General features: G+C 40.2%; 2 protein-coding genes across 3 annotated transcripts; one reads left to right on the plus strand and one right to left on the minus strand.

Moving 5' to 3' along the window:
* Positions 1-20,943: 20,943 nt before the first annotated feature.
* Positions 20,944-23,885, plus strand: LOC111977877 (pterin-4-alpha-carbinolamine dehydratase). Its single transcript, XM_024007635.2, has 4 exons — positions 20,944-21,050; positions 22,544-22,675; positions 22,989-23,069; positions 23,297-23,885. Exons 1-4 carry the CDS (start codon positions 21,048-21,050, stop codon positions 23,387-23,389), a joined length of 309 nt encoding a protein of 102 aa, XP_023863403.1. The 5' UTR covers positions 20,944-21,047; the 3' UTR covers positions 23,390-23,885.
* Positions 23,886-26,774: 2,889 nt separating this feature from the next.
* LOC111978537 (sphingosine-1-phosphate lyase 1) lies at positions 26,775-45,368 on the minus strand. Of its 2 annotated transcripts, XM_024008646.2 has the most exons (14): positions 45,231-45,368; positions 40,888-41,053; positions 39,567-39,634; positions 34,782-34,929; positions 33,687-33,766; positions 33,371-33,499; positions 33,149-33,237; positions 32,851-32,959; positions 32,356-32,454; positions 31,624-31,770; positions 31,236-31,474; positions 30,609-30,755; positions 30,289-30,409; positions 26,775-30,165 (listed from the first exon to the last, which is right to left on the minus strand). In XM_024008646.2, the coding sequence occupies exons 1-14, from the start codon at positions 45,240-45,242 to the stop codon at positions 30,013-30,015; spliced, it is 1,707 nt and encodes a 568-aa protein (XP_023864414.1). In that variant the 5' UTR covers positions 45,243-45,368; the 3' UTR covers positions 26,775-30,012. The 2 variants fall into 2 exon arrangements, with proteins under 2 accessions (XP_023864414.1, XP_023864415.1); XM_024008647.2 differs by lacking the exons at positions 39,567-39,634; positions 45,231-45,368 and having other exon boundaries at positions 40,888-40,977.
* Between the last annotated feature and the right edge of the window lie 19,756 nt (positions 45,369-65,124).

Here is a 65,124-nt window from a genome sequence, read left to right on the forward strand (position 1 = left end):
CCCCTCCCTCTCTCCCTCTCTCGCTCTCTCTCTCTATCGTTCCGTCCTGCTCCCAGCTGTTTCTCATCCTCCTAACTACCTCATCTCTCCCGTTGGGTGGGGTGTGGGGTTAGAAAATAGTAAATAGTAGTAAATTATTAGAAAATAGTAAAAATAAAGAAAAACCCTGGAATGAGTAAGTGTATCCAAACTTTTGACTGGTACTGTAATATACTGTCATGTTTTGTCATTGATCATCATGTCTTGTCCCTGTGCTTCCCTCTGCTGGTCTTATTAGGTTCTTTCCCTCTTTCTATCCCTCTCTCTCCCCCTCCCTCTCTCCCTCTCTCGCTCTCTCTCTCTATCGTTCCGTTCCTGCTCCCAGCTGTTTCTCATCCTCCTAACTACCTCATTTACTCTTTCACACCTGTCCCCTATTTTGCCCTCTGATTAGAGTCCCTATTTCTCCCTCTGTTTTCCGCTTCTGTCCTTGTCGGATCCTTGTTTGATGTTTGCTGTTCTGTGTCCTTGTTCCGCCCTGTCGTGTTTTTGCCTTCTTCAGATGCTGCGTGTGAGCAGGTGTCTATGTCAGCTACGGCCTGTGCCTTCCTGAAGCGACCTGCAGTCTGTGGTCGCGTCTCCAGTCGTTCCTCTCTACTGACGAGAGGATTTCAGTTTCCTGTTTTGGATTTACCTTTGATATTATCCAGGAGAATCATTGTTTGTTTAAGACTGGAATAAAGACTCTGTTTCTATTAAGTCGCTTTTGGGTCCTCATTCACCAGCATAACATATACAGTGCATTCGGACAGTATTCACAACCCTGGACTTTTTCCACATTGTTACGTTACAGCCTTATTCTATAACGGTTTAAAAAAATGTATCCATCTACACACAATACCCTATGATGAAAAAGCGAAAACAGGTTTTTAGACATTTATGCAAATGTATTAAAAAACTAAACCAGAAATACCTTATTTACGTAAGTATTCAGACCCTTTGCTCAGAGACTTGAAATTGAGCTCAGGTGCATCCTGTTTCCATTGAGGAAAACCTTGATGTCTCTACAACTTGATTGGAGTCCACCTATGGTAAATTGAATTGATTGGACATGATTTGGAAAGGCACACACCTGTCTATATAAGGTCCCACAGTTGACAATGCATGTCAGAGCAAAACCCAAGCCATGAGGTCGAAGGAATTGTCCGTAGATGTCCGAGACAGGATTGTGTCGAGGCACAGATCTGGGGAAGGGTACCAAAACATTTGGTACCAAAACAAAGATCCCGATGGTCACTCTGACAGAGTTCCAGAGATCCACTGTGGAAATTGGAGAACCTTCCAGAAGGAAAATCATCTCTGCAGCACTCCACCATTCAGGCCTTTATGGTAGAGTGGCCAGACGGAAGCCACTCCTCAGTAAAAAGCACATGACAGCCCGCTTGGAGTATGCCAAAAGGCACTCAAAGACTTTCAGACCATGAGAAACAAAATTCTCTGGTCTGATGAAACCAAGAATGAACTCTTTGGCCTGAATGCCAAGCGTCACGTCTGGAGGAAACCAGACACTTCTCATTACCTGGCCAATACCATCCCCACGGTGAAGCATGGTGGTGGCAGCATGGGGATGTTTTTCAGTGGCAGGGACTGAGAGAATCTTCTAAACAGAAGACCTAGGCTGTGGACTTCTCAAAAGACCCATTTTGAGGAAAAAAAATTAATCTGACAAGCTTTGATTTGAGTGTAATATCCCTTTAATTAGTCACAATACCGAAGTGTAAAGGATAATCTTGCTGGTTAAAGGGTCTAATAGCATTTCCTGATATCAAATGTCAATCTATAATTCACTGTACATCACTTTGTAATGTTTACCAAATGACTGCGCTGACATAATGATTGGTCTGCTAAATTGGCTATTCTGTTACAGTGATACACCACCCATATAAAGTTCCTGACTAGGAAGCTCCACATCTAATCACCTCATTAGACCTTTTAGAGCCTTTTGTGTTAAATAAACATAGGACAAAACTAGTTAGCGCATAATAGTCAATAATTGTCAGTGTAAAATGAGTGTCTGAAAGTCTTCGCAAAGGAACCTTCAAACAACCCACTGTCAATAAATTCTGAAATTGAAACACCATTATTGTAGTTTTAGTAACTTTAGGTAACTTTAACTGATTTACTGTGTCTGCACTGTAGGAGCAGCATTCATTTGTGCTATGTACAAGAGCTTCCTCTACTCATGCCTGTAATAATTCAACAGTGATTTATTGAATAGTTATTCCAGTCAAACCCACAAGATCAGCCACAGTAAGACCTGGAACACAGAGACATGCTTATCAATACAGATGGATAGACCGAACAGACAGGCAGACGGACGCATACTGTCTTAAGTGCAGGACTATATATACTCATTGTGAGAAACAAAACATACAGTATACCTACTATACTACTACAGATATACAGTATAGTTATTGGTCTTTTATCCAGATAATCAGGGCTTGCTATGTACAAACTTGGCAACACTCCAAAACAGCCTGGGCGGGTGATTAATAACAATTTATTCAATGCCCCTAAAATACAGCTTTTCTTATTAAAGTTGGATTTTCAGACTGAGGGATTTATAAACGCCCGAACCTCCATGACATTAGGAGCCTCGTCGTAATATCAAAATCCATCAACTATCCTCTGGAATCAATACGATTCAGCGGATGTGATGAAGGGGCTATTATACAACTTAAATTGAGTTCACCTTTATTAAATACTGTTGGAGATGTATTTGGTAATAGTCTTCATTAAAATGTAACATGCAAGCCTCCCTCCTCATCTCCCCGTAGGTTGTTAGTGTTATTGATCCATTGGGGAGGGTCCTTGATATGGCCCAGATAAGAAATTACATCACAGCCCTGCTTGTTGGTTTGAGCCTGAATTTACAGTAGCATTGATAGTGGGAGAGAGTTTGGTGTGGTGATGTATCATAGAATTGTATACGAACCAGTCCATGGTGCATGTTCAAATATCCAGTACCCTACACCTCCATAGTTTACAAAAGACATGATTGTCAGGGAAAGTCTATAAAATATTGGGGGAAAAATTGATTCATCTGGTAGGCTAACATTGTTTCTATTGGACTTTGACACCTAACATGAAATTATAAAGAAAATGTCTTTACGGTATACTGTATAATGGTTTTAGAATACCACTCAGTTTCCATCGTTTACCTTTTAATAAAGACATAACTTCTAAATCAAAGATCCAAAGGCCAAGGGTGGGGCATATATTCTGTCACACAAGGAAATGCAATACACGATAATGCAATCTAAGCATTATGAATCACTCAGGAAATGAACACTTGTCCTCCAGATCTCCTCGTGCAGGACTGCTGACTTAAGACTTTGCCTCTAATTTATGACACACTTACAACTTGCTGCTCGCGAGGGCTACTGAAACACAGCATGCATGACGGAATACTACACTGAATCAGCTGCTACTGGAGATGGATGCTTGTTTCACGTGTCAGACAATTTGTATTTGCATTACATTGCACAAATTTGCTTTGTGGAGTACACAAAACGCCCAGTGTCAGGTATAGTGCAGTGGCTTTCTCTATGGCAACTTGACTCCTTTCACCAGCTATAAAAGGCAGTTTCTGCTTTTGATTCAAGAGTCATTTTAATGGAAGAAATAAAACATTAGGCTGTCTTTAAGGACCATAAAGAGATTAAAGCAAGCTCCCAGTAGAGGTGGTCTGATAAGTTGCACTGTGTCTACCTAAGCTTGAGCCTCCCCTTGTTTTTCTGCCCAGATGCAATTAAGAAGTACACCAGAAGCCATTACGGCTCTCTTTAGCCCTAACCTGCTGATTCAAGGTTTTAATCTGGCACTATCATCTCAAAAGGGCTAATAAAGCCAAGCGAACTCTGCAGACACGCACATGCATATACACAGACACACACACACACATGAATACATGCATGCACTTTTGCACACACATGCACACAAACACTTTTTCACACACACGTCCTGTGCATCCTCATTCAGATTGTAACAAATATGTCCATTGGTCATCATAGAAACCGAAACAAAGGTTAAGCCATTCTCCAGATGAGCTCTGTGTAAATTGCTGCAATATAGTAACTTATTGCCATATAGTAACTTATTGCCAATCTTTTTAATGTAATGCTTTTGGCATCAACTCTCTGGCCTACTTCTGTAAGAGAACCATCTGAGTCAGACTAAATGATCAATTCCTTAACCTTCCATTGCCTTATGAAATTGGCCTGATAGAGGGACACAGATTGTACTTTATTAAGATACTTTACAATACAAAACGAAATATACACTTAGTTCAAATTCAAAAGATTGTCAGTGTAAAGCTCCTCATTTGTGTATAGACTTGATTGGTCTCCAAAATATCATACGACTCATTTTTACCACTTTATCAGCAAATTGAATAGATCTGTCGGCATACGAATAATGTTTTTTTGATTATAAACAGTTTTATGAACACCAGACAGATACAGGTGAAACACCACCTAGTTTCTATACAAAACACAGACACACCGTCATGACTAATAGATGCTTTTGGACGATAACGCCATCACATTTCTTGGATTTTGATCTCTTTACATGCATCAGCAATTAGGCTTTTAGTTCAATACACTGCCTCTTTATCCTTAAAGCAAATGGATGTCTACACTCAATCACTATTGAGTTACTTACATTATTGCTAGCCACATCAAGTACAACCTAGTCATAACAAATGTCGTGTACTTGAAAGGACATGTCATGCTGCTTTATATCAGTGGCCAAACATGGATGCATCAGAATGAAAAGTATAGACTGTCCTCTCAATGAACATCACCCTTTCCGATTCTATCGATAACATTGGCGCGCACACAATGTGCTCAGTTGTTCATCCTATTTTGTAACAATTAAAAAGTACTTTATTGACAGGGTTGACTCCACACATACTGTACCTCATTCGAAATACGTCAGAATGTTAACATTTAAACATAGTGGTTGTACGCCCTAACCCTATCCATTAACCTGTCCCTAACCACACTGTGACATGTCATCTTAGGTGACATACTGTATAATGCAAAGGTTAAATGTCACTATTTTGACATATTCTAATGAGACCATGTTATTGGCTCAGCCCCCCTGGTACCTTTTGTAATTGACACCATTCTGTTTTGCTGTATTGCTGCGTCTCCTAATATATTACAATAATATTTAGGTACGTATTCTTCAAAATAAGTGAAATTGCTGCAGGCTTTTAGCAGTGGACACAAGATAAAAATCAAGATCCTTTTAGAATTGTTTTTACGCAGTTTAGCTGTTCTCTATTACTCATGTCAGTGGAGTCTGAGGAATGAGCTGAAAAGTCTTTCAGAGGAGAAGAAACCCTTTTGGCTTCAAAAAATGTAGCTTCATGACAGATGACTGATGCCTCCTCTCCTCAATGGAAAGTTGTTACTGGCATCTGGATCATAACTCAGCCTGTGCATTGGAATATGAATTTTGAGCCCTGAGTCAGGCTTTGATTAAGCATGGGAACATCAATATTTTACAGGTTGTCTCAGCAGTATATCCTCTGACATCTTCTTTACATTTGTATTACATAGGATATGAGAAAATACAGTAACACTTTACTTGAAGGGGGTATACATAAGGCATTCATATCACTTTTATGAAACCCGTCATAACACGTGTTGCAGTATCATTCATTCACATTGCCGATTTTAGCATTTGAATTTTGGTGGGGAAAACTCAACATGTTTTAGATGCATGCCAGCAAAGCCACATCACAACACCAAACAATACATTAATTGCCCTATAGTGGTGACAAACGGTGCCCACAAACTGTTAGGCCCTACATAAAGCTGTCCCAACAACAGAGCTTTCTTTTCAGCACCATGGAGTGAATCCTTACCACTGATGCACCTGGCTATCAGCAGAGCCTTGTCTGGCAGCAAAACAGTTAATTCAGCCTCATTTACTCCCTTTAAAAAAAAAAACATAACTGATATGGCTAACTTGCTTAAACAAATGTGGTTTCTAATGACATTTGAGATGTACAAACTATGGCATAAGGGGATGACGAGCGGATAAAAAGGCAATCCGTAATTTTGATTAAGAAATTAATGAGCGAGCTACGATGGACATAGTCAATATAACTGTTTGTTGAGCACTTTCAAAATGTACAGCGACAGAATTCAGAACATGGGCCGTTCTTACAGTATTCTCCCAGCACACCAAGTCAGGACCGTAGGATAAATAAAGGGGGCATATGAGCATACAATGAAAGCTCTTAAAATATTAGATGACATTTCTTTAAAACAGGCTATAGGCAACGTGTGCACCACCAAGTCAGAACAGTAGGCTAAGTAATGAGGGGGAAAGGGGCCAAATTATTGGGTGTGGCACATGGGCTACTAACAGATTACTACACAACATACTGTACACTTAATATTACTTTATTAGATACAGTATGCATATTTCCCTGGCATATAACATAATTTATGAAGCAGCATACAATACATTTTTGGACTTACCGTTGTGCTCACTTGAATAGGAAGGTGGCGCGGCGGTCCTTCTTGTGGGCAAATTGTCATCAAAGTCTGGCATTCTCTGGATTTATGGTGCTTTCAAGACAACTGGGAACTCTGGAAAAAAAACAAGGTTGAATCATGACGTCAGTGATCTTCAGGTCGGAGCTTTACGAAGAGACCAGAGTTCCCGACTTGGAATTTCGAGTTGGATGACCAAACGTATTTTTCCAGTCGGAGCTAGTTTTTTTCCCAGAGTTCCCAGTTGTCTTTAACTCACTGAAGTCTGAGATTTCCCAGTTCCGAGTTTCCACTTGTTTTGAACGTAACAGAAATCATGCTGAACCGACATCATGGCCAATGTATTCATCCTTTTCTGGCCCATGTTGTTGCCGGTGAATGTTTATCCTTTTAAGCTTTGAAAAGAGACCCTTAAACCCAGACTTGGACTACACACCCTCTCCAATGAATAGCAGGGGAAGAAAAATAGTCATTGCTTTGCAACGCTTGCAGTTAGCCACTGATTCCTTCCAAACCACTCATTGTTGAATTTGCGATTTCCAACTTACATTTTACATTTTAGTCATTTAGCAGACGCTCTTATCCAGAGCGACTTACAGTAGAGTGCATACATTTTATAACATTTATTTTTATTTTTTATTTTACATACTTAGACAGGGATATCCCTACCGGCCAAACCCTCCCTACCGGCCAAACCCTCCCTAACCCGGACGACGCTATGCCAATTGTGCGTCGCCCCACGGATCTCCCGGTTGCGGCCGGCTGCGACAGAGCCTGGGCGCGAACCCAGCCCAGCCTGGGCGCGAACCCAGAGACTCTGGTGGCGCAGCTAGCACTGCGATGCAGTGCCCTAGACCACTGCGCCACCGGGGAGAAAACTTGTTGTGTAATGTTTGTCAAATGGCCAATGACCACCAATACATTTTATCTATAATTTATTTTCATATGACTAGGATGGAAAAGGATTTGCCAGTAGATTGTCGACGTGATTCATGGTGATTTTCTAGCTTGCTAGCTAAGATTTTGAAAGTATGATGTTGACATGATGATCAGTCCAAGCAAAGCTACGGTAGATATAACTCGATTTGAATTCATTTTATCTGTGGCCAATAACCTTGAGCCTTCTTGGATGGGGACTTCTAATGGAAATCTATGGCAGCACCCAAGGGGGCTTGAACTTTCTAGCTCTCCCTGTAGATTTTGCGGTGAAGTAGTGTCCCCATGAGTGACAGAACACTGAGCCAATCATGGCGCAACTAGAGAACCCCTACGCCTTGTTGGCTGCTTTTCCTTCACTCGCGGTCCAACTCATCCCAAACCATCTCAATTGGGTTGAGAGCGGGTGATTGTGGAGGCCAGGTCATCTGATGCAGCACTCCATCACTATCCTTCTTGGTCAAATTGCCCTTACACAGCTTTGAGGTGTGTTGGGTCATTGTCCTGTTGAAAAACAAATGATAGTCCCACTAAGCCCAAACCAGATGGGATGGAGTATCGCTGCAGAATGCTGTGGTAGCCATGCTGGTTAAGCGTGCCTCGAATTCTAAAGAAATCACTGACAGTGTCACCAGAAAAGCACCCCCACACCATCATACCTCCTCCTTCATGCTTCACGGTGGGAACCACACATGCAGAGAGAATCCGTTCACCTACTCTGCGTCTCACAAAGCCAAAAAATTCTAATTTGGACTCATCAGACCAAAGGACAGATTTCTACTGGTCTAATGTTCATTGCTCGTGTTTCTTGGCCCAAGCAAGTCTCTTCTTCTTATTGGTGTCCTTTAGAAGTGGTTCCTTTGCAGCAATTTGACCATGAAGGCCTGATTCACAGTCTCCTCTGAACAGTTGATGTTGAGATGTGTCTGTTACTTGAACTCTGCAATTTCTGAGGATGGTAAACTCTAATGAATGTATCCTTTGCAGCAGAGGTAACTCTGGGTCTTCCTTTCCTGTGGCGGTCCTCATGAGAGCCAGTTTCACCACCATGGTTTTTGCGACTGCAGTTGAAGTATTGACTGACCTACATGTCTTAAAGTGGTGATGGACTGTCGTTTCTCTTTGCTTATTTGAGCAGTTCTTGCCATAATATGGACTTAGTCTTTTACCAAATAGGGCTATTTTCTGTATACCACCCTTCCCTTGTCACAATACAACTGATTGGCTCAAAGCTGTCATCAAGGCAAAGGGTGGCTACTTTTAGTCTTTCTACATTTGAACATTCTTTAATTGTTTTGATCAAATGTTTTTTTTTATTATATATTCAGGGAAAATAAACAGTTTTGGACAAATAACAATTGCATTGTTAGAGCACATCTAACACATTTCAACATTCTGATATATTTTTAATGAGAGGTCTGTTGTTGACTATATGTGAAAAGCCCAGAGAAAAGTTAGGCTAGGGTCAGGGAACAGCAGTAAGAACACTTGTTTTCACAAGCTTCTAATTTAGCCTTTAACTTGTACTTGTCTTCTCTAGAGCATTTGAAAATGTGATTCATTAAGATGTATTATACGGTATCTACATCATGGTCATTTCCTGGTACCTAAAAGCATTTTGAAACAACGTGATGTTGAGCAATTTAATTTCCCCAGTTGAGGAAGTCTTGGTATGTTGATTTGAAGACATACAATGTTACCTTTTGTACTTTCTGATGAAAGCCTATACTGAAATCCTTCTGAGTTTTTCAATCTTTGTTCAATTGAACATGCCGTAACAATAAAGGCATTTTAAGTACATGAGTGCCTTGGTCCTTGTTTTTTTTATGACCAATTAAACCCTTTACCAAAACATAGGACAACCGCCAACACAAAACACTGCAAGTTCTTTTTAAAGATCCTTACTGTCATTTTATTTTTTGTAATTTTAAATAGATTTCTAAGTCTTTTTGTAAATGATTATGGCTTTTATTTTATTTTATCCTAGCAGCACTCTCTTTCTTATTTTTTTCTTTGAACAAAACAATATTAAGTCAGATTGAGTGGATACAGTGAATGGGATTTCAACGTTTCCAAAATAATCTGTCCAATATATTCTTACAGCTGACAAATCATTTCCCCACATTGAAGTGAAGGGAGCAGACATGGAGCAGCCTGCGCGATACTAAAAACCTTGCTCTGGAAAGCTCTTTCCTTTCTATCTCAGCTGTAGATCTATGGTTCAGTGAATGTGTGCTGATATGTTGACGGTATTATTACATCAATTATTTGGCAAGGGGGAGGTAAAAACCCACACCAGCTTCCTGTTTCCAGAGAGAAGAGCAGGGATCCGAGATTAAATCACATCACTCCTGTCCAACACAAATACGCTGTTCTCAACGGTAGATAGAGAACAAGAGATATTACAAATCATGCCCAAAGCGATTGCCTGAAAACAAAGGCTTAAGTGACCATGTAACCAGACAGTGACCCCAATGATCTATAATTATACAACACATACTATGTTTTGTGTTCTGTATGACTTCAGCATGCGTTTATGATTAGCCTGAAATCAATTAGCTTGTAAACAAGTCGTATGTGGCGCTAGAGAGAAACCATTTTCCATGTAAATACCCTCAGAAAGTATCCAGGGAGTGCAGTCGTGTTGATTTTGGTTTGGCAGTGTTAGCCTCATCCACACAACCTTGGGTTTCATCCTGAACAAAAACATTTCAGTCAACAAAGTTTCATTTTTGGGTACTTCTTTACGATACTTAGGCCTTATATCAAAGTAACAACCAGTTATAACCATGTAACACGCTTGTAAGTACATGCCATGACCTAAACACATTACATAAGTTAGGCCCTAGTAAATAAATACCCTGTAATAATGTAAACAGCATGTAATTCTCAGTGTTGCCAAAAACATGATTCTGTTAGTTTATTTTACAATCGTCAAATCATGCTTACTTGATAGTATTGCCTCTACTAATGTGTAACAAACGCAAAAACAAAACTTGAATTGAGTACCAAAATGAGTCAGATGGATCAAGTTGGACTTGTCTGTCTCTATCCTTCTTTCTAGCTGTGGTGAGTAGTAGTTGGCCACTACTTCCTTGTTTTTTTGAATAGCAGGCTTGGATTACTCTGGCCTTCTGCCCTCCCAGTTTGATTACCCTGGCCTGTTGGCCTCCATGCAGCAGTTTGGAGGGCCAGAGCAGGAAGACACTAGCACTAATTCTGTATGATGGATCTGACTGCCATCATGAGAGCATATGGGAGATGAAGGCCACTTCCTCCAGAAGATGAGGAGCTATTCATGCTCTCCAAAAATACACATGAACCTGTCAGGCTGTCACGTTATGGACTAAAACAAGAGGATAGACACAATGCTTGATCTATCACTCTAATGTAGGTCTGCTGACTCCACTAACATTTTTTTAATATCAATTATCATTTTGGCATCTCACAAATGACTTTGACTGGAGTCTGGAGGCTTTCAGTCATTTCAAATGCCTCTCAAACGCCATAGAATAAGTTGACGAAAACATTTCAATGCATGTGGTAAATCTAAGCTAGTTGAGTTTTGATTCCAAAGGACAATGCATTCTTTAAGACGAGTGATGTTTTGGATGTATAAACATAATAGAATGTATAGAAAACATAGTAGGGTTAAAGATCCAATGCAACTTTTTTAAATCTCAATATCAAAACACAGGAAAAATCATGTTTTTGACTGTACTTTCCCTTTAAATCCTAACTTGAGATTTGCATTGCAATAAGTGAATATGAATATTATTACTAACATCCATTGCATATTGTGGGCCTTTGCAGCAAATGGTCTTGATAAGCTTTGTCATACAGCACCTCCTGTAAACAGAAAACAAGGAGCATTTAGAAAGTCTTCTGTAAAATTCATAAAATACAGTACCTGTACAGATAGGGAGCAATGACACATATGGGCGAGCAATGAATGTCAGCAACACAATCAAAAAGGTAAGTGTCTGCCTGTGCAGATGGGAAGCGGAGAATGGACCTCCCTTGTAAATTTGGAAGATATAAAAAAATAAAAAAACTTATATTTTTAAATCATCCTAAAAAAAACTATGAACGACGAATACATAAAGTTTAAAAGACCCAAAGCCTTTCCGACTGATCTGAACAGAGAAACCAGACAACAACCTCCTAGGTTACATCACAGCCCTGTCTGGATGTCCATGTCAGGAATGTTATATACCTCTCTATCAAACCAGGATCTGACTAGAGCTGACGACCACTTCCAGGCCAGCTCAAATTATTTTCTCCCTATCGTCTGTTTCTAGGCTCCCCAGTGGCGTTCTGTCACCCAACCAGTGTCACGGGGGGTCCCTCGAGGGAGAAACACAGCCCTAATATGAAACACTAGACCCATCCATCACAGAGCAGTCAATCTAGGTAATCTGAGCCTTAAGGTATCCAAAAATGAACATTCTCTTAGGCTACTTTGTAACAGAACAAGGAAACAAAGATGGATTGAATGGAGTGGACTGTCATCAATGATACAGAATGCTTTTAGGGATTACTATACCTATGTGCAGTAGACTAATATGTGTCAGCGGCAGGGCACGGACAGAAGAGTGATATTGCTTTCTTGGATAGGTTTCAAAACCTTAAAATCATGTCATCTGTGAAATCATTTGAATCACCTACAGATACTTTTGTATCAGCAACAAAAATCTGCAATTACTACACTGGTTTATTATGACTACTGTCTCCTTTAGTAAGAAACAGTGAAGGTTTAAACCACTGCGTTAACACCTTAATGTGCTATTGTCATCAGGCTGCTGATTATCCCGCACACCTGTCACCATCGTGTCGGGCACCTGCGCCTCATGACACTCACCTGGACTCCATCACCTCCTTGATCATCGTCCCTATATCTGTCACTCCCTTTGGTTCTTTCCTCAGGTGTTATTGCCTCTGTTTTCATGTCGGTGCTTTGTTTGTCTTTCGTGTTTATTTGATTTATTAAAAAACTCACTCCCTGAACTTGCTTCCCGACTCTCAGCGCACTCGTTACGGCTATATTTAAAGATAATAGCCATATAATATAAAAGGTCAACTACAATAAATTGGCCAAACAAGTGTCAATGACCTATGGAATTTGAAAACAGCTATGTTATTAGAGGCCTCAAAGCAGAGGGGACAGGAAACACGGTGCTCCCTGTCTGTCGTAGAGTTGAAAAACAATGAGAGGCCATTTAATCTTTGGTTGAATGGACACTATGACATCCACTCTGAACAAAGAATACGCACTAGATCACTTCTGAAAAAGTCTAACCTCTCTGTCGGTCACTCATTAAAAACCCATATTACTCTCAAAACATGGGGGGTAAATGTGGGTATGGTGCGATGGCCCTAGTTCCTTATCCTGATATGAAAGGAAATTGTGTCTTTGCTAAAGTAATTTAAACCCTTTACATATGTACAGTAGAGTCATCTTTATTGTCAGCTAAATAGCTTACAGAGTCTGGATACATTTATACTCAAAAATGGAATTGGACATGGAAATTAGATCCTAAAATGACTTTGTCATGTATATTAGTTTAATTAATATTGAATAATTGTCACTATATCACAAACCACTCTGGAAGCATTGTGGCTTACATTAACCTGGCAGGTGACTTGTGGTCTGAGGTACTGTATGTGCAACACAAGTCTCCTAGCAACCAATTCCATGAGCAGCATCACTTAAGAAGAGCTCCTCCTTAAATTGCATTTTTTTTGTAATTTTTTAATTATATTTGAACAGTTGAGTCATGTTAGTGCATTGCTGTGTTCTGCACATCTAGAGCAAATGGAAGAAACTTTTCTTTTGTGGAAACAGTTTGGAGAGACGTTGAGAGATTGATCGACTTGGTTCTTGCAAGGCTCGTCTACTGAATCATCAGGCAACACAAGGAAGGAATGGGGGACTGTAAACCCAACAAGGACAACAATAAGAATTAGGACATAGATAAACAAACACAAAACCAACAGAGGGAGAAAGAGGAAGGATCGCTGAACGATAGTTCAGGCCTTGATAGTGAAACAAGCTTTCAGACAAACAAACACAAAAGAAAAAGAGCACTTGGAAAGGAGGAAGGAACATTCTGAACATTGAGAGAGTGTCTTAATTTGTGTGTAATGTGTTGTTTTATAGAATTTGAAAACAGCTATGAAATTAGAGGCCTCAAAGCAGAGGGGTCAGGAAACACGGTGCTCCCTGTCTGTCGTAGAGTTGAAAAACAAACAATGAGAGGCCATTTAATCTTTGGTTAAATAGACACTATGACATCCACTCTGAACAAAGAATACACATTAGATCACTTCTGAAAAAGTCAAACCTCTCTGTCGGTCACTCATTAAAAACCCATATTACTCTCAATACACGGGGGGTAAATGTGGGTATGGTGCGTTGGCCCTAGTTCCTTATCCTCAAGATAGAAATTTGATATGAAAGGAAATCGTGTGTTGGCTGAAGTAATTAAAACCCTTTACATATGTACTGTACAGTAGAGTTGTAACGATTTCCGTCTGGTGAAGGAGAAGAGGACCAAAATGCAGCATGGTAAGTGTTCGTCATAATTTAATTGAAAACTGAACACTACACAAAATAACAATGAGGAGAAAACGAAACAGTTCTGCAAGATGAACAGACACTAAACAGAAAATAAACACCCACAACCAAAATGGGGAAAACAGGCTACCTAAGTATGATTCTCAATCAGAGACAATGATCGACAGCTGACTCTGATTGAGAACCATACCAGGCCAAACACAGAAATACAATAACATAGAAAAAAGAACATAGACTACCCACCCCAACTCACGCCCTGACCAACCTAACACAAAGACATAAAAAAAGAACTAAGGTCAGAACGTGACAAGAGTCATCTTCATTATCAGCTAAATAGCTTAGAGTCGGAATACATTTAAACTCAAAAACAGCATTGGACATGAAAATTAGATCCTAAAATGACTAAGTCATGTGTATTAGTTTAATTAATACTTAATACTTCACAAACCACTCTGGAAGCATTGTTGCTTACATTAACCTGGCAGGTGACTTGTGGTCTGAGGTACTGTATGTGCAACACAAGTCTCCTAGCAACCAATTCCATGAGCTCCTCCTTAAATGTCAATGTTTTGTTAAATTATTTTAGTATATGTGAACAGTTTATTTTAGTGTATTGTTGTGTTCTGCACATCTAGAGGAATCGGAAGATACTTTCCTTTTGTGGAAACAGTTTGGAGAGACGTTGAGAGATTGATCGACTTGGTTCTTGCAAGGCTCGTCTACTGAATCATCAGGCAACACAAGGAAGGATTGGGATTGGGGGACTGTAAACCCAACAAGGACAACAAGAAGAATTAGGACATAGATAACCAACAGAGGGAGAAAGAAGGATTTCTGGGGTATTTCTGGAAGATAGTTCAGGCCTTGATAGTGAAACAAGCATTCAGACAAACAAACAAACAAGCAAGCAAAAGAGCACTTGGAAAGGAGGTGGGAACATTCTGAACATTGAGAGAGTATCTTATGTGTAATGTGTTGTTTAATTGAAAAACACATTTAATATATTTATTTTGTATTATTCCTAAAAATGTGCATTTATCTATAGGCGCATTATTTAAATAAGTGCTTTCATCAGTAGGCACATGCACATCATTCTATAGCAGAGTGCAGTGTTTAAATAGGTCCCCATGGAGATGGAGATGGATGTATTATCTAAGCATTTTTTTCAGAGACTTTGCCATCACATATCCTGAAAATGTTACAAGTGAGTCAGGAAAAAAGAAATTCAAAAAGAAATTGCTAATAGAATCCCCAGAGACTCTGAGGGCAGACTTCATCCTAAAACAGCTCTCCACAAGACCAACAACTTAAAATGTCAGAAAACAGATCAATGAGGCAACTGTACATTGATAGCACCTCCAAAATGTAACATGAATACTTATAATAACGGCACTGTGATGGTTCAAGGTTCGGGGGCCAGTCTGGATAAATGTTTCCACTACTTTGACCAAATAAAACCTATTGTTGCTGAACTTAAAACCTCTCCATTGTCCACTACCTACAACATCCTCCACTCCCTCCGTGCCCCAGTATGTAGTCCCCAATGTCCCACTCCCTCCCTTGCCTGCAGCAGACACAGTCCTGGGCATGTGTCTCTCACATGTGACACCTGCAGTACCACAGCATCTTATAGCCACCAGCCAGATGGAGGACCTGCAGATGGAGCTACATGAGCTAAGGCAGGAATTTCTCCGTCACCCCCATCCACTCTACAAAGAGTCCCCCCAAAAAACAGGACCAAGCCAACAGCTGAATCAGAACACACCAACCAACCCAACCAACGCGCCAACCCAACCTCCTCCATCCCCATCTCACGGCCCGTAATTCCTCCCATCACTCCACAGAACGGACGAGAAACCAGACATTATATCAATGACGGACTGCAATGGATTAGAATAAACGTTTCTCTAATTAAAAGGTGGCAAAGTTATGGTGCCCCACAACAGAGAGTGCTATGGAGCTCTTGACTGTAGCCCAGCTTGTGTCCCTCAGCCATATCATAATTCACACGGGGACCAATGACCTGCATGCCCTACAGGAGAGGGTGGCCACATCACTAAGGGGACTGATAGAGAGGGCCTCCACCATCATTCCTCTTGCTAAGATTGTAATATCTACCCTTCTCCAGAGATTTCCACCCTGCCACCATCCAGAGGGTAAATGCCAGCCTCTCTCGGGACTGTGTGCTATGGCCCAACGTATACCTGGCCTTTCTGCTTGCATTGTATTCATATTTTGATGTGTATTTTCTGTAATTTATGTAATTCAGGGCTCATGTAAAAGAGACGTTGGTCTCAGTATGACTTCCTGATTAAAAAAAGGTTAATTAAATAAATACAAGTAAAATACAGTACTAATAACATTAGAGAGTGGACTTGCATGTTCACTGTAATATTCATGGATTTTATAGATTTTATAGCCCAGGACAGTGTCTATAATACTCTAATATGCTCATTAACTCCAAACTAATTTCCCACTGAGCAAACCATTTCTGTACACAGCATTCATAGAAATAAATGTATATTATGTTTTTGCTTCCTCCGGACCATTTTTGATTTATTGACATTTGTCGAATGCAACTGTTCATGTCAAATTGTTTTGTGTTCTACTTGTAGCCCTGGTTGTCCTGAAATAAAATAGTAAAACACTTGATTGTGAGGCTAAATATAAGGGCTGGACATGCAGATAAATGAAAGTCAGATAAATGAAAATACTATTTTTGCTGGGGTCTCGAGACTGATAGGGTTAAAGTTAACTTTTAAATTGCAAAGGCTAACTCTAACCTGCTCCTGTGCATTTAGCTTCTGCCCATTACTTAAAGCTGTGAGAGCCCTATGGGGCCTGACTATAATCACCAGACAGTGAAGCTAATGGAAGCTCATAATACTGTGGGGGGTGCTGTCACACTGGCCATATATCTGCCAGATAATGGCTACTTGGCCTTAAAAGTCTGATCTACAACATAATCTGAAATATTGTTAAGTAGAGTGTACATTATGGAGAGACGCTTTCAAAATCCCATTACGGCTTAATCCCTCCACGCTCCCTAATGTATAACCCATAATCCCTTTCCTGTGCAGAGTACCATCCAAAACAAACAGAAAAGCTTTTCTTTTATCCGCTTCAAGAAAGACTGTCTTATCTAATCGATACACATCTTGTCCCGTGAGAGGAGAGAGAATTACTTCTCAATAGGAGTGTACAACACGGCTCCTCTTTGCTGACTCAATTAGGAACTGTGAGGATCAAAGTCTCAGGCTTAGCCTTACTCCTAGAAGGATTCACAAGTACTTCAGTACTGTCTACTTTCACTTTTGTTGGCATTTGCCATTATAAAGAGTAATCATCCACTGTGCTAAATGATTGTGATGTCACAAAAAGTACATAAAACGTACATAAAAGTCCATATCTTAAATCATCTTGTCCAGTTGATTGGACATTGTCAGTAAAATGATTTATCTATAGTTATATAAGTATCCAAAGTTTTTTTTAAAGGATGCTGTTCTAAATATTTTGTTTTCAAAATGACAGGAAATTGTTTTTGTTTACACACGCAAATTAGTGTTACTTGGACTGACATGCACAGTATGGTAGCAGGTGACATTGATGGGAGACTACGCCTGTACCAACAACAATGCACGCAATAGTGGGAAGACACAAAGGCAACGAGCGACCAGCTCATCATTACGTTTTTTTCAGTGATCATCAAAAAGCATGCATTTGATTGTCCTTTACATCTGTCACACATTCCCTCGACATTGCTGCAGTACACATTAGTATGAATTTCCCTTAGTGGTAAATGGTCCTTTCCACACCATTCCTCACAGGAATCAATGTAGCTCGTGGGGGACACCTAGTGTCCATAAGCCAGTAGTGCAGCCTTCAGCTGTATCCTATGTGTCTCCAGTTTCACCCCCCCCCCCCCCCCCAAAAAAAAGATGTGCATTACAAGCTCCTATTGATCGACTGGGGGATGACATACTAGCTATCACTTGGAGTGTTTTTTTTAAGGGGAAAGGAAATCGATAGTGGCTCACTCTGGTTAGGGACCTCAGCATTGATCTATAGGAAGTCCAAGACTAGACCTCAACTGAAGAGGAGAAGATAAACCTGCCTTGTCCTGTGAAACCAGATCCCTTGGAGCACGTTTAAGGGTGACCCCCAAATGTCAATGCTCTACCCTGATGTCCTGTAACGCTCTGATTGTTTATAAATACAACCACTGCCGTAACATGCCTTCTGAGGTTTCCACCGGTATCTTTGCAGGCTTAATGGCTCTTTCCATCATTATTGGAGTGTCAGCTCCTATTAACCCCAAAAAGGGCCTCTGATCAATACGTGGCGAGGTGGTTTCAGCAGAAGCATCAGTCAGGCTCAGAAAGCAGGTCAGGATTACACTCCCACCCCAGTAAATAATCTCATGGATTGCATATGCAATCATCAGAATGCCAAAGCAGTATATTCTGCTCTGTGTCAAGATGTGGGAAGGTTACAGACCTGCAGCCAATCCTTTGAGAGAAGACTTTAATTATCAAAAACACAAGGAACTAGAATGTGTAGTGATTTACTTACAAATCATGATGTTATCTGGAATGTTCAGTGTACTAATTCAAGTCTATGTATATCATGCTTTAAGTCATGCATGTTGCTCATTGATGGCACAATGCCTACGGCAGTTGATATGTTTTGTTTGTGTAGATGTTATGCCAGTCTTATGTTTAATTATGTGCTCAATATCTGTGAATACATTACCTGCAGAGAGTTGTGTCTCCCCCCATTGGTTGTAACAGCAAAGCTGTGACAAACACTGACCAATGGCTGGTACAGACCCTGCATGGAAGAGAAAACAGGTGAAGTAGATTCTAAAAACGCACTGGTTTGTGATGTTTGGGCATGATGTCACCGTTAAACACTGTATGTATGACGTTCTTTGTTTTATACAAATATGCAAGCATGTGCACTCAGAAACAGATTTACTGAGCATTGTTACACCGGTGAACGAAGCTAAAATATGAAACTGTCTTTTTGCATTTTTATCTAACAACATTGTTTACCTCTCTGTAAATCTCTAGTTGACATTTTTACCCTTTTCAACCTTGTAGAGTTTATAGACAGACACTGTACCTTGTAACAGGAATCAGAGATGTCGAGGACATCAACTTTGGTTGGTAGAAGGTTATGGAGCGTAAGCCATGCCTGGTCCATTTTCAATGCAGACAGTCCTAAAAACAATGGATTCATAAAAATGTAAATACAGTCATTTACAATTCCATTAAAAAGCTTTATCTGAATCATAAAGATAAAGCAGGTTTAAAACACTGTAAATAGCACGCCTATATAATGAAGGTGATCATGCAGTAAATTAAGTGAAATGAGTCATAACTGACAACAAATTACAGTTTTCAAATTCTCTTTCCTCATTTTAAACTATATTCAATGTAAAATCTATTCATTTCATTGTACTTCAAGATATGGCAAAGCTGTGACAAATTTAAAAAGTTGGTTAAAAAGTGGTACAGTAAATACAGAAAAGTACACTGACACGTCGTTTTATGCTGCCTTGAAAAAAAATGATCTAATATGTAAAAACCTCATTTTGGTACCAGTTGATAGAGTGAAGCCACGCTACTGTATATACAGTCACGTGGGTTGAATTTGCCGTTCTACTATGCATACGCAGTCTTATACATTCTCTGTTGGACATCAGAATAAGACCACCTCTAGCGCCCTTACCCCTGAATGAGAACACTCACCTGAATACGACTTTGCATTATGCTTTCATTCGTTTAGCTTGGTTGTAAAGAAGGAGCAAAAATGTGTGTCTGTGTTAGAATTCTTCTGGGCTCCATTTCCTACTACAAAACAATTCCACTGCCACTCATCTTTATGACAGCCAGATACAAATAGTGTTTAAAGGGCAGTATGCATGCGTGTAGAGTAGTTCCTCTCGTTTGGCTTGGAGTGTCTTTGGGTTCGGATTGAGAAGATAAGACAACATAAACAGTCACATCAGGAGTTATATGTGTGCTTATAATGTATTATGAAGGGGTTATTCACAGTACATGTTACCTAAAGGTTTTACCCACACATTTGAAACCCATGCAATATGAACATGAATGTGTGCATGGATATTTTGGTATTGCGATTCTATTGGTGTGCCATCCCAGGGTCTGTCTTACACCAAAGGATATACAGATGAGAGGGAGCCACATTCTAAGGTGATATCATTTGGGGGAAAGAAGAGAGCTCAAACAACCCCCATTACTCATCTACCTCAAGTTCTAGCCACTCAGTGTATGCACATTAACACATCCTTTGCAGTGCAAATCAAACCAAACCACTGAAGCAGCACACTCATTCAGCCATTTAACATTATCACTTGTCACATCCTCTCCCCCTCGGTTCATTTCATTAACTAGTTAATTTCCCTGAGCGCTCCCTGTGAGGGCTGAGTTCACAGGGGTCATCTCACAGTAGGGCAACTCATTAAACTTTGACCTGCATTGGACCATGACAGTGGAACAAAGGTAACCGTCGACTCGCTCGGGCATATGGGTCTTCATTTAGATGAGTCTACGTCTCATCACAGTAACCCATTGAACATTATTATCCAACACTCATGTGAATGACATCAATCAGTGATTTTCGTTTACAGCGAGTGCTGTTGTATACGAGAACATAATGTGTGATCATCCTTTCACAAAGAAAACATAATCCGACATGGATGCCCTTTTCAATTTTCCCTCATAAAGACTGGTTAGAGAAATGGTGTTGCAACGGCAGAGGATTTATTATGATTGCCATGCTGAAGACAAGCTGGGCAGTATAACCAGAAGAGGGCATTTCTCTTCAGGCTTCTGCATGGACAGCTAAAACAGGACCCCCGCTTGCATTCCAGCTGCTAACTGCAATAGCAGATTGACTCACTGCAAGTGAAGCAGCAGAAGCCGAGCCCTCTGTCTCTCTGAGAACAGACAAAAACCATGGTGAGTGAATTGCTTCAATATTATCAGAGGGCGCTGCTTATAGCCAAGTGCCAACTGTATTCTGGCTGACACACTGTATTGTTATGTTGCTGTGTTGTCTTCAATAGATACTGAAGATTAAGCAATAAGATTATTTTTACTGTTGATTGATAATTTGATCGTGCCAAATAGAATATTTGACGAACAGAATACTAACTCAATATTATAACATGAGATGGCACCTAAAGTGTATACGTTGTTTTGCAATAAAACATATTATTGTCCTGACAGGAACAGTCTCTATGCAGCCAATCATTGAATGAGATGAGGTTGAAGCCTCAGGTTATTGTATGCCTATGCTCAATGTGCTGTCCCCAAAATCTGTCAGCGTTTCTCAGATAGAACAGATTAGCCTGTTGCTAAGATACCTGTTGACTTCGTTCCACTTTATCAGCAGTATCGACTACTTCATTGTGACATGTTTGCTTTGTGTCCATGTTGGCTCAACACCGTTACGTTCATTTGGGGGCATTGACAAATCCTCTAAAAATATCCCCCTTCATTCATTCAGTTGCATGCCTTTTAATCTATAACACAAATTAGTTGAAGATGAGTGATTTGCTTATTATTGCACTCCATAGTCTGTGCCTTTTCCGCTCACAACTGCAGCTGACATAAGCCTCCTTTTTGATTTACCTGTCAGAATTAACTGAGTTTAAAGCTCATGTGATACCACGTCATGTGTAAAGCGCTGTGGAATTCCCATAGACTTAGACATTGCATCATTATATCTGTCCCATTATGGTGTCTGAGAGCACGGGCAGCGCCTTTGATGAAATCTCCATTTTGAAGTAGCCCATTTTCTTCTTCTACTACTTCCTATGAGTTGGCAAACAAACTGAAAGCGTGCACACTGCCAGCTAGAGTGTGTTGTTTGAACAGGTATAAAGACAAGGTTGGCGATTTACTGCCATCTGCAGTTATGGAATGTTTCATCACAAGTATAATTAATTGGCTGATCCCTCCTGGTGACCTGGATGGAATTGTGTGATCCTTCCTTATCCCATAGGAAGTCCCACCCAGTTGACTACTTCAAAACGTTGAAAGTCCTCGACCCATGCTAAAATGGGCTTTTGGGCACATGAGTCCTCTATCTATCTCTATGGGAATTCTATTGAAGCGATATGGAGAAAGCAATGAAGCCTCCCCCGTTTTGAAAACCAGGGTGTTTGCCGTTAGCGTGAAAGGTTCAGAATGTTGCAGAGATAAATTGTATTAATAAAGCTGACACGATTCCCAATTCTACATAACAGGTAATTGTACATGTCTTGTTCTACAAAACACATTTCTATCTGAACGTTCTGTAACATTGCACCCTTATGAACAGGCCTTGGGAATGCTATGCAACACTCTATTGATTCCAGATGGGCTTCTTTGTAACCAATCACAGTTTGCATTTGTGCAACTGCCCCCTTTACATTGGAATCCGGTGAATGTTTGCTTTGCTCTTCCAGGCCAGTAAAATCCAGGGTTTGAGTGAGGAGGAGAGGGACCACTTACTCCCCCTGCTACGGAACGCCCAATGGGTGGAGGTTGTGGGAAGGGACGCCATCTACAAAGAGTTCATCTTCAAAGACTTTAACCAGGTCAGAAAGGCTTGGACAATATACTCAAACTAGGGCTCAGGGCCCATATTCATAAAGTGTCTGTTTTTTATCTAAGATCAGGTCCTCTCTGTCCATGCTATCTTATTCATTACGTTCTAAAAGTCTAAACTGATCCTAGATCAGCACTCCTACTCTGAGATACTTTTTGAATACAGGCACAGATTATTTTCTGACAATGTGACATCACCAACAAAATAAGAAACGTGCTAATAAATGGCTGTAGGCAATACAATGCATATTACTTGACTGTGACAATAAGGACTTGGAAGTATAATCTGCTACTTTATCACAGGCCTTTGGCTTCATGTCCAGGGTGGCACTACAAGCTGAGAAGATGGACCATCACCCCGAGTGGTTTAATGTGTACAACAAGGTATTTCAATAAGCCCCTGCCCAAGGCCCACTGCCTGGGGTAAAATATAGACAAACCTGTTAGCATCACTAGTTGTAAAAGGTATGTTGTGACTTGACATTTTTTTTATTTAAATGTCCCTCTGTATGTCTCATTCTAACCCATTCCTGTCATTCTGGTTTCCACTTACCATGTCTTTCCTGCTGTCTCTCATCCTTATCCTCACTCCATCTTCTCATTTCCCCCAGGTCCAAATCACACTCAGCACACATGACTGTGGGGGCCTCTCTCAGAGAGACATCACTTTGGCTACCTTCGTTGACCAAGCATCGGTCCTCTAAACAACTCGTGGCCTGCTGCCATTTCAGTTGATCATTTCAATGGTTGAACCCAGAGCAGAGCCTGCCTATTAATCGGTCTCCATACATTCATTCAGATGACTAACCTTTAACAGGAACAGGAAATTATCAAACAGGAAATTACATCACAGAATCCCAATTAATATTTAATGTTTACAGGTCACTTTTAATTCCCAAACATTTTGCTGGTGTGGTGTTTGTTGCTAGACTGATGAAGCCAAATATACCTTTAAAAAATTGCTTTGGTGGAAAGTGGATTTATTAGCAACCAGTGATTAGCCAGTAAAAATACCATAGATACTGTATATCAAACATTCCTCTGTCCCCAACTGAGCGGAATCAGGTAATGTAAAATCAAGTGTCTAATGTACATATTACTCTAGCTTGGACTCTAAACTTTTGAAATCTGGGGAAAATCAGTTTGTTCATTCCAACATATTTGCTATATAAAACATTGACTTTGTTGTCGGTCTGTCTAGTCTGTGTCTGAAATGGTTTTCCTTTGTGTAATGTTTTGTAAATGTTTTGACAAATAGTTGTTTGAATAACCAGTAAGTGTCTGTTTATTCATTTGTCCAAAGTGTAGCCTACAGACAAATGGGGTCAGCCTCAAAATATTTCACCCCTCCTAGAAATCATATTATAAACAAGGTTATCACATTGAATGAATTTCTCTAAAAACAACAAATGGAAGAGGTTTATTGAAAATGTTATGGTGCTCAGCTTCCTGCGTACTGAAAGTATTTTGGAATCAATTGTTGTGCTGAAAGGAGTGTAACCATGGCCAACAAATGCTTTCCAAAGGGGGTTTCTCTGGAATAATGAAGGGTAGCAAGAAACTACACAATAGTACAAATAGCTACAAATTCATGCTACTATATTTTTTGATTTTCAAAAACATTTAATGATATTAAAATTAACATTTACATGTACAGTATAAATTAACTTGAACTTACTGAACTTGATGTTGCGAAGCCAAATCCCTAAGGCTGATCGATACATATAAATAGAATCTACATTTTGAGATTCTATACATTGGCATTACCCAACAGCCCTCATTAATCTGGCCTCTGAAGGCATACAGGTGAATGTGATTTATTGCTGTGAAGATTATGCCCTTAGACAATAACATAAGGCATGATCTTTACCCTACCTCGTTGAGGGCAAGGTGCTTTAAGATTTACACTGTACATCTGTAAATTTTACAGATTCTTACTGTACAATTTAGACTATGGCGGGGTAAGCACTAAGCAGCAATTTCTCAGGTACTAACACAATTTACATTCATGTTTCTATTGCATTTGAATATAATCCTGGCTATAATGTCAACATATTAGTGGTTATTTCCCCATTGATGGCTTCACCTAAAAAAAATAGAAACTACCCATTGTCAGATCTTTGACAATTTTGTTCAGTGGTAATGTATGGGTTCCACTAACTACTATATTTACTGTATATTTTCAGGTAATCCAGCGTGTGTCCTCAACTCGTCTGAGGGCCACCCTGTCTATTGGTTTTCATAGTTGCTATATAATCAAGCATTGATTTTGAGCTAGAAAACCATTCAAAGAACAAACTAGACACCGCAGCCTTCGAGGACCAGGATTGACCCACAAATGAGTATTTATCCAAAAACACAACCGTTGCAGATAAAAGTCACAGTGATTAATAAGAATAAAAACACAGTGGTCACACAGACAATGCTTAAGAATTATACAACAGGACTGGGATAAAAGTCAATGGTATGATTTAAAAGCCACCGCATCATCATAACATTGTCAGATTATTTCCCTTATGACTCCAGAAGGTAAAACATATACGACATAACTCACAAAACTGGATGAAAACGTGGTTTAAGTAAAAGTATTCTTTTTTTAAACTGGACGTTTCGGTACAATTTTATAAATACGACAGATCATTTGTTCGTTCGGCATGGTGTGATCTTTTTGTGTCTGTAAAATGTATAATGAGAATTCGCGGTGGAAACGCCTTTACGCGCCAAATAGATATATCATAACCATCATATCGAAGTAACTTGGAGTCACTCGATGATAGTGTGTGGTCCTCACACTACGACTTGAAAAACCATGCCGTTTATTAAATTAGATTAAATAAATGGTGATGAACATCACAGCGTGGTGAAAGTGCACGGTGATCATAATGCTCCTTTCCATTAAATATCGATGGTCATAGTCTGGTAACATGATAATCGATGCTTGACAAATAAAACATTCATATGCATAATATCGTCATGTAGACTAACCTACCCGCACTTTATCTGTGAGCTGTTGGCCATAGCGGAAGTGCCAAAACCAGAGCCGGCACATTTGCTAATTAACGCAACAGTTTGTGACAAAACTATCAGTAGAGCTGAAAATTGCGATGGAAACACACTGAACTTTAGTTTTTTTTCTTTCCGGTACATAAACTTCAGCGAAAATTAAAATGTTTTGTGCCCTACGTCATCACGCAATGAGTTTTATCCGCAACAGGTCTGTTTGGTGGAAACATCACTGGTGGGAAAGTGAGCATGCAGTATTTTCTTTGTTAATTGATTTAATATTCGCATGGAAATCTTGTCAATTGGATAGAAACCCAGCTACAGACATGGAAAGAAAAGTGGATATGCACTTTTGACTGCAAACACATGTGAAAGCACATGGAACATTTTGATGGAAAGATCATTTGAACTGTGTTTTGGGGGGCCTACCAAGTGTACATCCAGTAGTTTCGTTTTTTTTTTTTGCAAACAGTTTTATACCAGTATTGCTTTTATGAGAACACTGCTGTTTATCAAATTCCATAAAAGTTTAAATGTTACATATGCAAAACTGAGGCAGGCCTTTCCGGTATTCTTTAGACCTATAATGACTGTAAACAAGCAACACAATTGCATTGAACAGAAACTGAGGTAGATAAAATTAGAAGCCAAATCAATTAATTAGCTACAAGAACACATAACTTAACTGAGATGGAGACTTTACAACTTATAAAGATATTATTTCAGTATGTATTCTGTTCTTTGAGATCAATTCAGGGCTAAACCGTTCAATTAAGGGCTAAACCAGTCTCAAAGAATAGAGGGGGTAATGAATATATGTTGTCAAATCAGAGGATTGCAGTCTCAGATTCTTAACATAGTGGCGGTGTACAGTATACTAGGTAATGTGTTACAGCAACCAGGGTTTCTTGCAGTCTAAATTATTACTGAAAGATGCAATTAGCCACAAACTGACCACAATTAGACATACATGTATATATGCAATATAGTACAAGAGCCTAGGAAGGTAATGTTAAATTCAAAATGGGCTCAAGTCTTAAATGATTCAAGTATGTTGTCCTTACAAATACATGCAGAGAACATTGCTCCTTCCTGTTCATTGGGTAATTATTTATTTCACTAGGACATTAGTGCTTTTCAGTTAAAACCATTATTTGTTGTAGATGAATCAGAGACTGACAAACACTGTTGTACCTGGAACACTGAGTATTAAAGATGTTCTCTGGCGATTGTTTAAAAAATAGTTTTTAAAAAACTTTTACTGTTAAAGCGATATCCCAAAGTACACACACTAAAGGGTAAAAAAAAGTCATCAGCCTCTCCCTTGCTTGAGGAAAAGTAGAGCAACAATAGAGAAAAATAGGAAAGCCCCCCTTTAGCTATGTCATGATTTACCTGAACCACCTATTGAGGTGTGCTTTTTGTTAAGTAAATCAGGTGTTAAACAAGGCAACAGTGAACATGTCATCCCCCACGAATGATGCAGTGCAGTTGTGTCTGAGATATCGCATGTGACTAATGTACTTACAGTTGATTACTGTAGTGCCTCCCTTGGGCCAATGAGTAATTTTGTAAATGCTAGATCTCTAGGGCAAGACATTTTGATAAAGAGGGAGGTGGCTTTAGCACAGACCTATAGGAAGCCGACGGAACAGGAATTCCCTGTTACGCAGAGATAGCTTTCACCCTACACCCTTAAGAGCCTCCCTATCAGCCAATACAGTGCCTTGCAAAAGTGTTCATCCCCCTTGGCGTTTTTCCTATTTTGTTGCATTACAACCTGTAATTTAAGTGGATTTTTTTATTTGGATTTCATATAATGGACATATACAAAATAGTCAAAATTGGTGAAGTGAAATGAAAAAGTTATGCCTTGAAGAATGGGCAAATCCTCCCAGCAGCTAGATGTGCCAAGCTAATAGAGACATACCCCAAGAGACTTGCAGCTGTAATTGCTACTCTACTATTGACTTTGGGGGGGTGAATAGTTATGCACGCTAAAGATTTCAGTTTGTCTTATTTCTTGTTTGTTTCACAAGAAAAAATATTTTGCATCTTCAAAATGGTAGGCATGTTGTTTAAATCAAATTATACAAACACCCCCCCCACCAAAAAAATATATTTTAATTCCAGGTTGTAAGGCAACAAATAGGAAAAATGCCACGGGGGGTGAATACTTTCGCAAGCCTGTACAGTCGCACACACAGGATCTGTAGTACACAGAGTGATTATGACAAACAAGCACACGTTCTGGATGAGCACTTCAGACAGCAAGGTAACCCAGAGGAATGGCTGCATGCTGCATGGGACGGTTACAAAAATATGACCCAGGATGACACTCACTCCCAAACCATCCCGCCCCCGACTAACGAGTCCAATTCTTCCTTCAATACTCCCCACTTGACAAACAGTTCAACAATATATATTTTTTTAAATAAAAAAATCCACATCTTGAGCACTGACCCACAACTGGAAAAGAACCCTCCCGGGTAGTCTTCAGACGCGCCTCCAAAAATCAGCCAAATGGTGGTGAGGTCTGATCTTCCACCGTGTGTCACGTAGTACTTTCCTAGACAATGTGCTGGATGGTAATTAAATATGTGTCCGATGTATCCAGTGTAATTTCACTAACAAATGCACAATTTTCAATCACCCCATTAAGATTAAGGGTATCATTACCTGTTCTACTAATGTGGTATACCTGATTAAGTGTATTTGTGGTCTATGCTATGTAGGAAAAACGAAACGTTCTCTGAAAACAAGGATAGCAGAACACAGGAGTAATATTAGGTCTCTTGATCAGAGAAACCCTGTGGCTGTGCATTTCATGAAGGCTCGTCACAACATCAGATCTCTGAGATACATTGGTATCGAACATGTTAAGGCTACTAGGAGCGGGGGAGATACTGATAATCTATTACTGAGAAGAGAATTGTATTGGATTCACCGTTTGTCCACCATGTCTCCTAAAGGTTTGAACCAAGAGTTTGATAGCAGACCATTTCTTACATGAATATGTTACGTTCAATGTCTTGCCATCCAGGTCTCCACTTGGTCATTTTGTACATATGTATACATTTGATTTTCTGTAACTACTACATGTGACCATCTCAATGATATCAAATTATTAGAGGTAGGCAAGTTGTTTTTGAAATAGGTCATTGTAATTATATCTACGGCCACCGCACGACCTGCGCGTAATGGTCATATGGTTGGGTATTCCAACAGTTTCCAAAGTAATCTTTTCACTGTTGCCTACGTTTTAATTTGTATGCATGTAATCCTTTATGACTATGAGTACCTCTGGGATTAATTATATGATTGACTATGCGCAAAAGTGAATTGAATTGTTTCCACACCCACCATGCGTCATGTGTGTAATGGTCATGGGAGGTGAAATGTGTATATTTTGCGATGTGAGTGAGCACTCAGTCTGTTTGACTGGATGAAGATCTGTTTTGGATCGAAACCTTGTCAATAAAGCTGCGAATTGGGAGCTTTAACAGTGTGCAGGCTTTCCTGAATTTACACGTATTATTTATTAGCCCAGCACCTACGTTTTTAAGGATGTGCGTATGACCACAAACTTTTCTAAAAGACATAATTCCCCCAAGTTTCATCAAAATATTGTGTGGGTTAGCTAGACTCAATAGTGGCCATGTTTCAGGTACAAGTCTGTAAAATATTGCGCTGAGAGACCTTTGTTCATAGATGTCACATATTAAGTTTCATGCAAATCGCTCATTCGGTGTCAGAAGAGTAGCAGTAAGTGTTTTTTATCACGGCAGACGCATCATTCACACAAGTTTCGTCAAAATCGGGCCAGTGCTGTCTGAGATATCGCGTGTGACTAACGTATGAATGTACTAATGGACAGAGACAGATCAATAGTCCCATCCCTGATTTCATCGTGGGGGACAATTCATACAACCAGACCAAAACCCCTGAATGGTTTGAGCAACTATTCTATATATTTTTTTACAATAGGTGCTTTCACTTTCTACATATTTGAAGAATTCTCCTCATGATAGCTAAAAACAATGGCTTGTGCTTCAGAACATATCTGAAAAAGGTGAGTAGATAGATAAAAGGTGGGCAGGATAAGGCAAATGTTGAGTGATGTAGTGGGTGGACCAGAGGTGAGGCAGGCTGGTAACCAGGGCATTGTTCATTAGTCACTGACCTGAAGAAAATGGACTTGAGCTTATCCAGTAAACGCTCCTTTTCATTTTCCGTTGCAAAACGTTTTACAACGCTTACCATTATGTTCCCTAATGAACATGACCCAGGTGTGTGTCCAGGCCACAGCCAGCCTACTCCTGACTCAGTGGGCCTTGCCGTTGCCATTCATATGGGTCTTCTGAGGCTGAGACGACTTGGGCTCCTCTGTGCTGTAGAGGCAGTCCAAGAAGCCTCGGGAGATCTCGGTCACCATGGATCTGTCAGGGATGGACTGGGCCATGCCATAGATTGCTCCCTAGAACATGAACAAATGAATGTAGAGCCATTTATCCAATTTATATGACATAAAATGAATGGAATAATATGGTGCACTGCTGTGTAGTGTATTCCAGGTAACGGGGTCAGCATTAACAATCACCATTCCAGTGGTCTTCTCATTGGGGTTTTTCAAAATGAGAGCCACCTGCTCTTTGATGTCACTGATGAACTGTTTGGCCACACCTTCATGTGTGTGCAGTACAGTACAACAGATATGGATGCTATGATGGGACAGAGAATTTTGTTTAAAAACACAAAAGTACTTAAAAAAAAAATCTACATGGTGATATCATGCCTGGGGGTCTTTGCTTGCTGGTATTACTTCAAAATAAAGTGCATAGTCAATATTCTATGAAATGTATACATTATCACTAAGTATGACTGAATTTCAAAGACGAGAAAAAGGTGAGGAAAACATACCTGGATGGATATTGTAGCGTGTTGAGATTCCAACCCTTTGAAGTCAGTGCGTTGGATAAACGAAAAATGTCGAAGACGTCAGAGCCTATTGCCACCACGGACACTTCAGGGTCTCCAAACACAAACACCCCATTTATCTTACGGATTCTGTCCGGAAATAAACAAACACAAAACATGCTTATTTCCTCCAAAAATAGTGAGATCACAATGTGCTTGCCAAGAGCTCTTATAAACAGTCAAATTTAACAACATTTTATATATAGGTTGACAGATGGTTTAGAAATCAACAGAAAGAGAATCACTACAGGTAGCCTAGCAGTTAAGAGGGTTGGGCCAGCAACTGAAAGGTCCCTAGTTCGAATCCCTGCCCGACTAGGTGGGGGAAAAAAATCTGTAAATGTGCCCTTGTGCAAGGCAATTAACCCTAATTGCTCCTGTAAATCACTCTGAATTAGAGCGTCTGCTAAATTACTAAAATGTTAATATCTTGATGAGAAAAACTACAATAATGTTTCGGATTATACCTATAATAGTCTCGCTTTACCATACATCCAAGTCTTGTTCAGTGAGAAAGCCAGAAATCAAGGTTCTGCCGATAAAGACTACAGTAAAAGATGGGTCTCTTACTCTGTCTTGATGGTACGTGCAGTGTCAATTATCTTCTTGGTGGCCTTTATGTAGCCATCCTCTCCCATGTGCATCATGGTAGCCCAGCACGCTGCGATGATACCGCCTGGCCGAGATCCTGCCACTGATGGGGAAGCATAGATGCCCCCTTGCCAGTCTGGAGCCACAAAGTACTGGTAGTGCCTGTACTTCTTGTCACTATACAGGATCACTGATGAACCTTTGGGGGCGTAGCCATACTGGAGAGTAGAGGTAAATCAAAAAACTATTCTTAGTCAACACCATAACTGGTTAAACGACAAGTCTATGGAACAATGAGCATCTCATGATCGAAAATCAAGAGGGAGAAAATGTTTGGTAAGACAGCCTGGGATCCACACCCTCTTACCTTGTGTGTGTCTGCAGATATACTGGTCACACCCTTTACCCTGAAGTCAAAGGGAGCCAGTGGGTAATTGGCTTTGGCCATGAACACGATGAGAAACCCTCCCAAACAAGCATCCACATGCAGAGGGAGGTTGTACTTTAAAGCCAGCTGAAAAACACCATGTGGGATGGATTAGGTAATATTATGTAAAAGTACTATGCTACAACAATGTTGTTGTGACGGTAGTAATTACAGTGTTACTACAGTACACAGGTATACAAGCAACTTCATGTTAAAGATTCAATGCAGACATTTTTGGTTCAATATCAAATAATTTCTGTGATTGTTTTCAACAACAAAAAGTCTAAAATATATTTATATTTTTTAGCAAAGAGTAATTTCTCAAGCAATAATTTTGCTACAACTATGTGGGAGTAGTCTGAGTGGAAAGTGGAAAACTGAAAATTTGCTGTTATTGCAGAGAGGGTGGGAACTCTAACTAATTTACCATATGGGGATGTCGCCATGGAAGGCCACAAAACTCCATCCCACAAAAATAGGCTGAAATTTCAGGCAGCCTTTTTCACTAAAAAGCCCTTGTCATTATTTTCACAATTTCACAGTATTATTCCAACCTCCTAGTGTGAAAATATAAAAACACAGGACACTGGGCCTTAAAGTATTACCACAAAAAAAAAAAACTTATTTACTATGACTTTCCTTTTACAAGTACATAACAATGAGACAATTTACCTTTCCTACTTCCTCAATAGGATCAATGATTCCATGCGGGAACTGGGGTGCGGAACATACAAGCATGGCTGTGTTCTTGCTGATAGCTCTCCTCATCGCCTACACAAAACAAGTTGGAGTTATAAGGAGTTGAAGGTGTCACAATATTGCTTTAAGACATATTATTATGGTGATGATAAGTCTCATCTACACTCACTGAGAACGAGTAATTCTAGTTGTTGCCACCATGTTTTTTGTAACTACTGCGGTCATGTCTGAAATGTTAATCTTGAACAGTCCAAACTGAGGATGTGATCCCCAGTCAGTAACAGAAGTGCCATACATCACACCATATTCTCATTACCTATAGTAGGCTGGGGTCTAGGCTACAGTTCAATTGGGAATTTGTACACCAACAAACGTATATTTACTCTGACCTTTTCAGTGCAAGTTGAGCACTGACTGAATTTATTCTTTAGAATAACCATTTGTACAGGAAGTAATAAATATTCACACCTTAACATCCACTTTCATTGTATTTTTGTCCAGGGGGATGTGAACAAGCTTCATTCCAAAGTAGTTTGCTGCTTTGTCAAAGGCTGCATGGACACTGACTGGTGCAATGCTGCAAAATTAGGGGAGGAAATAAAACACAAATTATTCCCAGTACTATATAAAATGTATTTCACAGGTGATATTACCATTTATGAGACAGACAACATCACAACAATGCAAATCAAGCTTGTCCTGAGAGCATCTGGTGTGCCAGTTTAAAGAAAAAGAATCTGAGGCTACATTTTCACAGTGAACTTACATTTCAGGATGTTTCACACCACGCTCATAGGCCATGTCTCTGTAGGCCTTGCATGCCATCAATATGCTTTCAGTTCCTCCAGAGGTGACCTGAACAAAGCAGAAACGGGAACAATCAGTGTTCAGAATGTGCCAGTGCATAGGTTTTGATTATTCTCTCAAGTAGAACATTTCCCAAGCCCTGGGTCAGTGAGTCTTGTGGGAGTACTGAAGGTAAACTCACTGTGCCACAAGTGTTGGGCCCACCGTTGAAGAGGGTACACGTCATTCTTACAACCTCTGCCTCCATCTTCCTCACACCAGGAAAGATGTCTGGGTGAAGTGGGTTGCTCCATGCAAAGTCTCCATACACCTAGCGACAAAAGGAAGAATATCAAAGGGAATCAGTAAGATATGGGATTTGTCATACAAACAACAAGGCATATTCTGACTGTAGTATGAGCTCTAAATTCCACGTATTTCGGGAAAACGTATTACTCAGAATACTACGCACAGAAGTTTAACAAGACAAAAACGGTTGATTTGTGGACTAGACATACCTTCACCAAAAGTTTGGTAAGTGTCTGATCTCCCCAGTACACTGCACCTGACACTCGTCCTTTCTCCCAATCCACTTCATCTATGAAGAGCAGACAACAGCAATGCCTCAGCAAACAACTATATACTGTAACTCCAAATCAACTACAAATGTTAAAAATGCTAAAAACACCCTGGCACACATTTGTCACATATTCTAGGATAAAAATAGTCAATACAAAAAAGGCACTGTAGGTTATTGGCTCCATAATATTGTCATTAAATTGCATTATGGCTCCACAGAAGAAGAAGAAAAAGCAGTCTAGAACTTGCCAAAGCAACTTATTAATTAACCAGGTTTCCATCCAACCTTTTTATGCGAGTAAAGTACATGTTCTATAAAAAAAATATATGTAATGACAGGCCTGAAAAATGTTGACAAAACAAAATACGCTATAGACAAGGTGGGATCTTTTTGTGTCTGTAAAATGCATTATGCGAAAAAATGTAGGGGAAAATGCTTTTATGCACATATATTGATATAATAACCATCATATCGAAGAAAACTTGGATTCACATTATGACATGTTGTGTAGTCCTCCCACTACCACTCGTTGGGAAAGCATGCAGTTTATTAGGCTACAGACATAATAATGCGATCATTTAGGCTATATGTGCGCTCTAGCTAACAGCGTGAGCACACGTGCCAATACCAGAATGGGCACACTTGCTATATTACGCAACAATTGTGAGAAAACCATCAGTAGAGTTGAAAATGCAATGGACACCCATTTAACTTCAAATTTTAAAAATTGATTTGGTACATGGGAATATAACCGCAAAAGGTATTTTTAAGTGCACTATGTCATCACGCACAGCCTTTTATCTGCAAACAGGGAATTTGATGGAAACACATCTCTGGTGGGAAAAGATTTTTCAATTATTGTATGAAAATCTGTCACCAATTGGATGGAAACATAGATTATGTTTCATTTTCTAGGATCTAGTCAATACAAAACATATTAGGGCAGTAGGGCACTGTAGGTCATCGGCCCCATTTAGCTACAAAGAAACAAAGCACTCCAGAACATGCCCTGGGACAACTCTCACCCACTTACTCAGTGTTTCGTACTCGCTGATCCTGTCTAGAACTTCAGCTTGTGTTAGCCCTTGTTCAGGCAGCTGTTTGGTGTAGTTCATGCCCTCCTTCAGTGCGCAAAGACTGACAGACATGTCATCCAGGGCCTTGTTCAGCTGGGTCTGGATCTGTCACAAAGACACACTGAGTCAGTCCCATTACACACATCACTGCTCAGACAACACAAACCATTTCCTAGAAGCAGTGACCCATTATGGCGTTGAGAATGTCTAGGCTACAACACTCTGGCGTTGACAACTTATCTAAAATATAGAAAAATCAATGAAAGCAATCAAAACTGGCTAGTTGATTTTGTGAAAGTAGAGGTGATAGCAGTGGTGTTCGAGACCACCTAAAGCAAGACCAGTTCCAGACCAAGATCGGTGTAAATCAAGTCTGAGTCAAGACCAAGACCGGGAGGGGGGCAAGGGGTCCGAGACCAGAAAAATGTCAAAATCAAGACCATGATTGTAATTGTCAAATCACCGCCAATAAGAGTCTAAAATGTCCAATATTTCTGTGTTCAAAACTCAGAAGAACATAAGGATTCTTAAGACATTCAGACTGGTGAAAAAAATATACGTTGAAGGACAAGGACATCCCTGTGTTTTTCTATTGGAGCTCGCTTGCCGTTAGCCATATCTTTGAAAATAACTTGTGTGAAACATTGTTGCATTTAAACTTTAGGTCACTGTGTGCTAAACATGAAACATTTTTTTGCAATGCGAAGTAATAGTTGCACATTTAGATTAGGAAACGCTTAGCCTAATGGTTGTGTTTTTGTATTCTTATGATTGGGACCTACTGGCTTATTATGTCCGAGTGAATGGCCAGCTTATAATTGAACATCATGCTGTGTGTGACTGCTGTCTTTCCATCGGCCCTATGCAGTGGTGTAGTGATGCCTGGAGAAGTGGGTATACTCAAATTGTACACAAAAAAATCCCAAACCCACTGCCAGCGAAGGAAAGGCACCCTGTGTGTTTTCCAGTTTTTTTACAAATTCGTTTTCCTATATTTCTTTCCGAGTTGCACTCTCAAAATCCCACCTTTTTTTATGTGACGTCCACAACAATTCTTAAACCACATCAGGAGACTATTTTTCGAGGACTGGGAAAATAATAAATGTATTCTTTTTTTTTGCTCAAGCCTACACCCCTGATGCAAACAGGTCATGATGACTGAATTGCGCAACACAAATAGCCCACTAACCAAGACTTCTGACCAAACTTTTTCAATACCTGGTTTGCATACCCATTGTTGCCTTAGTTAACATTTACTGGTAGATATCATAAATTGAAACGTTTTTCCTACCTACCCTACCGGCTACCTTTATCATTCTTCTGTGAGCTGTTCCATGCCAAAACCAGTTGAGAGCTGTGCGCTCTGCCTGCCTACATATTATATTCTGCTGAAACAAGGCTGCGTGCGGCACACATGTGAATATATTTCACTTGCTGTGCGATTGTGTAGGCTACTTTGTACATGATTTCTCTATTGTACTACATAATTGATAAGTCATATACCTCCACTACACCACTTTGATACGTATCAGTGGGGATTAAAGGAGTATACGCAATGCCCATAAAAAAAAGTGGGTATACGGCGTATACCTGCATACCCTCCACTACGCCAATGGCCCTTTGTGTGCACTCACCTACAGGAGTGCGCTGGTATTACCATTGCTGTCCTTTCAGCATCACAAACCTTTCACACACTGAAGGTCTAGGTACAATAGGTTCGCCACTGAGCAAACATGTCTATAATAGATATAAAGACTGCAGGTATTAATGTTTCAAGAAAGGAGTGAATACATTTGACCTGGCAAAGCAGTTTTTCTTTATTATTATTTTTCTTTAACTTTTATTTAAAACCTCTTGACACTACAGGGGGTGCTGTTTCAACTTGGACATTTATCGTTCCCAAATTAAACTGCCTCGTACTCAATTCTTGCTCGTACAATATGCATATTATTATTACTATTGGATAGAAAACAATCTCTAGTTTCTAAAACCGTTTGAATTATGTCTGTGGGTGAACCCAATGCATACCACCCTGCATACCACTGCTGGCTTGCTTCTGAAGCTAAGCAGGGTTGGTCCTGGTCAGTCCCTGGATGGGAGACCAGGTGCTGCTGGAAGTGGTGTTGGAGGGCCAGTAGGAGGCACTCTTTCCTCTGGTCTAAACAAAGATCCCAATGCCCCAGGGCAGTGATTGGGGACACTGCTCTGTGTAGGGTGCAGTCTTTCGGATGGGACGTTAAACGGGTGTCCTGACTCTCTGAGGTCATTAAAAGAATCCCATGGCACTATTCGTAGAAGTAGGGGTGTTAACCCCGGTGTCTGGCTAAATTCCCAATCTGGCCCTCAACCATCACGGTCACCTAATAATCCCCAGTTTACAATTGGCTCATTCATCCCCCTCCTCTCCCCTGTAACTATTCCCCAGGTCGTTTGCTGCAAATGAGAACGTGTTCTCAGTCAAACTTACCTGGTTTAAATAACGGGTAAAATAAATAAAATTAAAATAAAAATAAAAAACCAGAACTTCTTTCTGCAGCGAAATCCATGACAGGAACTGCGAAGGTCTGAAAACGAGGCTCTGTTCTCAGATCAGTTTAAAGCTCTGTATGTATCCTATGGGTCGACATTGAACTGCACCCGCCTTCCCCTGGATGTCAGTAACCAATGAGAAGTGGAATGGATGTCTACGTAGTTCTCCAGAGCTTATAAAAGGCCAAGGAACGAAGTGAGCTCTCTTTTCGTCGTTCGTCATTGCGCAAAGCAAGACCTCAAATGGCATTTTGAAACGCTCATGTTATCGGCCTTAGCTATATCCGTCTGTAATTTAATTCGATATAGGTGTTAGAAACCTCATAACGCAAGTTATTTTAAACCGAGTTATATCAGTTATGCGAGTATATTGCTATTTTCGGAATTTCCTTAGTATGCGTTTGGGGATTTGGGCATAGTTGTGGCCACATAGCTATTGTTAGCTGCTAATTCCGAAGTTGAAGACGACGTTTTACAACCAAGCAACGATTCTTTTGGACAAAGGAACACCTTGCCCAAGATCTGATTGGACTAAGCCGTCCAAAAGAAAGAGCTATTTATGATGTTATTTCCGTTATTATGGTGGAAAAATGTAAACGCATTTGTCCGCCATTATTGCGGCACTATGTCTGGCTGTAACGCACACTGGATGTCTAGTAACGTTAATTTTAAAATCTAAACTCAGCGGTTGCATTAATAACTAATGCATCTTTCAATTTTGCTTGTCCAACCTGTATTTTTTTAGTCAATCTAATCGATAAATAATCGTAAACTTAGGTTGCTTTCCAAGATGGCGCCCGGCCAGAATGCGATGACCTGTTGCCCTGATCACATGTATAGCCACGATTGGTGCTGCTAAATATGCACATTTTCGAACAAAACCTATATGCATTGTGTAATATGATGTTACAGGACTGTCATCTGACGAAGTATATCAAGGTTAGTCAAAAATTATAATATATTTGCTGTATTGTTACGATCGCTAACCTGTGCTGCCGGTAAATTGCTTGTGTTTCTGGCTATTGTGCTAAGCTAATATAATGCATATTGTGTTTTCGCTGTAAAACACTTACAAAATCTGACATATTGGCTGGATTCACAAGATGTTGGGCTTTCATTTGCTGTACGCTGTGTATTTTTCAGAAATGTTTTAAGATGAGTAATTAGGTATTTGACGGTGGTCTCTGTAATTATTCTGGCAGCTTCGGCACTATTTCAGATTGCAGCTGCAATGTAGAAAACTGTGGTATTTATACCTGAAATATGCACATTTTTCTAACAAAACATATGCTATACAATAAATATGTTATCAGACTGTCATCTGATGAAGTTGTTTCTTGGTTAGTGGCTATTTATATCTTTATTTGGTGGAAATTGTGATAGCTACCTATGCAGGAAAAAAATGGTGGTAAAAAAAAGTTGTGTCTTTTGCTATCGTGGTTAGCTAATAGATTTACATATTGTGTCTTCCCTGTAAAACATTTAAAAAAATCAGAAATGATGGCTGGATTCACAAGATGTGTATCTTTCATCTGGTGTCTTGGACTTGTGATTTAATGATATTTAGATGCTAGTATTTACTTGTGACGCTATGCTAGGCTATGCTAGTCAGCTTTTTTACTGTGGGGGGTGCTCCCGGATCCGGGTTTGGGAGGAATTAGAGGTTAACTAGGCAAGTCAGTTAAGAACAAATTCTTATTTACAATGACAGACTACACGCATTTATGCGCTTACTGAATGGAATCTGATAATTATGATTTTTTTTACTCCGCTGGTCTTGGGAAGAAATAGTCCTCACTGCCCGAGACAGAGTCAAGACCTAGTACAAATGTATCCGACACAAGACCCGAGTACTACAACACTGGGTGATAGCATACCAGGAAGATCTGGGCTAGTATTTGTGGCAAGAGAGCATTTAAAATAAGCTATGCAAAATGAGTTATGTAAATATACCCATCTGATTAAAGTGTAGCCTATTCACACTCTTCAGTTGAATCCAAATACAGTTTAGTCATTCCGTTAGGTTAGACAGTAATGACCAACAGTAACCCAACATTATCACAAGTCCATGATGTAAACTGTGTCAAAGGTCTCACCCCCCTCGCACTCATGCCGACACTCAGTCATTAGTGAGTGACTCATCCCACACTAGACAAGGAAGAGTATGAGCACATCTGTAGAATAGAGGAACAAAATAACCGCTTGAAACTTACTGCCGCGCCAACAAAGGGTATTTTTCTGATGAGTCGAAAGCACTGCTTCTTGATTCGGGATGTCAGGGCTATTAAGCAACAAAGAAAGAGACGATTGTGTTGAAAGAATGCTAGATGAGCACGGGAGAAAACCACAAGCTGAATTCAATGGGGACTTTTTGATTAATAAAACAGCTGATTGGAGATGGCAGACACATCAAAAAGCCAACAGCTGGCCCACAAGCTAATACTGGAACACCATTTCTTGCCAACAATCCTGCCAAATGAGATTATGTGTACAGCCAGTTAATGCCATCAACAACAAAAAAACAAATCGTAATTTCCCCTGATTTGGAATATGAATATCACTAATCTGTGGAATTCTAGAAAACGCACAAAACATCAGTGGGAACACTAACATGTCTGACATGGCTATGTCACTTGTAATAGCTGTAAAACACATGTACTGTACAAAGAGAGCCAAACTGAAGTATGAAGCAAGAAGGAAAATAGCAACTAAAGTTCAAATGTATTTAAAATTGCTGGCCAGCACACGTCTGATTAAACCAAAAACCACTCTCCATAAAGTGCTTTAACTAATCACAGAGATTGTTTTGTCAGCTGATCTATGCTCACAATTGTATCAGGAATAAGTATTCGAGGCCATACAGGGATTGACATTAAGGGTTGCTCTATTGCCCTGGACAAGTGATAAGTGCAGTTGTGCAAGTTGAGCCTGCTCTGAGGTTGGGGATTGACATTAAGGGTTGCTCTATTGCCCTGGACAAGTAATCTGAGCAGTTGTACAAGTTGAGCCTGCTCCCATTGAGCAGTGGATTTTTACTGATAACAACCAAAAAGGAAAGAATTCTCAAAGTCTGGTTTTTCTTATTCCTCCCCTGTGTGTACTTCAAACAAGTAGCCATAATCTTCAGGCAACCCCAAAATACTCCTGTGCCTTTCAGACCTTAATGTCAATCCCGGCCATACTTCAATTCCAACTCTGGGTGTTTTAATGCTGACACCTTTCCCCGCGTCTAAATTCTCTACGTTTCTACCAGCCTACACTTTGAGCACTTCACCTAACACATTTTCAAGCATTGGACTGACGTAAGCATGAGCTAGAGAGAGTTTATACCATATTATTACACCAGTCCTTTTAAATCCATGAGAGGAAGTGAACAAGTGCACACTTACTCAGACTGGTAAAGAATCATGAAGCAGCATGTCTGATTAAACCAAAAAACACTCTCCATAATGTAGAACACAAAAACACCCACTCATCACTTTTTATCCATGCATTTAATAAACACATGCCTCATTACTGAATCTGAAAACATACTTTCTTGCTGAAACAGGAAGCCTTTGACCCAGACTGCTCCTAAGGTAGATATGAGAGTGGCTCCAATGATCTGCCATGGTTCCAGCGCCTCACAGTTGGTGTTCACAAGCCGCCTGCCTTCCTCCAGGTAGAGCAACAGCATCTCCTTGTACACCTCCAAGGCACTCTAGAAACAAAGAGAGATTACATTGCAAATTAACAACGGCCTAACAATTGTAGATCCATCCGCACTGCTATGCAACGTGTAAGGATTTTATGGATGATTCCAAGGACTATACATGCATATAGAGAAAACTGCTGAGAAAAAGAAAATATGGTCATGGCTAAAAATAGACTTTGATCATACAAAAAGATCATACAAAAGTAAAGCTTTCATCCTACAGTGTCTTGCTTTGGGTTAAATATTTTCCCCTTATATGATCAAAATAGTACTAGACAGAAACATGTCCCAACATGGACATCAGAGACACTGACTGTCCCCGCACATCATAGTCAATTATTCACATGAGTACTCATAGCAGCTTCACATCCCATGCACAACATTTTTATGGAAAAGTCACAAAACACAAGATACAATGCAATTTGCCTACCTTGTCATCAATTGACATGTTCATCACACTTTCCATCATATACAGTTCCACACACCATCTGTCAACTAAATATTTTTTTGAAAGTGGGAATACAATGCCCAACAAGCAATAACAAGTCTACTTATGGTTAGATTTCAATTGCTATGTGGAATCGTGACACAATTGCAGTTGTGAAACTTGGTCAGAGAGAGAGAGAACGTGACTAGGACTGACAGATAGCTAATTTGCCTGAACCAGGACCAGGTGAGATGGAGGAATAGGAGTCAGCGGACTAAACTCTGCCCCTATCAACCATTAGACATAACATCTGTAGCCAATGGATAGGAGAAACCTTTCCTCTCCAAACAAATTATAGTACAGAGAAAGTGCAATAACATGCGACTGCAAAAGTTCGTTATCAATTGACTCAAAAGCTCATCGCTATCTGTGAACATTGATAGAAGTGTCACTAATGTATTCCAAATACAAAGTACAGTATGTAAAAGAAACACACTGTTTTAGGTGTGGACTATTGACTAACTGCTCATATCATATTTGCATTTGACAAATGAAGCCTATTTTTAAACCGGAAATAGGCTTAATGTCACTCATTTTATGAAGCAGTAAAAATGAGCCCATCGATTCTCTCTTCACTATTATCCCTAAGATCGCTGGTTTTCACAACACTATGCTTGTCTGCTTGATAACAATAAAGGATTGTATCCATAAAGGTTCACGTAATCATCTAGAGAAAAGCTTAAGGTCCATAGGACCGTGAACTTACATAACCACTATTCATAACCACTGAAACTAACATCACATAATGCTTTGGTGGGGATATATAAGGTACTGGTGATGCATTCCCATGACGTCATGCAAACTAACCATGCTAAACTCTGAGTATTTGTTTGCAATGCAAACACTGAGTTACTTTGTTTGAAACGTAGGCTTTTAATTGACTGAATGACTAATTGCTTAAGTGGAAGCACATCATTCCAGGTCTAGTAAAGTCACAGCAAACAAAATAGCAACAGTATGACATAAACAAAAGGTTTACGCAATAAAGAGTACTGACATTTTACAGACGGAGCCTTTGTGTCTTTGCATAAGGATGACAATGACAATACACCCCCTGACGACAGTTGCTCCGTCTACTTGTCTGTGTAACATGTTCTACGACAGGTTTGCCAAGGTTAGACAGAGTCGGGAGAAACGAAAGAACCATACCATGTGACCAGCCACGTTTCAGATGGGCACCTTATCTGAATGCCTTGTCATAAGATTAGGCTTCACTGTCCATCTTAAATAGTGTAGAAAAAAACATTTTGTCAGGACTCAGGACTCTGAAATATGTATGCAAAAGCTGTAGTGCCCTTTGAGTTCAGTGCTTCTGTAGCACAAACAACAGAGCTGAGCATCCAGTGCCAAATCTCAGTTTTCATCTTCCCTAAACTGGAGAGATTACATTTTGTCATCATGCGTCAGGGCAAAAGGCAAGTCCTGATGCAACAGGTACATGAACCATTCGTCACATATACTGAGTGTACGAAACATTAGGAAAACCTGCTCTTTCCTTGACATAGACTTGTGAATCCAGGTGAAAGCTATGATCCCTGATTGATGTCACTTGTTAAATCCACTTCTATCAGTGTAGATGAAGGGGAGACAGGTTAAAGAAGGACTTTTAAGCCTTGAGACAATTGAGATATGGATTGGAGTATGTGTGCCATTCAGAGGGTGAATGGGCAAGACAAAAGATTTAAGTGCCTTTGAACGGGGTATGGTAATAGGTGTCAGGGTTTTTCATGCTCAACAGTTTCCGATCTGAATCAAGAATGGTCCACCACCCACAGGACATCCAGCCAACTTGACACAACTGTGGGAAGCATTGGAGTCAACATCAGCATCCCAGTGGAACGCTTGACACCATTTAGATTCCATGCCCCGATGAATTTAGGCTTTTCTGAGGGCAAAAGGGGGTGCAACTCAATATTAGGAAGGCGTTCCTAATGTTTTGTACACTCAGTGTACATGCTCCAAGTTATCCAACACATTTCTTTCTGACATTTTTCAAATAACCTACTTTGCCTGTTACAAAACATTTGTTCCGGCCATCTTTGTATTAGGAGAGCAATGCAATGCTGTAGCCCGGCCTTCACGCCTATTTTGTTCTCCCTATTGTTGCGTAAACGCCCATGCCCCTGGTTTCCCAGGCCAGCAGTATTCTGTAAGGAGACCTTTGTTGTCTCCAAGGGGAGGTCATATTTCTCCTGGGAATGTGCTGGGTGTGAGGAGGAGGCTACGGCTATGGAAGACATCAAGGGGAAAATGGTGTGATAATACACACTCAAGAGTTTTTTCTGGATCAAAAAGAGGCTTAGGTGGTGGGCGCGGAAATGTCTGCGGTTGGCCCGTAAGCACAGCTGAACTTAAGAGATATTTTTAGAGGCCCCCATCTTGGCGGTGTAGAGACATTTTTAAGCCAATTTCCTGCAAATCAATGCATTTTGTCAAGGCTAATGCTGTGCTTTTTTGCTCAAACATAATAAAATCAATACTCCTAAATTAATTGTTTGGTTGGTTTTGGTTTTTTTCTCCACGACTGTCTAGCTTTTATTTGGTCATTGTTAGTTCTCAAAAATTATATTATAAAAACATATAGATGCCCATTATCTTTTCTACATACTTTTTATTTGGTTTTAGTCGTTTAAGTTTACACTGGAAGCGTTTTTCCATCCCGAAAATATGGGACTGTTTGGACTTATGCGGTCCACCCAATGATTTTAATGACATAAGTATCAACACTGGTTTGGCAAACACATTCTATGAATTCTTAGGTCTGTATCTTATGGAAATTAGACCATATACAAATAATCATGTCAAATACCAACATCTGAGCGTGTGCAAAACTTAAGCAAATATCCTTTATAAATCAGTAACATGCATAACATTCCACATTGTACTATGAATTTGATTATGCAGAATCAAAACCTGTCAAGCTACAGCATTAGTGATGGCTATACTCCATAATAAGAACACAGAATTTTCTGACAATTTTGCCCCATTTCTATAATGTATTTGGCCAATTATTCACTTGAAAAAAATGTAATAACACCCTACATTATACTGCAAACGCAGGGGTTATAAAATCAAATCCAACCTACAACTAGAAGGCTATGCCTACAAGCATGAATGGTTGTTGAGGCAGTTAAGACAAAATGTTGTTCACAAGAATCAACACCTCTGGAAGAAATCTGCATGGAGAAAAAAATTATGTCTTTGATGATGCTTGATGTTTCCATATCAGATTCATTTATATTTGCTGTTATGCCACATTATTCTCTCTGAATATATACAAAATAAAACCCTACCCTAAAGAAAATGATCTTCACACTTGAAAAAGGTTCGATCTCAAAATAATGATAAATGCCGGGGGTGTTATTCAACTAGTAAGTCAATAAAAACGTGCTATAGTCACTGTAACAATGCGCGAGCAATGGCAACATTGTAGCGCTCCAGGGCAAGCAATATGATTGTGTAGACAAACTTCTCTCACTCCACGGTTCTAGACACTTTACCAGGCTATAGGTTGCAGCAATACTGTAAACATCATGATTATAATGTAAATAATTTGTCAGGTAGACCTACTGCTCGTATTCTTTTTGACACACGGAGGTAGCAACATGGCTCAAGCTAACGTTAATTGTACATTTATTCAATACCATGTAGGCTACTTAGAGAAAGAAAATGCATCTGGGTGTATTATTTACTTACCCAATAGTCCATAGTTAGTGTCAAGGTAAGCCTTCAGCAATTGGTTGTCTTCACTTTTTAGTGGTAGCGAAAGTCACTGCAATATCTTTGTATAGTGTGCTTTGTGGTCGAGGAGCTGATTAACATGGCACTATATCACAGACAATCGTAACCTAAATGCAGGAAGCGACAAGCAAGCAAGCAACTGTGTCCCGTCTTAAAGGGGAAGTTCACCAATTGGTATATGTATGCTCATTTTCACTCCTTCTGTGATTGTAGTTGATCACTAAAACCGTTTTTTAAAATATTTTGTTTCATTACAGAGAAAATTGGCAGACACATTTTGCTGAGTTATCACTTGCCGTTGACTACAATGCATTATGAAAATATGTCTACCAATGTGTTTACCTCTATATAGCGCTTGATCATAACCCAGTTCCATTTTATTTTTCTATTAAACATTTAACAATTTTTATTTAACCATTATTTAACTAGGCAAGGCAGTTAAGAACAAATTCTTATATACAATGATGGCCTACCCAGGCCAAACCCGGACGATTCTGATCCTACCATAAATTCATACATTGTGCCCCTTGCCTGAGAGAGAGGAAGTTCAACATGTAGCTAGATATAATAGGCTAATGTAAACTAGCTGGCCTGGTGCATCGTTCCATGAAAGAAAGAGGAAGTTATGCTAGTGAGCAAGCATTTTAGCCAGGTAGCCTAGGACAACAAAAACTTAAAACGTGTACTGTATGACAGAGTCATAAACCGTTTAGGCAACATGAAAGAGGATGGCATTGGCGATTCTCCACAAATAGGGTGAGTCAACATGTTTTTTCTACTTGCAAGCACGCACACAAGTGCATACACACACATACAGAAATCAGTACCATGGACACCCACATCATATTTAGCTGACATTTATTGGACTAAATCGTTTTTGGCATTTTGTAGTTGTCATTGTATCAGACTAAGCATAGGTGGTTAGATTATGTTAACATTTTGAAGTTGAAATGATGCTGGATTAGTGTTGGCAGCTCTTGTTTTCTTTGCGACTTGTGGTAACTCTCCATTGTTATAAATCAATAGTTGTTTAGTAGTCTAAAAATGTTGGAAACATTAACTTGCTTGACCATGCTGTAGGTCATGTAAGGGTTTATTACATGCAAAATGTTTTGTGGACTTCACCAGACAGATGTTGCTCTCCGGTTTTGTGATGAAACAAAGGTTGTGGTTGAATTTGTTCTGCCACTGTGTCTTCTTATTGTCTCAGCCTTAAGCCTATATATCATGGTGTCAAGGCATATCATTGAACTAACAGGTTATAGAGCAAACAATGCAATTATCACAACACATAGGTTGTAATATGGCTTTTCTCCCCCTGGAATGGCTTCCCCGGGGATTTTACCCACACACCGCTACGGAGTAAGTGCATACTTTGCATTTGTGAAATTATTTTGATGTGACATGAAAGTAAAGGGCTTTACGTTTCTAGAACCGTATCACAATTGAGAATCGATTCACACCAGTCTGCCTCTGAAAATACCACAGAAGTTCCTTGGACATTAAGGAGTAACAGTAGGCTCCTTAAGAGTACATCTTGGGCTAACCTCTACCTAACCCAATAATGGACTAAAGGAGCCTAACTTTAATAATTTTTATAGTAGAAGGATCTTACATGCTTGTCCTGCCTCTCCCATCTCCTCAACAGTTTTTAGGAGCAGATACCCACGTGGGTGATTGAAAGATGAACTGAGGTCCACACTCCAGTCGAGTTGGTGGTGGTAATGCACCTTAAAACCTCTTAAGGATCGGACCCTTTTTTTAAATTGTCCCCTTAAAATGACATACCCAAATCTAACCTCCTGTAGCTCAGGCCCTGAAGCAAGGGTATGCATATTCTTGGTACCATTTGAAAGGAAACACTTTGAAGTTTGTGGAAATGTGAAAGGAATGTAGGAGAATATAACACCTTAGATCTGGTAAAAGATAATACAAAGAAAAAGACAACCGTTCTTTTGTCTTTTGTATTTGGGAACTGCACCCGTTGATTTGGCCTCGTTTTTTGGCTTGCTCCTCAAGAAATGCTGGTGGCCATGACAGAAGCCAAAAGTGAGTTTGCTTGGAGGTGTGGTTTGTTGTGTGCATTTTCTTGGGTGTGTCCTTGCCACCACCAAGACACACCCACTCAATTACAACTAGCCACCTGCAGGTTGAGTTCAATAACAGTCAGGACTCCATCACATTATCTTGCAAGTATCCAAGAGCTGCAAACTTTGAAAGCTCATGCCCATCATCCTGTGTGATATAAAGTCATGAAGTTTGGTACATAGGTCCCTGTCCTCACAAGGAACACATTTGCCTCAAGAACTCATAAGGTCTGCCATGATGGATTTTCCGGCAATTTAGAGTTAGATTGCATCATCTTTGAAATGCAAGAGAAAGTCCCTAATGTATTGTTCCAGCCCAGGCACAATTTAGATTTTGGCGACTAGAGGGCAGCAGTGTATGTGCAACGTTTTAGACTGATCTAATGAACCATTGCATTTCTGTTCAAAATTTTGTATCAAGACTGCCCAAATGTGCCTAATTGGTTAATTAATACATTTTCAAGTTCATAACTGTGCACTCTCCTCAAACAATAACATGGTATTATTTCACTGCAATAGCTACTGTAAATTGGACAGTGCAGTTAGATTAACAATAATGTAAGCTTTTTGCCAATATCAGATATGTCTATGTCCTGGAAAATGTTCTTGTTACTTACAACCTCATGCTAACCGCATTAGCCTATGTTAGCTCAAACGTCCCGCAGGGGACCCACCGATCCTGTAGAGGTTTTAAATGACATCTCTGGAACCACTGGGCCAATCCGGATGAGCATTGACATATGGCATCTATGGTCCAAGGTCTCTCAATGCAATATCTTTCAGACTAGTATGTCAAACAACATAGCTGCCACTGACCAATAAACATTAATGTGGGCATGGTCTGGTACATTAATGCATATAAATCAGACACAGATATTTGTATTGTAACCAAACTTGGTACACATGTTCCAACACTGTCAAGGCTCAACATATGCAAGCATATTTCGAGAACATGTTTATATCTCTTGATCTGTATGACTCAGTGTGATTACATTTGTCTCACATGCTCAGGGATATGACTCTAGCTAATCTGTAAAATATGGTTAAGTTTGGCTGCATGGGGGCATTGTTGGACAGGAAAAATCATACCATTTGCATGGTGCGGCCATATTGCTTGAGCAAGAGTCTTGAAAATGTTGTATGTCCAGCGGTTCTGGAGAAGAAGATATTTAAAGCAGTCAACGTTATAATATGTTTTCCAAAATATGCATATTGCATGATCTGTTTAATTTTGATTTGGCAAACTTGGTAAGGACACATCCTAGGGCGATGTGTCCAATTTGTCCTGATGGTGGCACAGTGGGCCCACAGCTTGAACCCCAACATTGCTGCTGGCAGCTATATTTACTATTGTTCCTGTTCTTCAATCACGGAAAATTAACATGCAAATTCCTCTGAGATGGTAACGTTTAGGAGGGTGTAACTAGGCATGATGTTAAATACCCATAGTCCACACCCTCTCAGGCAATGCCATGCCAATTAGCCACATGGTGGTTCTATAACAAGAAATTGTAAATGCAAGATTTGAAAGCTCATGCCTAAAGGACTATAAAGTCTGCCATGATGGAGTTTCCACCATTTTTTATTTTGTGAAAAACACTTAAAACGCTACTCCTCTGGCACCGAATGACCGATCTGCAGGAAACTTGATATATAGCATCTATGGACAAAGGCAACATTTTCCAGGCTGGCTTCAACAATATGGCAGCTATTGACCAATAAACATTTACATGGGTGTAGTCTGGCACATAAATGCATGTAAATCAGACACGGTTATTCGAATCATAACAAAACTTGAAGTACATGTTCAAAACACTGTACTACATAAAGCCATGACTACATGGAATCTATTCCACATCAAGTAACTCATGCAAGCAATAAAATTAGGTTTAAAAAATTTAGAAAAATACACCTTTAAGGAACAGCGGGGACTGTGAAGCAACACAAACATAGGCACAGACACATGCATACAAACACACGATAACATACGCAATATACACACACGTACACATGGTTTTGTGTTGTAGATATGTGGTAGTAGACTAGGGGCCTGAGGGCACACACCTAATGTGTTGTGAAATCTGTTGTGAATGTATTGTAATGTTGTCCCATCTTCTCCTGCTCCTCCCCTCCGGCGTACAACGTCGCTGGAATACTAACCACCGGTCCTGGGATTCATCATTACGCATAACTGGCACTCGTCATTATGTGCACCTGTTAATCATTATGATTCACACCTGGTCTTCGTTACCTTCATCGATTCCTCCCTTTATACAGTTGAAGTCGGAAGTTTACATACACCTTAGCCAAATACATTTAAACTCAGTTTTTCACCATTCATGACATTTAATCCTAGTAAAAATGCCCTGTCTTAGGTCAGTTAGGATCACCACTTTATTTTAAGAATGTGAAACGTCAGAAAACTAGTAGAGAATGATTTATTTCAGCTTTTATTTCTTTCATCACATTCCCAGTGGGTCAGAAGTTTACATACACTCAATTAGTATTTGGTAGCATTGCCTTTAAATTGTTTAACCTGGGTCAAACATTTCGGGTAGCCTTCCACAAGCTTCCCAAAATACATTGGGTGAATTTTGTCCCATTCCTCCTGACAGAGCTGGTGTAACTGAGTCAGGTTTGTAGGCCTCCTTGCTCACACATGCTTTTTCAGGTCTGCCCACAAATGTTCTATAGGTTTGAGGTCAGGGCTTTGTGATGGCCACTCCAATACCTTGACTTTGTTGTCCTCAAGTCATTTTGCCACAACTTTGGAAGTATGCTTGGGGTCATTGTCCATTTGGAAGACCCATTTGCGACCAAGCTTTAACTTCCTGACTGATGTCTTGAGATGTTGCTTCAATATATCCACTATAATTTTCCTTCCCCATAATGCCATCTATTTTGCGAACTGCACCAGTCCCTCCTGCAGCAAAGCACCCCCACAGCATGATGCTGCCACCCCCATGCTTCACAGTTGGAATGGTGTTCTTTGGCTTGCAAGCCTCCCCATTTTTACCTCCAAACATAACGATGGTCATTATGGCCAAACAGTTATATTTTTGTTTCATCAGACCAGAGGATATTTCTCCAAAAAGTACAATCTTTGTCCCCATGTGCAGTTGCAAACCATAGTTGTCACGTTCGTTGACGGAAGAATTAGACCAAAGTGCAGCGTGGTAGGCGTACATTTTACTTTTATTTAAATGACACCAAAAAAATACAAAATACAAAAACGAACGTAAAGCTACATGCAATGCAGAAAGCAACTACACACAAACAACATCCCACAAACTAAAAGTGGAAAAAAGGCTGCCTACGTATGATCTCCAATCAGAGACAACGATAGACAGCTGCCTCTGATTGGGAACCATACCCGGCCAACAAAGAAATAGAAAAACTAGAATGCCCACCCAAATCACACCCTGACCTAACCAAATAGAGAAATCAAAAGGCTCTCTAAGGTCAGGGCGTGACAATAGTCTGTTTTTTTTATGGTGGTTTTGGAGCAGTGGCTTCTTCCTTGCTGAGCGGCCTTTCAGGTTATGTCGATATAGGACTCGTTTTACTGAGGATATAGATACTTTTGTACTTGTTTCCTCCAGCATCTTCACAATGTCCTTCGCAGTTTTTCTGGGATTCATTTGCACTTTTCGCACCAAAGTACGTTCATCTCTCCGCTTCCTGAGTGGTATGATGGCTGCATGGTCCCATGGTGGTTATACTTGCGTACTACTGTTTGTACAGATGAACGTGGTACCTTCAGGCATTTGGAAATTGCTCCCAAGGATGAACCAGACTTGTGGAGATCTACAATTCTTTTTCTGAGGTCTTGGCTGATTTCTTTTGATTTTCCCATGATGTCAAGCAAAGAGGCACTGAGTTTGAAGGTATGCCTTGAAATACATCCACAGGTACGCCTCCAATTGACTCAAATTATGTCAATTAGCCTATCAGAAGCTTCTAAAGCCACGACAATCATTTTCTGGAATTTTCCAAGCTGTTTAAAGGCACAGCCAACTTAGTGTATGTAAACTTCTGACCCACTGGAATTGACATACAGTGAATTATAAGTGAAATAATCTGTCTGTAAACAATTGTTGGAAAAATTATTTGTGTCATGCACAAAGTAGATGTCCTAACCGACTTGCCAAAACTATATTTTGTTTAACAAGAAATTTGTGGAGTGGTTAAAAAATTGTTTTAATGACTCCAACCTAAGTGTATGTAAACTTCTGACTTCAACTGTATGTCACTCTATTATGTTCACTCACCAGGTGGTATTATTTTTGTGTACCGGCGTGTAGCCACATGCAATTGTCTCAGTCCTGGTTTCATTAAACGTTTCACCTGCACCTGCTTCCAACTCACAGCTCCATTATTATAAATGTTTTTAAAATTGTAGAACCCCCTTAATTTTAGATCGACCACATGGTGGCCCTATAATGGGCACATGTTTATATGGGTTGTGCTATAACGGGGACATGTTTATTTCTCTTGATTTGTTTGATTCAGAGTGATGAAATTTGGCACACATGCTCAGGGATGTTAGTCTAGCTAAGCTGTAGAGTTTGATTCTGTTTGACAGGAAAACCATTAATGCATGCTCATTTTCTGATGGCAGCCATATTGTTTGAGCTAGAGTCTTGGAAATAGATGCTATGTAACAAATTTGGTGTCAATCGGTCCAGCAGTTCTGGAGAACAAGACGTTTAAAGTAGTCAACATAATTGAAAACGGTCTAAAATACATCAAAAGCATATTGCAAGATCTGTTTGATGTTGAGTTCTGATATCTGGTAAGGGTGGCAAGGACTACAGAAGTAACTAATCCAAATGCAATGTGTCCAAAGCTTGAACCCCGGCATGGCTGCTTGCAGCTATATTTCTGTTGTTGTAAACAGCTTAATTCAAATACGGGGGAAAAAACTAAAGTTTTGTTCAGAGACATCATTCAGCCTTTTAAATGCGTCAGACCAAGGCTCTGCATCTGTCCTCGTGCTCCTAGACCTTAGTGCTGATTTTGACACCATCGATCACCACATTCTTTTGGAGAGATTGGAAACCCAAATTGGTCTACACGGACAGCACCACCTGCAGACAAGGGTGGTGCTGTGGTTGTTTTAGACTATGACAAATATAAAGAAGAAATTCAGAGACAACTCAGCAATGAACGTTTCTATAGAAAACTGAGTGTTGATCCCACACAGGTGTTCCAAAGGGATATTTGCTCTAATTTGGAGCAAGCCCTATTAAACAACCTTATCTCAAAACCTGAATATGAATATCTTTGTTGCAAATGTGCCATACGTCCATGCTTATACATTTTACCGAAATTACACAAACCTAAAACACAACAAGGCAACTATCCAGGCAGACCAGTGGTTGCAGGAATAGGCTCAATGCTAGAGCCACATTTCAAACTTTGTTAGATCTTATTCATAAATCTCATGTCGCAATCATTGCCATCATATGTAAAGGACTCTATAGACTTCATAAACAAGATCTCACAATAACGGGTTTAAAAGAAGACTGTATTTTGGTCACATTAGATGTCGAGAGTCTTTATACCAGCATTCCCCATGTGTGTGTGTGGGGGGGGGGGGGGGGGGGGCTTGGGTGGCAGCACTAGCACACTATTTGGGAGACAGAGATACTAATGAATATCCACCAACAACTTCATTCTAGAGTTGGCTGAATATGTTTTGACATACAACTATTTCAGGTTTGATGATGAATACTATCTCCAACGAAGGAACATCGATGGGCCTCTACATTTGCTCCGAGCTATGCCAACCTCTATATGGGTCTTTTGAAGAAACGTTTTTGTTAATAATGAAAACGAGAATCAATTTTTGAATAAAGTCCTTAAGTGGTATCGATATATTGATGACATTTTTTGTATGGTAGGAACTGAAGAGAACTGTCAGATTTTATGGCACTACTCAATGACATTGACCCAATCTCAAATTCACTATTGAACGTGACACTAAACGTGTTTCATTATTCGATATGTGGATTGAGAAAATCAAATGGAACCTTGTTTACAAGTCTATATAGAAAAAGAAACGGACAGAAATACTCTATTACAGGGTGACAGCTTCCACCCTGAGCCATTAAAAAGAGGACTTCCAAGAAGCCAATTTTTTAGACTGCGCCTTATATGCCACTCCACAGATGATTTATCTATAAAAAGCAGCGGAGATGCGCATGAGGTTTCTAAAAGAGGCTATGTCGTCACAATGTGTGGATGAAGCTCATAACTTGGCATTGAAAAAACACGAGATGAACTGCTACAAAAAGACCCGCTAAAGCTACAGAACACTCCGTAATGTTCACAACTACATATACTTTGAATTCGCGAAAAGTGGGAGAGTGGTCAAGAAACACTGGCATATTTTATCATCGGACCCAGCTTTGCCGGCTGAATTTAAATATCCACCACGTATTGTGTATAGGAGAGGTCGCAATTTACGCGATAAATTGGTTCATGCCAACTGCCAGCCACTTAAGAAAATTAGCCAAGCACTTTTACGCCCCTCTACCAAATGGTAGCTATAAATGTAGAGGATGCGCACAGTGCAACAATATGATGAAGTGTCAATATTTCTGTCACCCACACACAGGAAAAAGGTTCCAAATAAATGACATTATTACGTGTTCCACCACCCATGTTATTTACATTATTAAATGTCCATGTGGGCTCTGTTATGTCGGTAAAACCACCCGCTCTCTCAAACAGAGAATTAGTGAACATAAAAGTTCAATCAGGAGAAACGACAGGGATTATCCAGTCGCTGTACATTTCAATGACATGAAGCATGACATTTCCACCTTTAGATTTTGTGGCATAGAGAAAGTTAAGATATCAGACAGGGGAGGTGATAATAATAATACTCTGAGTAAAAGAGAATGTTTTTGGATTTTCACCCTCCAGACATTGTTTCCAAAAGGACTTAATGATGAAATGCCTTTGTATGTTATGCTGTGAATTGGAACATGAAATGTGTGTCTCTTGTAGATTATTCTGACGTTTTTCATATGATGTACCCAATGACTAATGAACTTGCTATGTCCTCATTGAGATTATACAGAAGTGTTCAATACGCCGTATTTATACACTTTTGTAATATTTATGAAATGCACATTGTTATATTTGGTAGCACTTATTTATTTTCCTTTGCCTCCAACCCCCTTCGATGTGTAGAACGGATGTGGGTGGGGCCAGGTCTACATAAGGGTGCAACTTTCAAAAAATCCCAAAAGCTCTGACGAAGGCGGTGTGGCCGATACGTAAGCTTATTAAATATCGGTGATACTATCAAGAGCAGTGTGCGGTTTCCTTTTTCCTTCGACTCTCTCTCTCTACCACACCTGCTGTCTCTAACTCTGAATGATCGGCTATGAAAAGCCAACTGACATTTACTCCTGATGTGGTGACCTGTTGCATCCTCTACAACTACTGTGATTATTGTTATTTGACCCTGCTGGTCATCTATGAACGTTTGAACATCTTGGCCATGTACTGTTATAATCTCCACCCGGCACAACCAGAAGAGGACTGGCCACCCCTCAGAGCCTGGTTTCTCTCTAGGTTTCTTCCTAAGTTTCTACCTTTCTATGAAGTTTATCCTAGCCCCCGTGCTTCTACGTCTGCATTGCTTGCTCTTTGGGGTTTTAGGCTGAGTTTCTGAATAGCACTTTGTGACATCGGCTGATATAAAAAAGGCTTTATAAATAAATTTGATAAATTTGAGATTCTGATGTAATATGAGTTAGTGTGGAGTGTTTTAGAGTGTTTTCTAATATACTTGAGAAATGTTTGCATATTACATCATAGTCAATGGAAAGTGACAACCTATTTTCTGACACTTTTGAATGTGGGTCAAAAGGGAAATGTAATTATTATCTGAATTTCCTTCACTCCTGCCTGCCCTCACCGTCTTTAAACGGTGCCTGACAGGCGGGGGCGAAGGACACTGTCTACTGGTCAACCCCGCCTCCCGTGTGCTAACTAGCTTGCTAGTTAGTGACACCTTGTGCTAGCTTGCTGTGCCCGACAGGCGGGGGCGAAGGACACTGTCTACCGGCCGTCCCTGCTTCCCGCTAGCACAGCAGGCAGAAGGCAGGCAGGGGCACTCCAATACAGTGGGTGGCTTCAATGCGCAATAAAGTTGGTTGCCAGGCGCCTATACCAAGTGTTAACCTAAAAGCTGTCTTGGGTTCAAACATCTTCTATTGTACCGAAAATCAATTGCTTAATCAATTGAGAGCGACAGAATTAGATTACTTCCCAACCAATTTTTTTTTTTTTGTCCCCTTGGACCTCGGCTATAGTTGGTTGTAGCTCTGCCTCTGAATGTCTAAGAAATGAAACAATGACATCCCCATATGCCTTGGAGCATAGGCGGAAATCCCAGGGGGGACGGGGGGGACACGACCCCCCCCCCATCCTGGGAGAAATATGATTTGTCCCCCCCAATCTCACTGTAAACATAACTATGTAATTTCAATAATATTAATAATACTTAATGAAAGCACTTGTGCTGATTATAGACACTTAATAGCGCGTTTTAAGTTTCAAAAGATTGCGACCCCCCGCCCTTTGCCTCACAATGGTTTGATCCACTGCCAGTTTTTTAGCTAGTAAGGTAATAGAGGGTTCGTATCTACTGTCCGAAAGGCACTAAATGCAGGTAATTAACGTGAGGGTAATCCAGTCAATCGCACCATAGCGATGTTTTGTTTGGCAGGATTCACACACACTATAGCTGAATTTGCAGAGCTAGCGCGCAAACTAAAGCAAACATTAACTATCAAGCTAGCTAGTACCTATTCCATTTATGTGGCGTCGTCAAAGATGGAATCTTTGCTATCGTCAGTTTATTCCAAGATCAGCTTGCAGCTGTAGTGCTTCAAAGTCCCTGTGATAAGGTTAGCGATAAACTGAAGTCCAAACTGAACAGAACTACACTCTCTTATACCATTGTCTTAAATATATTTAATGGTCTCGTTGCAAAAGCTAAATTGTCGCCAGTGAACTTTTTTAAATTTTATTTTACCTTTATTTAACCAGGTAGCAAAGATTTATAGCAAACACCACAGAAACTGAATTTTTGCTCGCTAGCTTTACAAATTCAGCTATTGTTTTAAGCCAGCCAATATGAAACAAACTATATAAAAGTCCAAAAGGTTGCAGCATATGTTGTGTAAATGTGTGTGTGTGCTGCTAGACCGGCCAGCCAGCCAGGTAGAAAAATGGCAGAAAAAAAGTAAAAAGACGGACATCAGAGTATTTTTCAGTACACCCAAACGCAAAGTAAGAACCCTAGCAGCCTAATATCTCAAAGACTAGCTGATAAAATGTTCATAAGAAAGAAGTGAAATGCTAATGAAAATGTTTCACAATGATGTCATTAGGCAGAGCAGGCAACAGATGGCACACAGACAGCAAGCTGTAGACAGATATGCAGGACAGACTTGGAGAGACAGGGAGTCTCAGGTAAGTTTATTGAGTCTTTGTTTGGCAACTTTATGAAAGGTTCTCAATTTTCTTGACTTGTAAAAAATGGACACAATTGGAAAATGCCATGGATACCCCCACTCTCAACTTAAACTGACTGAACCAAGATTAGTTTAAGGCAATTTATTGCTGTTGTGATTAATTGTGTAGTTTTGGTTACCGGTAGTTAGGAGTACGGCAAACACCTTATTTCTTTTCTAGGAGACAGACTGAGTCAGTGAGGGTGGTGAAAGGGAAAGAGCCAAGAGAGAGACTTCAGAGGACAGTGTCACAGCCATGGCAGGACCAGGTGTCACCCATGTTGCCAGCAGCACCAGTATAGGGGACAGTGGCACAGCATTGTCCAGTTACCTCATGATGGCACAAAACCATATCAGCCACACCCACAATTTGCAGAACCGCAAACTCTTGCCAACAGAGTGTTGACGTTTCAAGAGAGATGGTTTTGCGATTTTCCTTGCTACATTATAATCCATCAATAAAAGGAGTGTTGTGTTTTCACTGTAACCAAGGTTTTCAAGCCAGCCATCTTTTGGCCAAAGAGCAGATCTGCCTTCATTAGTGCAGGATTTAGGAACTGGAGAAAAGCCTTTGAAAAATTCACAGCACATCAAAACTGCCAAACCCACCACCACTTTGTAACTGTAACAGCACACCAGCTAAATCCAATCAGTGTCCAGTTATCCAGTGCGTGGGGTAAACAGCAGAGGACGCAGGCATTGCTTGATGAAAATTGTTAGTTCGGTGCGGCATGTTGTAAGACAGGGACAAGCCTTTAGAGGCCACACGGATGACTGGGAATTTATACCAGCTTTTGAAACTTAGGGCAGAAGAGGATCCCATTTTACTGAAGTGGTTAACAGAGCGTACCACAATGTACACAGCCCCAAAGCACAATGAAATTCTGAACATCATGGCCAATACAGTCATTCGAGGCATTGCAGCTGAGATTAGGTCTCTTCCGATTGTACAATTTTCATATAATTGTTGATGGTACTCAAGATGTCTCTGGTGCTGAACAGGAGAGTGTCTGTCTGCATTATGTTGACCATGACCTTATCCCTCACGAGGAGTTATTGGGCTATACAGGGTGTCGGAGACAACAGGCGAGGGCATTGCGAAAGTGGCAACTGAAGTGTTGTTGAGGCTCAATTTGACCATGTCTGTCTTACGTGGGCAGAGTTACGATGGTGCCTCAAACATGGCAGGAAAATACACAGGTGCACAGGCAATTGTGAGGAGGCAGCAGCCATTAGCCCTCTATGTACATTGTGGAGCACACAGTAAATCTGATTACACAGGCTGGCTGCTCAGCCTCCCACTGATCCGGGATTCCCTTTCCTGGGTCCATCAGTTAGGTGTCCTCTATGGCCAGTCAGGAAAGTTTAAGAGCATGTTTGAATCAATTTCCACGTCCAAAGATACAAATCTGACCACCCTGAAACCCCTATGTCCAACAAGGTGGACTGTGCGGAATACTGCTATTAGAGCTGTGCTAGGGCAGCATGAGCGGGTACTAAGCAGCCTAAAGGAGATAGCAAAATCTGCATCCATGACAGCTTCAACTGCCAGTGGCTTATTCGAGCACTTCAGCAAAGGCAAGACTGTGTTGGGCCTCACACTTGCCTCTGCTGTTCTTGGAGAGCTTGAATGTCTAAACATTTCACTGCAGAAGAAAACTCAGGCTGTCTCTGGTATGCAGGCTGCAGTCGAGTGTGTGCGGTCATCTCTTAGGGGCAAGAGAAATGACGAAAGCTATCTTGCACTGTATGAGAAAGCAACAACATTTATTGACTCCATTGAATCCATTGAGTGACACTCAAGACAATTTGCTGGCAAAGCAGTGGATCACTATAGGGCAGAATTCTTTTAAGTGTTGGATGTGTTAGAGGTTCAGTTTGGCGACCGTTTTGACCAGGACATTCTAAACGTCCTGCAAAAGTTGGAAGAGCGCTTCTCACGGGGAGTTGGATGAGTCTCTAGATCAGTACCCAGAGGTGAACATAGATTCTCTTTCAGTGCAGATCCCTTCTTTCACAACAAATACCCCTGTAGCAGCAGTGGAGAGGCAGCAGAGGTCCTCAGGAGGCTTCCAGTGGAGGTGCAGGGGTTGGTTGACCAAGTTGAGGTGCTGATCAGAATTTTGTTTGTGGTGCCAGTGTCTTCATGTGAGGCTGAGAGGAGTTTCAGTGCACTCCGCAGGTTAAGACTTGGCTACGGGCTAGCATGGGCCAAGAGAGACTGAACGGCGTAGTTGTCTGTAATGTACATAAAGACAGGCTGGACAGTCTCAAGAGGGAAAATATCTGCCATCAATTTGTTGGATCCATTGAAACCCGCAAACATATGTTCGGTTCTTTTGTTCAGTAGTGTGTATAGCAGTGGTTCTCAACCTTTTTTGGGTACTGGAACCCCTGCATATTTTGAGGCAAGGCAGGCAAGGTTTTGAGTGTCCTCAGGGACCTCCGCTCTATATTATATGTAAACTTACTGGAAACCCAATTAGTCCGTGGACCCCTGTTTGAGAACCCCTGGTGTAATTGATATTTGTTCTTTTGTTTAGTAGTTTTCAGTTTTTAGTACATGACAGTACACTTACAAATTATTTATTTCCTGTTATTTATTTTAAAATTGCATTCTTTGTGCGACATACTTGTCCATAGCTGCTGTTTGAAGAGTTGAGACACTGACTGAAGGATATTTTGTTTGATTATTTGGGTTTTTCATTGAAGTAGTTATTTTGCTTTTAGAACTGTACTTATTTTAAGCTTTTTGTTCTTGTAAAGATATTGTAGTAGACTCAGGCCAGTGGCAGATAGTTAATGACTATATAAATGTATCAGAAAAAGTCAAATTAAAAGGTAATTTCAATACGGAGACCAACTTTGTGATGGTTCTCAATGGAGACTCTTTTAGATGTGATCGCACCATGTTCATTGTATTTATAAAACTGTACCCATACAGTGTACAGTACCATTGTCACCTACTGGCCTTTCTTGATATTGCTGTTTGTAAGTACAAATACCTGCATACATACTGGACTGGTAAGGACACTGCTATAACTATTATTAGTAGTAGTATTATAATGATTTAAACATTTGAACACGTTGGGAAAACCCTTCAGTTAACTACTGTACCTATCAATTATCCAGTAGTAGTGATTATGGTTCCTCAATATACATTTAACATATTACAACGTAGGCTATGTGTTACAGCACTACTTTTGGTGTCCCCCCTCAGGAATTGCTCTTGAGAAAATGTATGTAATTGTCCCCTCCAAGGTTGATATCAGATTTTCGCCCCTGCCTTGGAGTCATGTCTTTCCGGGTATTTTACAGCTTGTTTCTAGCATAAAGCATCGCGGACCAAAGCACTGTTATAGATCACTTAATATAATCAGATCAGTTTGATCTTTTTTTTCAAAATCTTAAACTAGCAAGGGGTAGGCCTGTGCTTTTGTCCATTTTCTTTATAAAAAGGTAGGCCTATTGCGTAACCTCACATACCCCCTCAATTCAAGTCCTGATTTTCTTAACTGACATGGAGGCAATCTACTATAAGAGCGCATGTTGAGTGGAGGGATATAGCCTACAAATCTATGGACTTCTTATACATGGCCATGGGAAGATGGGTTTTATATTTTATATTACAGTTTTTCTCAATTGCTAAAACACTAAAACCCATTGGCTGACAAAAGTTCTCAGCTGCCTGGACTCATTTAGCTAATTATGCAGTCTGTTGTCAATACCTTAAACCATTTCACATGGTAAAACACAATTTGCAGGTCTCACTTAGACTTTTCAGCAAAACTCTAAACACATTCTCGTTCTCAAAACACATTCTGCACTCTAATGCACATGTCATCCATACTGGTAAACACAAGTGGCAACAATCAAATACAAATAGAGAACACATGTCATTGATTGAACACAACCACTAAAAATTGATTTAACCTGTTTCAAATGATGCGACACAACCAATATAAGCCAGTTCAGAGAGCAAACAGGTTGTTGAAGGTGGGAAGGAGAAAGTCTGAGAATGGACTAAAGAAACAATGTGAGAAGACGAGGACGTGTGTGTATGCGAGGTGGGCGAAGAGGAGGAGGGCAAGAAAGAGGAAGAGGAGGAAGACAAAGAGTGGAAATATCTGATGAAATTCGAGCAACAGTTATAGACCATGTTCTTGTCCATGGACTGACAATGAGGGAAGCAGGACTTAGAGTGCAYCCCAATTTGAGCCGATTTTCTGTGTCCACCATAGTAAGGACATTCAGAGAAGAGAACAGGTACAGTATACTACTGTATTTTTGTAATTGCAAATTTACTGTACTACACTATATGCAGCTGTTTCAATAGACATTTGTAAAGTTAATCACTGTATGTATTGTACTGCATGAATATGTTTTGTAACTGCACAACTACTTTTTGTAGAATTGCAGGGCTGCCACATGCAGGTGGAAGGAGAGCTATATTCACTCGGGAGCAAGAGGCCGTTATAGTTYGCATGGTCCTTCAAGATAATGCAATACGACTCAGAGAAATCCAGGAACGAGTGATACAAGACAACACACACTTCCAGGGAATCGACAGTGTGAGCATTTTCACAATTGACCGTGTCCTCCATCGTAACAGGATGCGAATGAAACAAGTATACAGAGTACCTTTTGAGCGCAACTCACCAAGGGTGAAAGAACTGCGAGCTCAGTATGTGCAAGTAAGTGTACATTCAGAAACATTTACTGTAATCCAGATTGTCTACAGTACTTAGACATACTATGTGAATGACATTACTCTTCAGTACATACAATGTATGTGAATCAGAAGCCTAATTGTACTCTACAGTATAGCAGTGTCTCTGTACGACTTACAAAATCCTACATACAGTATATTGTGTTTCTACACAGACAATATTTGACTTGGAATCCTTGGACAGACCCCATGAGTTCATCTTTGTCGATGAAGCAGGCTTCAATCTAACAAAGAGGAGAAGGAGAGGCCGAAACATGARTGGACAGCGGGCCATTGTTGAAGTCCCTGGTCAACGAGGTGGCAATGTCACAATCTGTGCTGCTATCAGCAACCATGGTATTCTACATCACCATGTTACACTCGGGCCATATAACACCCAGCACCTTCTAAGATTTATTGCCAATCTAAGAGATATTTTATTTMAGCAGCAGGTTCAAYAGCAGCAGYGTCYAGAGCTAAATGAGAATCCCATTCCCACCTATGTGATAGTGTGGGACAATGTCAGTTTCCACCGAGCTGCTCAGGTAAGGGAATGGTTTAACATCAATGGGCAGTTTATGAACTTGTACTTCCCTCCATACTCGCCTTTCCTGAATCCGATTGAGGAGTTTTTCTCCTCTTGGAGATTGAAAGTGTATGATAGACAACCCTACACCAGAGTAAATCTGCTGCAAGCCATGGATTTAGCCTGTGGTGATATAGGTGAGGAATCATGTCAGGGCTGGATACGGCACACAAGAGGCTTCTTCCCCCGTTGCCTCAGGAGGGACGATATTCCTTGTGATGTCGACGAAGTGCTCTGGCCTGACCCAGCCCAAAGACAAGAAGAAGCACATTGATCACATGTTTACTCCTTTGATTTTTGTCTCTTTTAGTATTGTATACTGTAGTACAGTGCATTGTAGGCTGTATACTGTACAATGGACAAATTGTATGGCCCTGAACATTGTGCTTTCCATTTAGTAACAGTACTGACTGCTCAATAGATTTTGACTGGTTGCAGGTTCATATCAACAAAGAACAAGAATTACAGTATCACAGAGACAAAGGACAAGTTTGTGAGATGCAGGGTACAGTACTGTAAAAATAGGGGTACAAGGAGGAGGAAGAACAAAAAACAAAATTGCAATGAGCAAAGCAGAGTAGTAATTTCTGATCAATTTTGAGCTACTATGATAGAACATGTTTTCGTTCATCAAAAGACAATGACGGAAAAATATGAATATTTTTTTTGATAAAAAATGTACATCTCCCTGAGAATTGTATGTTTTGAACAATGTGTTTTCTATTTTTCGGTGTATTTGTTTACTGACTGCTTGAGAGTGTATATCATTTTGATCACTTTGTTTATGATTTGAGAACAGTGTTTGATTTTGAACACAGGTAAAACTGTTTTGAGGCGAATGTTTCATTTTGCGAGAGGAGTCAGAGGTTATGTAAATAGATGAGGTTTTGTGTTTAATGTTTTCAGGAAATGGAGCAAGGTTTCAGAAATTGTGTTTTAGCAATTGAGAAAAACTGTAATTATTTTTAAATTGTGATTTATCAGGGGGTGCTGCAGCACCCTCAGAAACCCTACTTCCCGTGGCTATTAGCCAATCACACGAGGTTGGTGGCACCTTAATTTGGGAGGATGGGCTCAAGTGGAATGAGTGGAATGAGTGGAATGGTATCAAATACATCAAACACATGGCTTCCATGTGTTTTGTGCCATTCCTTTTACTCAGTTCCAGCCATTATTACTGTATGGGCCGTCCTCCCCTCAGCAGCCTACTATGGAGCCTATAGCTTTTAAGTTTGTTTGTCAAACAGGTAGGCCTACCTCTTACTTCTTAAATAGGGAGAAATAAGCTCCAACACAAAGCTATCTTGTTGTTAGTCAAATATAATTAAAATGAAGACGTTGAAATGGATTATTCCTACTCGAAATTAATTACTTTCAGCACTATGAACTGTCCGTTTCCAATTGATTGTGCCGCAGCTGCTGTTTCAAGTTTCAGGACCACAAAGTTACTCGAATCTGGTTTATTGTGAGGTCAATAACTCTGATAAATACATAATGGGTAAGATGAAGAAACATGCTGTTTTTATTCAAATCAATTATAGTAGTAGCGAGCTATCAAAGTTAACCTCATCTTTGCGCTCTCCTTCTCAAAGTGAACAGAACATAGGCTATAGGCTAGACCGCGCACAATTTTTGTAATAGGGCCTAATCCCCCCCCCAAAACTATTCGGAAGCTTTTGACTCTCCTCTTGAACAGCTTCTGTAGGCCTACACAGCACAGCATTGGATAGACAGCACACTAAAAAGGTTTTGATCAGCAAGGGCAGAGCAGGCCGGGGCTGAGGGTTGGAATATCCATTTGTTATGGATTTTATGAATAATGACTAAATGATGTATACATTTAACGTAGAACTATAACTAAAACTACCCTGTCATTTTATGATTGTATGAAATTTATTAGAATCATACCTCTATAAATCTGATGTGTGTAGTTTTAGTCAGAATTACGACAAGGACTTTTTGTTCCTTTTTAGTATGTAAGCAGGGTGCAAGTGTGAGACAATGTATGAGATAAGAGGAACTATCGACAGACAAGCTCTACTACTGTGTTCCTTACAGGACATTCTGTCCCCACCCAGGGAGGGGAGAGACCTTGGGCGTGTAGTAGATTGTATAACAGGTGGCAGACAATGTATGACAGGAAGACTTGTGAACTATGTTGCCATTGCATCTGAGAGGAGGAGGGACATTTATGACAAAATGTGAGGTATATAGACCAATGTACAGGAAATGATAGGCAGCGCGCTCTCGTAAATAAATTATCTGACTATTGTGACTGGGACTCCGTCTGATTCATTCCAACCAGTTTCCTACAAATTCTGGGTTTCAGGCTGAGTAATTCATTCAATTGGGTTTATTAACACGGAGAACATAATTCTCCTGACACCATTGCAGTGTGTACTGCATCCTAGATTTATTTACACCATTCCAGCAACTACCTTAAGAATCTAACTTTGATCTGTGCTTCTCCAAGCATGCTCTTTGTAGCCTATAGGCTGTGTAAGGGCCGACGCGGGGATGAGAAGCAGGTACGGGGAGTTGACATTTAATTATGAACAGACAAAGAGCAAGACAGCAACAGCGTCAGAACACAGATACACAATGACAAACAATGCAGCAGCGGGGAACAGAGCTGGGGAACTGACAAATATAGGGGAGGTAATAAACAGGTGATTGAGTGAATCCAGGTGAGTCCAATATCGATGAAGCGCGTGACGAGGGAAGGCAGGTGTGCGTAAAGGATGGTGGCAGGAGTGCGGAATGCAGGGCAGCTTGGCGCCTTCGAGCGCCAGGGGGGGAAGAACGGGAGCAGGCGTGACACTATGAATCATTTGATTGACACCACACTAAATAGCCTATAGTCGCACTTGATATTGAGGAGAATCAGAGATGGAGCAAATAGCAACTGGTATACCTACAGACCCGCACG

This window comes from Salvelinus sp. IW2-2015, linkage group LG18 (genome assembly GCF_002910315.2).
Source record: "Salvelinus sp. IW2-2015 linkage group LG18, ASM291031v2, whole genome shotgun sequence".
Classification (NCBI taxonomy): domain Eukaryota; kingdom Metazoa; phylum Chordata; class Actinopteri; order Salmoniformes; family Salmonidae; genus Salvelinus; species Salvelinus sp. IW2-2015.

Bases quoted from the DNA above. Each gene is read 5' to 3' on its own strand.
- LOC111977877 (XM_024007635.2), top strand. The intron at 22,676-22,988 runs GTCAGAAAGGCT...ACTTTATCACAG, and splicing joins TCTTCAAAGACTTTAACCAG to GCCTTTGGCTTCATGTCCAG. The intron at 23,070-23,296 runs GTATTTCAATAA...CATTTCCCCCAG, and splicing joins GGTTTAATGTGTACAACAAG to GTCCAAATCACACTCAGCAC.
- LOC111978537 (XM_024008646.2), bottom strand. The intron at 33,767-34,781 runs GTAAGTGGGTGA...TGCTCTTCATAG, and splicing joins CAGCGAGTACGAAACACTGA to ATGAAGTGGATTGGGAGAAA. The intron at 30,166-30,288 runs GTGATTGTTAAT...TTCATGTTCTAG, and splicing joins ATGAGAAGACCACTGGAATG to GGAGCAATCTATGGCATGGC.